The 72,089-nt window shown below is 35.1% G+C and overlaps 2 protein-coding genes and 1 long non-coding RNA gene across 5 annotated transcripts; 1 reads left to right on the top strand and 2 right to left on the bottom strand.

Moving 5' to 3' along the window:
- Nucleotides 1-21,183: 21,183 nt before the first annotated feature.
- LOC127835512 (uncharacterized) lies at nucleotides 21,184-31,703 on the bottom strand. Of its 2 annotated transcripts, none has more exons than XR_008028548.1 (11): nucleotides 31,572-31,703; nucleotides 29,454-29,687; nucleotides 29,001-29,106; nucleotides 27,987-28,219; nucleotides 27,145-27,258; nucleotides 25,418-25,506; nucleotides 24,959-25,030; nucleotides 24,729-24,792; nucleotides 23,623-23,661; nucleotides 23,121-23,302; nucleotides 21,184-22,598 (listed from the first exon to the last, which is right to left on the bottom strand). It is a non-coding gene; the product is annotated as an uncharacterized LOC127835512 (long non-coding RNA). The 2 variants fall into 2 exon arrangements; XR_008028547.1 differs by having other exon boundaries at nucleotides 29,454-29,549; nucleotides 31,572-31,687.
- A 12,394-nt stretch (nucleotides 31,704-44,097) lies between these two features.
- LOC127835441 (putative nuclease HARBI1) lies at nucleotides 44,098-50,073 on the top strand. Its single transcript, XM_052361877.1, has 6 exons — nucleotides 44,098-44,523; nucleotides 45,099-45,238; nucleotides 46,370-46,564; nucleotides 46,913-46,985; nucleotides 48,259-48,440; nucleotides 48,893-50,073. Exons 1-6 carry the CDS (start codon nucleotides 44,311-44,313, stop codon nucleotides 49,113-49,115), a joined length of 1,026 nt encoding a protein of 341 aa, XP_052217837.1. The 5' UTR covers nucleotides 44,098-44,310; the 3' UTR covers nucleotides 49,116-50,073.
- On the bottom strand, nucleotides 49,686-55,580 carry LOC127835449 (nuclear apoptosis-inducing factor 1-like). Of its 2 annotated transcripts, none has more exons than XM_052361891.1 (7): nucleotides 55,161-55,580; nucleotides 54,419-54,485; nucleotides 53,446-53,547; nucleotides 53,215-53,305; nucleotides 52,911-52,955; nucleotides 52,470-52,559; nucleotides 49,686-52,244 (listed from the first exon to the last, which is right to left on the bottom strand). In XM_052361891.1, the coding sequence occupies exons 1-7, from the start codon at nucleotides 55,319-55,321 to the stop codon at nucleotides 52,090-52,092; spliced, it is 711 nt and encodes a 236-aa protein (XP_052217851.1). In that variant the 5' UTR covers nucleotides 55,322-55,580; the 3' UTR covers nucleotides 49,686-52,089. The 2 variants fall into 2 exon arrangements, with proteins under 2 accessions (XP_052217851.1, XP_052217859.1); XM_052361899.1 differs by having other exon boundaries at nucleotides 52,479-52,559.
- Between the last annotated feature and the right edge of the window lie 16,509 nt (nucleotides 55,581-72,089).

Below are 72,089 nucleotides of genomic sequence, written 5' to 3'. Positions count from 1 at the left end.
AATTATGCATATCCGTCTATGTTTTAATATAAACACAACACATGCTGCATATGAAGTTCTATCCAATATAGCACCCTAAACTTCGTTTGTGTGGGTATACTAAGTACTGACTCCATAATATGACATTTAAACATTTTATGTACGCATTCCTTTTTTTCCAGAATCAGTTGTTTTTACGATTTAATTTTAACCGTGATTCTTAAAACTCAACCAATACAGTGATTTAGGGTCAGGTGAATCGCACTTCGAGCAAACGTTAGCGTTGCGTAAAGGGAAGTGCTCCCTATAAGCAGGGCTCAAAATACAGGGAGTTTTACCATTCTCTTTTTAATTTTGTTGCTACGCATAAGTATCGTCTTGATGATGCGATTCAAATAAGCACAACCGACATAGGATTTTATGAAGAACAAATGTGTATTTGCGTCATAAAGACCCCTTCACTACCGTTATCTAGAGCCCTGCTATAAGTAAAATTAAACACGATTGTGTTGATCCGCATTATCCGTACACATTTATTTAATAATAAATATTATCTTATTTGAAAATTGCAATTATAATAAACATAGTATAAATTAATAGTAAGGTGATTTTTGAAAAATATATTTTAAAAATGTTTCGTATGAATAGCCATAATATAAATAAATGCACTTGAGGTAGAAGATAAAACTCAGTTATTAGAGTGCCCGCTTTGTTGAAAGTCTCCGTAATCTGAAGTGCCCTTTATCGGTAAACAAAGTGGCTGCAACTTTATGTATGCCACCTATTACAAAATGCACTATCTTTGTTTATATTTCATTGAATGCTATCAAAATTTCAGTATTTGAAGCACAGTGATTACTCTACATGCTGGAATAGCAAACAATTTCTTGCAATAATTCTAAGTAGTTTTATTTTGTTAAAATGTTTACTGTTCATCCAGTTTATGCTGTTTTCCGATCGAATTTTCTATTTTTTGGGCAAAACTGTACCATTCTTCCGTGAAATTGTGTATTCCCAATACAAAAGGATACACCATTTATCAACTCGACCATGTGTCTTGTCTTAAAAACTAATCTTTAGGATATAACTTTAAATAAAACAGAGGAACTTACCTCTAGCGCGTGGCGTTTGTTGTTCTCTGTTAGTAAAGTGCCATCCGTAAACGAAGTATTCGCATACCCGGCGTGTAGTACAGAATCCGAGACCATAGGCATTATTGAATTGTGACTAAACATCTTGATTTAACTAAGAATTGTATACAAAAAACAAACAGAGGTACTTCAGTTCACAGATGTATCACGATCAAATATAATTGTACAAACTTTTAATTGAAAAAAACTACATACCAATCTTCTACAATGTGACACTCGTCGATCACGACAGCATGAACTTTGCTAGTGAAGTCTTCATTTCTCAGAAGAGCTTTTCCCCAGGTATTATTAAGTAAAGATTCAGGATGACACATGACTATGGAATATTCTCCCTTACAAAGTTTTTGCTGATCATCTTTGCTGACAACAGACTCATCACCAAAAGGCAAACGGAAAGCTTTAATGTTATGTTCAGCGAGAATCTGCATTTGATCTTGTTGAATAATTGTAAGTGGAGAAACAACTAAAACAACTACATTGGTTGAACTGGATACAGATGATAAAAGCATTGGCAAACATTGATAAATAAGGCTTTTACCATAGCCAACAAGTAAATTGACAATTACATCTTTATGACACAATATTGTCTGCAAACATTCAATTTGTTTTGTCTTGGGTGTAACATTTGGGTCAAAAATTTGAACGGCATCTAAAATATGTTGTAATGTTGTTGCAGAAGACATTTTAATTTTAATGTCAAAATGAAAACTAAGGGAAATAATCATCACACAATTTTTTTTTAAATGTTCTTCGTTGCTTATTCAATGCATCAAAAGTAACTAAAGAAGGCCAATTCCCTGGCAAGACTTGAACTCGCATCTCTAACCAGTGCATCGCTGGATAGTGTACTACATTGTACTACAGGGAGAGCTTTGACCTTACTTTAGTCTATTCACAGCATTGACAGTTTAATTGATACAACGCGACACATAACAACTGAATAAAAACAAATCATTATTAACCCAAGACAAATTTTAGTAACAGTTGGTTTAATGCAAAATATGTAACATTAGCTAGACATATGTTTTTACGATATTTTGCATCACATACATAATTCTAACACGGCACGCGACTTGTTTTCTATAGACAAAGAAGGAAATCAAGTGTGGGTTATTCTGCAATAACTTATGGGCGGAGCTTAATGTTTCGAAAATAGTTCCGAATAAATAAAGAAAATAAGGCAGTAAAATGCACGTGCTAAAACCCGCTCTAAAAGAAATGCAATAAATGTAGCATGTATATAAATGTAATGAAACAACAAATTGTATATTTGGTGATAAGTGGCATAACCACGCCTACAAAGAATGTTATTTGTTAGGAAACATAATTCAGAAAACATGTATAGCATGTCAGCTTTTCAGTAGCATCAATAAACGTGACATCATTAAGTTTCTAAGATTGTTGTTTTCAATGAAAGTGACGTCATTTGCAAAATATTTATGAATGAAAACGACGTCATATGTTTGTACAATTCAATGACGTCACGAAATAGTGAACTTTGTACTAAGATGGGCGGAGTATGTATTTAAAAATATAGTTCACGTCCTAAAGCTTGGACCAAATCAATCAGAATCGTGTTAGAATCGAAATAATATTTCTCTATGATGGTTTGTTGTCGAATAACCCACAGTAAGTTGTATAGATGCGTGTTATCAAATCACTCGTGCTTCGCACTCGTGATTTAATTCCTACGCATCTATACTCCTTACTGTGGGTTATTCGACAACAAACCATGATAGAAAAATATTATTTCTTAAACAACATACAAATAAAACTTACCGAGATAGGTAACGATAGTCCCGTTGCAATGTGTCCGCCATGTTCTGTTCTGTGTTCTTCTTGAACCCCCTTTGTAGAGGAACCAAACAATCGTTTGTAGACAGTGAATAATCCTCCACCGAATATAAACACTATATTACACGTTCACACTATTCACTCCTTAAATCACACACCTTTCACTAGAATATAAGTCTATCCACTAATCGCGAATATATGCGACTTAGAACTGTACGCGCGATTTTTCATTAGTTGTTAAAATATTAAATGAGATAAAAATAAAAATAAATCATTAAATGAATTTACGGAAGGCCGGAGAGTGCTTCTGTACATACATTAGAATTGTATTGCCTTGAATAAAAATACCCAATAAACACTATTGCCAGTTTAATTAAGAATTATGCCCTTCTTTAGTTTGTTTTTTGTGTGTGTTTGGTACGGGGTGGTCGCTGGCTTGCATTGGTCACCAAGAGCAACTGACGTGTCCTGTCCAGACCGTACAACAACCGTCCACAATGCTTCTCAAACTCGTGAAATTCTGAAGACAAATGGGTTTTCAGGAAAGTCTTTAAAGTTGGCCAACTGTTGATGAGTATGTAGAGCTGTTCGTCTACGGGTAAAGTATTAAATGAAGTCTCTGTTATCGCCCCCCACTGTCGTTCTATGTCTACCATAATTGACTGTCTAACACTATGTAGGGCACTACACTTGAGCACAAAATGTTCTGCGGTTTCGTTCTCTTCACCACACATCTGACATGTTGGGTTTATGTCATACTGGTTAAAGTTCTTACGTTTTGTTTGGAGCATGTAAGTCCCTGTGAGTAACCGTACCTTTGTTTTTAACCTTTCTGACTCTCTGGCCGTATATTCCAATGAGAGCAAAGGGAGAATCTTACCAGGCACATACTTATCTTGTCTCAGGAAAAACAATGTAGAATATAAGGGTGTTAAACTGTCTATTTGATCACTCCAGTAGCTATGAACCGCCTTGAGTACACGTGTCTTCCATTTTCCCTTCTTGGGTGTGTTGTCAGCTAAGTCAGCAACAGTCCCCAACTCGTACTTCCACATTATATGCTGAACTTGTATGAACCAGGATGAGCTGTCAACTGATTTAAAGCTAATCTGACGTTCGAGTAGCGCCCACTCAATACTGTTTCTATCTTGCGAGCATATAGTATGTAAGAAGGTCAGTGCCTGTATGTGAATTTGTGCTTCGATCGGTAAAAGTCCGGATAGAAGATATACTGCCGCATTGGCTGTGTTGTCTGGTAGTCTAAGAATTTCTTTAACAAACTTTCTTTGGAATGCTTCGAGACAGTTTATAATGCGTTCAGGAGGTAATAACAGTTCCAATCCGTATAAAAGCACGGGAAGAACATAAGATTTGTAAAGATGAATTATGGACAGTACATTTAGTCCCGCTTGCCCTTTGTAACCACTACCGAATATACTATATGCTTTCCTTCTTGCTTTTTTAAATTTTTCATCCACATTAGCTTTTTGGTTGTTCAGCATAGAGTCAGTTCGTATAATACCGAGATGTATAGCTCTTTGCACAGATGGAATTTCGTCATTGTTCATGAAGAGGGGAGTAGACACGCCCTTTTTACGTTGGTGACTAACATGGATATGCACGCTCTTGGTAGGCTGTAACAGGTATCGCTCCATATTAGCGAATTCTGCTGAAATGTTTAACAGTTCCTGCGCTTCATTGGCCGTTTCGGCACATAAGCATATATCGTCCGCACAAGCACTGGCCGAACAGTTGACGTCACCAATAGTGGATCCCACCCTGGCTTCTTGTAGGCGATCAAGCAGCGGGTTAACGTAGACCTTGTATAGGTCGGTGCTCAGTACTCCACCCTGCCTAACGCCCTGCTGAACACTGAACTCAGCCGAGACACGCCCCTTCCACTTAACTGCACTAGTGGAGTCCCTATGGAAGCTATCGATTAGGCACCAATGTTTGTCGTATACTCCAATGTGACCCAGTCGTCGCATAAGGTGTTTGTGGTCTACTACATCAAACGCAGATCTCGCGTCCAGAAAGATCAAGTGCATTTCGGATCTATTGTCATGACATTCACGATACAGTTCTTCTACTATAAAAGCTGAATTTAGTGGTGAAGAGTTCTTAGTAAAGCCCCGTTGGAATATATTCTGGCTGCTCTTTATGTTTGGTGCTATCCTATCGCGCAGTATTGCTTCAATGACCTTGCCAATCACCGGTAGAATTGTTATGCCTCTATAGTTCCCTGAAACATTGGGTTCACCTTTGTTTTTGAAAATGGGAGTCACCACACCTCTCTTCAAAGCCGCAGGAAACAGTCCACTAGCAAATACATGGGATACAACCTTTAAAAGATACTCAAAGGTGCTGTCTTCACAGTTCAATAAATGTTCGACTGACATGTTGTAAACATCAGGCGCTTTACCAGTATTCAGACTTTTAACTGCTTTTTCAAGTTCAATTTTAGTTACAGGTTGGACGTATTGATTGCGGTTCATATTCACAGTCAGTTCGTATTCGATATTGACGATTTCATCATATACATTGTCGAAAAGTTCATTGGCAGCCTGTTGCCCAAGAGCTTCAAAATGATCATGAAAACCACATAAAATTTTATCTTCTTGGTACCGTTGGTTACCTACGTATAAATCAGTAATAAACCTGCCCTGCTTGTTACGTTGGCTATTCACTAGCTTATGAAATGTTCTAGAGTCATATTTCCTGCTTTCAATTATCTTCTGTTTTAGTTCATAGTCTTTTTTCGCAATTGCCTGCCTAACACTGGATCGTAGTGCCCTCTTAGCCAAGTTCTTTTCAGTTAATAAACTACTCTCTCCACGCGGTCTACCCGCCCGCTTCCAAGCTTTGTATGCATTTTTCATGTTCATGACATTGTCTCTAATTTCTGGGTTCCACACCTTTAACTTAGGTTTAGAATTAAACGGTTTCCTTCTACTGGCAAGATTTGACGCAGATTCACTCATAAGCTCACAGAAATCTTTAACAACCTCCTCGACATTATCATCATCAATTTCAGTTTCTAGGGTTGCGAGACCGTCCTTGACCCTAATGGAATATACGTGTTTATCAATAGTTCTCCAGTTCACCAAGGTAAAGGTCACACTTATATGTCAAATGTCCATAATGTTCTACACTTATTTATGTCAAGAGCATAATTTTGTTATTTTTAGCTTTTGTCCGTCATGCGTCGTCCATCATCAACATTTTGCCTTGTGAACACTCTAGAGGCCACATTTATTGTCCAATCTTCATGAAATTTGGTCAGAAGATTGGTTTGTATGATATCTTGGATGAGTTTGAAAATGGTTAACTTACGTTTGCCTGAAAAACATGGCAGGCTGCCAAGGGGCGGGGCATTTTTCCTTATATGGCCATATATGGCTATAGTAAAACCTTGTAAACACTATAGAAGCCACATTTATTGTCCATTCTTAATGAAATTTGGTCAGAAGATTGGTCGCAATGATATCTTGAATGTGTTCAAAAATCGTTAAGTTGGCTTGAAAAACATGGTTGCCAAGGGGCGGGGCATTTTTCCTAATATGGCTATAGTAAAATCTTGTTAACACTCTAGAGGCCACATTTATTGTCCGATCTTCATGAAACTTGGTTAGAAGATTCATCCCAATAATAGCTTGGACGAGTTCAAAAATGATGCAGATTGGTTGAAAAACATGGCCGCAAGGGGGGCGGGGCATTTGTCCTTATATGGCTATAGTAAAACCTTGTTAACATTCTAGAGGCCACATTTATTTTCTGATCTTCATGAAACTTGTTCAGAAGATTTGTCCTAATGATATCTTGGATGAGTTCGAAAATGGTTTCGGTTGCTTAAAAAATATGGCCACCAGGGGGCGGGGCATTTTTCCTAATATGGCTATATATCATGCTGTAGAAAAACCTTGTTAACACTCTAGAGGCCACATTTATTGTCCGATCATCATGAAACTTGGTCAAATGATTTGTCCCAATGATATCTTGGATGAGTTTAAAAATGGTTCCGGTTGGTGGAAAAACATGGCCGCCAAGGGGGCGTGGCATTTTTCCTTATATAGCTATAGTTAAACATTGTTAACACTCTAGAAGCCATATTTATTGTACGATCATCATAAAAATTTGTCAGAAGTTTTGTCCCAATGATATTTTGGACAAGTTCGAAAATGGTTCCAGTTGCTTGAAAAACATGGTCACCAGTGGGTGGGGCATTTTTCCTTATATGGACTTATGAATCTTCATGAAATTTTGTCCGTATATTTGTTTAAATGATATCTTGGATGTGTATGAAAATGGTTCTGGTCTGTTGAAAAACGAGGCAGCCAGGGTGTTCACTAGTCATGAAAGTTGGTAAGAACATTTTGTTCTAATGACATCTTTGGCTGCACAGAACAGGTCAGTTCCTTTGAATCTCAGGTGAGCGACTTTGGGCCTTTCAGGCCCTCTTGTTTAAGCAAATTTAATTAAACTTGGTACAAATTTTTCCCATCATTAGAAGATGTGTCGCGATATAAAGCCAGGTCCCTACCTCCAAGGTCAAGGTCACAAAGGGCGAATGTCTATACATTGTACAATTTTTATCTCACCTGAGCACAATGAGCTTTTGTGATCGCTTTTTGTCCGTTGTGCGTTGTGCGGCGTCAACATCTGCCTTGTTAAATCTTTAGAGGCCACATTTATTGTCCAATCTTCATGAAATTTGGTCAGAAGATTGGCCCAATGATATCTTCGATGAGTTTGAAAATGGTAATGTTTGCTTGAAAAACATGGCTGCCAAGGGGCGGGGCATTTTTCCTTATATGGCTATATATGGCTAAAGTAAAATCTTGTTAACTCTCTAGAGGCCACATTTATTGTCCAATCTTCATTAAACTTGGTCAGAAGATTCATCCCAATAATATCTTGGACGAGTTCGAAAATGATGCCGGTTGGTTGAAAAACATGGCCGCCAAGGGGCGGGGCATTTTTCCTTAAATGGCAATAGTAAAGCCTTGTTAAAACTCTAGAGGCCACATTTATTGTCCAATCTTCATGAAATTTAATCAGAAGATTGGTTTCAATGATATCTTGGATGAGTTTGAAAATGGCAACGTTTGCTTGAAAAACATGGATGCCAAGGGGCGGGGCATTTTTCCTTATGGCTATATATGGCTATAGTAAAATCTTGTTAACTCTCTAGAGGCCACATTTATTTTCCGATCTTCATGAAACTTGGTCAGGAGATTTGTCCCAATAATATCTTGTTATCTCAGGTGAGCGACTTTGGGCCTTTCAGGCCCTCTTGTTTGTTTAAGTTATCACCCGTCTTGTCGCGTTTTTTTATAGCTTTTCCGACTGTGTCGGCAACTGAACATACAGCATCGTTTAAGATCTTTTCTATAATGTCTTTCTTAACATTCAACTTTAGCTAACTTTGCAAACAATATGTTAAAAGCGTGTTTTTGCACGCTTTACAGTTTTTAGGACTCTCTCTGGGCGCTGCCATTGTTTTTTGACAGATAGACTGTGCACGCCGCTTTTATTGGAAAAAATAGCTTTGCAAAACAAACCCGATAATCATTCAATATAAGCACCGAAAAGATCTTTATTACGCAAAAAGAACTCAATAAAAATTGATACGAACCGATGTAAAAATAATATTCGTAACTTGATTTTGTAATTCTTATTGGTACGCCAAGATTTTAAAATAAATACGTAACGGACTTGAAAATAATTCGTAATTACGAAAATACGACCCTTATCTGGAGTTCTGAAATATGAGTTTTAGATCCGATTCCAACACTTTTTATAATGACTTGCACTGAATTGTAATGACCTGTATTGGGTTGTTTTGTCCTGAATCAAATTATTCGATGCCAAGGCCCTGTTGGCGGAGAATATGTCTGCAACTGTGAAGTTCTTGTTTTATTTTCAAAACAACCTGTGGCTCTCAAAAGGAAAATTTTTAGCTGATAATCAACAGAAAAGATATTAATAAGGTATAGATCAATATGAATTTCATTTATATGGTGAACCATCATATATTCGCATCCAAAAGCTGATTGAATAAAGCGTTTGTGATTATAAAAAAGTGGGTATTTGGAATGAATTTAATGAAAACATCTAAATGCTAGGGGAGAAATCCGTTTTAGGAAACTTGTATTTTGCTAGGGGAAACAGCCTGTGTTCGGCTGTAAAAAATTGGGGGAAAATTCACTGATATAAAATTAAGAAACTCCCAAAACATTATCAGGAGAGAACACCTTATTATCAACAAAAAATCCCTTATTTAAGGCAAATGACCATTTGCCTAACAGAAAAATAAAAAACAGAACATTAAAACATAAAACACAAAATGTGACTAAATCTGGCAGTGATTTTTTTGCTTTTATTATACCCCCAAAAACAAAGTTAAGGGGGGTATATAGGAGTGAGCTTGTCGGTTGGTCGGTCTGTCTGTCTTTCGATCCATCCGTTATTAGTGTCCGCTCTCCAATTCAAGTTGTTTTCATCCAATGTTCACCAAACTTGGTCAGATGTTGTATCAAGATGATGTCTAGGTCAAGTTTGAATATGGGTCATGCCGGGTCAAAAACAAGGTCACGGGGTCACTAAGTGTGTTTTGAACATTTAGCATGGAGTCCGCACTCTAATTCAAGTAGTTTCCATCCGAGCTTCACCAAACTTGGTCAGAAGTTGTATCTAGATGATCTTATGGCCATGTTCGAACATGGGCCATGCCAGATAAAAAAACTAGGTCATGGGAATATCAGTGGTAATTTTGAGCAAAAAAAATCACTGTCTGGGAACACGGTCTGACCTTGGAAAGGTCAATATAAAGCACTGGGAGGTTAAACAGATTTGAGAGATCCCAACCTTGGTCCAGCAATATACATGTAGTGAATGTACTAATCAGATATAAGAAAAGACACAAAACAAGACAACATTGAAAACTCAATGTTTTTAGAAGCTTGGGTCACCGCCTTGGAAATGTCAAAGGGTCATGTACGCACTGCCGGTTTAAACCAGTTTTAACCGATTTACAGGGATACCTAACCTCAGACTTGGTCCACAATTGACCATCGTACAAACATGTGTAAATAAACATTGACTTCATAGCATTCCTGTTCAAACAAGCAAATTCGTTGAATTGATATCCACCGCCAATATGCTTAAGGACACAAAAGTGTTTTATTTGACACTACAAAAGCATTTTTTTAAGATACAAAGGACCATAACTCTGTTATTAACAGATGTTGTACATTGCCATTTAGCGTGTATCATCCTCTTATCCATATATATACTCATACCAAGTTTCAAGGAAATCTGCCAAAGCACTTCCAAGATATGGCTCCAGACACAAAAGTGACGGACAGATGGAAAGACGAACGGACCAAAAGATGGAAGGATGGACGGACGGACAAGGCCAAAACAATATCCCTCCGCCTATAGCGGGGGAAAATTAAACAGAAATACGAGAGAATAATAATTTTATTGATTTAATTACACAATGGTTTCATGTGAAGCACCAGAACTGCAACTATTTAAGAAATGATGATTTGAAGTAAATACGAGTATGTACATAATTTAAGGCCAAGCCCAAGGCAGAATAATCGTCCAATTGTAAGGTTGTCCAACGAGAGCTGTGTTTGGTTCATTCACTTCTCTGTTATTGACACTGTTTGAGTACTCTATCGGCTACAGGTAGTGAGGGTGTAGGTCACGATTCAGCTTTTTTTTAGCTCACCTGAGCACAATGTGCTCATGGTGAGCTTTTGTGATCGCCTTTTGTCTGTAGTGCATCGTCCGTTGTGCGGCGTCAGCATTTGCCTTGTTAACACTCTAGAGGCCACATTTATTGTCCAATCTTCATGACATTTGGTCAGAAAATTGGTCTCAATAATATCTTGGATGAGTTCGAAAATGGTTACAATTGCTTGAAAAACAGGGCTGCCAAGGGGCGGGGCATTTTTCCTTATATGGCTATAGTAAAATCTTGTTTACACTCTAGAGGCCACATTTTATATAGTCAGAAGTCTGAACTTGGTCAGAAGATTCATCCCGATAATATCTTAGAAGAATTACAAAAATGATGCTGGTTGGTTGAAAAACATGGCTGCCAGGGGGCGGGGCATTTTTCCTTATATGGCTATAGTAAAACCTTGATAACACTCTAGAGTCCACATTTATTTTCTGATCTTCATGAAACTTGGTCAGAAGATTTGTCCCAATTATATCTTGTTATTTCAGGTGAGCAACTTTGGGCCTTTGGGCACTCTTGTTTAAAAACATTGCATGTTCTGTGCATTTCCAAAAAGGAAAACCATTTTGTCATTTAATAAGACCCAGTTCATTCACTGCACAATTTATGAAGTTATGACTTCTTAAAGGGGGCAACATAAAAACAGCACCCTCCTATTTTGCTCTTGATCTTTCTTTACCTCAGATGTGGAAGGACCTCATAAACTTATTTTGAAAGTTTGCGTTTCCTTAAACTTACTCTATTTTTCACCATTTAAGAATTCAAGAACACATAATAAACTTAAAACAATGTTTGCCCACATGTTGGTCTGGCCCCGCAACAGTCCATATTCTTTCTCTCATACTGCTACCAATGTTCTGCCAAGAGTGCATTTTATGTATAATCATTTGATAGTTAACTATCTTAACACAAAATTTAAAACTCGTAATTATCTTTATGCAGGTAGGACTGCCTAAGGATGGATCAAACAATATTGGAGGTGCAATTTGCGGCATACCGAGGGACACTCAATTACCCCCATGGCAGGGCAGGACCCCCCCCCTGGCCCCCAGTGAATGCCGACTTGTTCTTTTCTGCAATGAAGACTTGTAAGTATTCCACATTGTGAAAACTGGTTCATGGGTTTGTTTCTGGAGTTGAAATTATTGTTTGTGAAATTGTGAAGTAGCCTGCAATCAGCCGCTGTTTTATTAGGTGAAAATGCCCTGTATCTATGAACACTTTCAACACTCCTAAATCAACTGACCATATTTGGATCTTTAAAATTACCTACTTTTGCACTTTAATTAAGAATTATCAAATTCTTGGTATACCAAAATGGTGCATTTCATATGACACCAATACTGCTTGCTACAAAGCTTTCACAGTTGCATGGATTTTATCTTTAAACCTTTTCAAAGACCCACATCACTCAACTTCAGTTTGATCTTGACATTGACCTATTTTTTGCACTAAGACTTCAAATGGGCAAATGAATTGATACTAATCCGGCTTCCACCAGGGGTGTCACCATTTATATTTATATTTTAATTTAGGGTCACTGTCACATAACCCGAAATTTAATGTTAAAACCCTTTCATGCCTTAGAAATGTTTGTCATGCTTTAATAACCTTTTTGCGCTTTGGTCATTTTAAAAAACTTTCAAAAAAAATTTGTTTTAAATTAGTGCATGTTCAATGTCACAAGGCATTCAATTTTGCTATAGGTCAGCCCCTGTTTCAACATGGAATGTTGAGTTTCTCTGTGGATACTGATTTATCAGGAGCATGCTACTTAGATACTAAAGGCTTCAACTAGACTATTTAACTGTGAGAAAAGTGGAGCTTGCCATCTGCAGATGGCAATTGTATTATCCTACTAATGTAACCATTGGGAGAATTTTATAGAACCATAGTTTTTCATCTTTGCGTATGTTTTCTGCCATGTCTTAGAAGCTTTTCTTATTTCTTCTCAACGAAAATGCATACAGTCGGAAAGAAGAAAACTTTAAAACTTTTATACATATGAGTCGTGTTCTGAGAAAACTGGGCATAATGCATGTGCGTAAAGTGTCGACCCAGATTAGCCTGTGCAGTCCGTACAGGCTTATCAGGGACGACACTTTTACACTTATATTGGATTTTTGCTAAAAAGAGACTTCATTTAAACGAAAAATGTCATAAAAGCAGAAAGTTTTGTCCCTGATTAGCCTGTGCCGATTGCACGGGCTAATCTGGGACAACACATTACGCACATGCATTAAGCCCAGTTTTCTCAGAACAAGACACATATATACCCATACTTCAAGAACAATCCCTGGGGGCTATACTGAGACTATATATCATGTCTTGATATGTATAAATATGATTAACAATGAAGACAGAGAAATATAATAAAGTTTGATGTTTTACATTTCAAATACCGGTAAAAAAACAACTGTATGATTATGTTTTGAAGATTATTTAATTGTACTATATCTATACAAGGAAATTGTTGCTACATGTAGTTAGACACGTAGATTGTTATAACTACTACTTTACCTTAAGTATTGCTGCTCATGCGAGTCAACGTTCCTGCATTACAGGTTTAGGGACGTCTTGGCATCTAAGTGCAGAATTTGAAGCAAATGTGACATCAACCCTCTAGACCGATGAGAGAAACAACACTAGACCGATGAGAGAAACAACACTGAACTTAAATTTCGGATATAACCCTGAACAATTGTCATCAATCACATGACATGCTGCTCACCACTAGAGGAAGACCCCTATTGAATTTGGCTTTGATTCCTCTAAGGTAAAGGTCACATACATACTTCCTTTATGTGACAGCCTTGTTGAAGGGATATCTTAAGTTCTGTCTGTGACTCTTCCTCATATTTGGATTAGTTGTTGCTTACCACTAGAGGAAGACAGCTATTGATTTTGGCGTTAATATCTTGAAGGTCCATGTCACTAGGCCATATTATTAATTTTCTTTATTAGCAACCTTGTTCAAGTGATTTTTTCAGTTCTTTATGCCAAGACGAAGACTTCTATCCATTTTGGTGTTGATACTCCAAAGGTCAAGGTCACATCTTTACCCGGTATATGGTTTTGTTGTATGAAAATAGTATCTGAGAGATATACTTAAGTACCTCTTGACACTCTCAACCTAATTTGCCTGTAACTAACAGAACACAAGGTCAAGCTCACATTCTAACCTTTCTATTTCATGAAGTAATTTCTCATCTGTCCTGGGAACACATAATATGATAATTGTATTTTCATGTTTTTTGCCAAGAAATTTCTATTCAGGATCTTTTATTGTATGGTAGCATATGAACGTACTATTGTACTGTAAATATGCATTTAGGATGGCATGCATGTTTCACAAACATTTTTTATCTGTGATATGAGGCTACTTTGTGATTAAATTGCAATTGCTGCACAAACAGGACAAATAATGATGTCCCCCCTCCTTTTATATGTAGGAATACATTTTAAAAATACCATAAATTTCCTAATTCTACGTGTAATGGCTATACATTTTATAAAAAGCAATCCTTTATTGATGGACTCTTTAAAAAAAAAAATTTCTTTTCTGAAAATAGTGCCATTTAAAGACATTAACTAAAGTGCACTTGCTCATACAGGTTTTCTCGTGCACATTTTATTCAAGAAGGTTTTACTAGAACTTTAATGTTCCACTGCACGCAAGAATTGTCATTATGAAATGACCCCTTTCCTATATATACATATAAGGGTTCATTTTACGAATGAATACTAAGTATTGTTAAATTATAATATTTATACATTAATTAATTTACAGTAACTGACCAGACACTAGAAGGTCCAGGTGCTGATAAACTACACAAGATCAAGTCCTGGTGCACTACACCCTACAGGTATTGGCTTGTGATAAAAGGAGTGGCATGGTTGTACTTTTATATAGGAGAAATATTGTGTATGACATGCATTAAGAAAAGAGATGAATTTTTATGCCTAAAGGCTGGCACATAATTTTTAGCTCAGCTGTTTTTGGAGAAAACCCGAGGTATTGTCATAGCAAGCTCTTCGTCCGCCGTCCGCGTCGTGCTGAAACCTTGACATTTTGCTCTAACATCAAAGTGCTTCCACCTACAACTTTGAAACTTCATATGTAGATGCATCTTGATGAGTTCTACACGCCACACCCATTTTTGGGTCACTAGGTCAAAGGTCAAGGTCACTGTGACGACAAAAAAAAAAATTCTGACAAACTTTCATTTATTCAAAATTGCACCCACAGCCGAGCGTTGGCACCCGTTATGTGGTGCTCTTGTTTTAATCGTATGTTGGTCAGTACGTCTGTCCACAATTGTGTGTCTCGTTTATATCTTTACAACTTATGGATGGATTTTTTAAATAACCTGGCACAAATGTGTAGCATAGTAAGAGGAAGTGTCACGTGCAAGACCCTGGTCCCTGTCTCAAAGTTCAAGGTCACACTTAGCTTTTTAAGGTCATATTTTAAGATTCTACATTGATTGGCCTGTTTGGTCGATATCTTTGTCATTAATGGATTTTAAAATGACATGGCACATATGTAAATCACAGTATGAGGAAGTGACGCTTGAAAGACCTAGGTCCCTAGCTAAAATGTCAAGGTCACACTTAGACTTTCAAGCTTACTGGTATATTTCATGATTGTGCATTTATAGATGTGTCCAGTCCATATGTTTGTCATTAGTTGATGGATTTTAAAATACCTTGGCACAAATATGTAGCACAGTAAGAGGAATTGTCGGGCTTAAGACCATCCTTATCTCAAAAATCAAGGTCGCAATTAACCTTTTAAGGTATTATTTTAAGTGCATTGATAGGCGTGTCCTGTCCATATTTTTGTCATTAGTGGATGGATTTTAAAATAACGTGGCACAAACGTATAGCACAATATGACGAAGTGTCATGCGCAAGACCCAGTTCCCCAGGTCAAAGTCACACTTATACTTTCAAGATCATATTTCATCATCGGCATTTAAAGGCGTGTTGGGTCAACATCTTTGTTATCAATGAATTGCTTTTAAAATAACTTGGTACAAATGTGTAGCACAGAAGACGAAGTGACACGCGCGGCTCAGGTCTCTTTATGGATTTTGCATTAAGAGGTGCAGCTGGTCTGTCGTGTGTTTGACCAAGGTCCCTATCCCAAATGTCAAAAACCCAGCGGGGGCATGTGTCATCCTCTGGAGTCAGTTCTAGTTTTGTCACAGAATACTAGTATTTTAAAAGAAAGTTCTTACGGACATAGAGATTACCATGTATTTAAGCTGGTATATGACTATCTTTAATCTTATGGATATTGATGCAAATTGTCATTGATGACATGGCTAGGTCATGGTCACGAAGAAGTGGGTGAACCTTGTTGCCTCTAAAGACATGGTTAAAGTAAAGTTGTGTTTGGACCACAACTTTGTCAAGCATTATGTGATTGTAAAATAAATTGGCGCAATTGACCACTATATCGAGATGAGGATGTCGCATGAAGCAACCATTTTGTTTATTATTTTTTTAACAATTGTGTGTTTTAGTTTTATTTGGTTAATTGTACAAATATGAATAAGCATGACACGTTTTTATTGTATAATATATGTTATTAATTACCGGAGTCCCTTTAAAATTAATGTTTAATATGATTCTGTACACTTTCAAGTTTTGTTGGGATCAACTTTAGATTTATGGCCTCTTAATTGATGGTAATTGAGGAATTTTGTATGTACGGAGCCATCGCATAGAATTTTATTAATTCAATTGAATTTAATATCATCACACTGGTTGAGATTAAATGAATTTTTTCAGTTCATTGATTGTTTGTTTAAATAAGTTCCATGTGCTATAATTTACTTGACTTTAAATGTCTCTTTCAGTGTTTCTGGCGGCTGTTGGAGCGATTAAAGAAAAGCCATGCTAATGTTGCAATGATATGTATGCTAAACAAAATAAATTTAAAAAAAAAAATGTTTTAATTATTGTTGTTAAATATAATTTATCAAACTTCCTTACATGCAAAAGCCAGTGTATCGGTTTGATTTCATGGCCACGGTATAATTTAAGTATATTAGCTTTAGAAATTTGGGCATTAAAATGGAAGTAAATATGACATTTACATCATTTGACAGTTTACTAACAATAAAAAACGCGTTATTTATTAAATTGAATTACAGGAATATTGCTAATTCTAATTGCATTGAATAATGAAACAATAGTGATGTTCCAACAACGCCAAACAGAGGGCTATGAACGACTTTATCAACATGATATCTCGTCTGAAGGATTTCGCTCCATGTTAATTATTAAAATGGTAATGGTGACTCATTTAAGGTTTTAACTTATATCACATTTATGAGCCCATTTTTGACAGGATGAGGGTATCACGTGATAGTCAAGATGGTGACGTCCATGCCGAGACAGTTATTTTTTGCCTTTTTATACCCTTATTACTTCTGTTTATTGTTTAAATGACGCTCACTTTCCAGACATATCAGTAAAATAGTGATTAGCGTTTATTTCGTATTTAAATTCGCTTTATATCTCGACTTTACTCCCCGCAAATTTTACTAGCGCAGCCCTAATTATGTCATCCCGCTAAGAAATTTCGCACCGAGTAAAGTCGAGATGTAGAGCGAATATTACTATGAAATATAAGCGATTAACTGTCTTCCTAATATGGCTGGAAAAGTGAGTGGAATAAAAAAATAAAACAAGTAATAAAGGGTGTTAAAAGACGAAAAATACCTGCCTCGTCATGGACGTCGCCATCTTGTTTGTCACGTGATTACCCCCTCTGGGGTACTACACCAGGCTTTTTCTCTGAACTATAATAATGGGTAACACGACTATATGTGTGCCTTACTATAACGCTGTACTTCTGAACAGAGGGAGAATATTGGCATTTCTTTGTGTCTTGACAATGTGATCCTTAAATCGTTACAAAAATCAGTGATTGATAACAAATGTAAGCATTTAGTAGTATAAATTGTATACTTGTATAAAGAGTTATTGATGAAGTACTTTGACATGCTTGAATCTTGACATTGTGAAATGTGTTTTGTTAATATCCGCCCGGATCCTGTCCAATTAGTGACCTTTTAATTAAAGCCAAACATGACCATTTAAGGCGACAAATTTTAAGCCTTTCGGTGCTTTGATTACAAATCATGAAGCTGCTTCATTATTTCCACATTACAGTTAACATACACAACTACTTCACCCATTTGAAAGACAATTTCGTTCATTGTAACTTATATCTTGCGCAAGTTTAACATAAGACGGTATTTATATAACTCTTCATTATCTGGAACTGTATTTTCAAGCAATATCCGAATTTATTTTACCCGAATTTAGTATGTAAATATCAATATTATTAGCACCAAAAATAGGAAATATTATAACAAATTAATACAAAAAAACACTATTTTTATGTTTGATAAGAGATTGGTCTACAATATAAACCCAATACAAGTCATCTGTTTGCACAAAAAGCGTAAGAAATCAAAATTTCATATATAAAGGTTATATTACACTGATTTATCACGCTATTGTAGAATAAGCGTGAACACAAAACTGCATTTTCTAAAACATTACAACAGATGCACGAGTGCTAAAGCCTATATTTAATATTTAATAATAGAAAGTTTCTTTATGCAGTTAAACATAGAAGATAATGCCTTATCTGTGTGTTCACGTGTGTTTGTTTAAATTGAATAAATCAAGAGTTGTCGCGTATTACTCGTTACAAGGCCGTGCACGTCTGACCTTTTGAAATTTATTGTCAAAGTAAATTGTCAAAAACCATTGTGAAATATTGTTATGGGCATTTATATAGAGCACTCGGGTATCCCCGCAACATGACTTTCCCAAACAGACCTATTATGATACGCAATTACAAACACGAACATCGGTATCCTCGCTACATGGCTTTCCAATACAAAATTAGAATGGTACTCTTATAACGGATCTGAACATCTGGTAGTAGGGTATCCCCGATTCATGACTTCTCGTGCAGAACTAGAGTGATACACAATAGCGGACATGGACATCTGTTAAAAGGGTATCTCCGCTACTTGACTTCACGTGCATAAGGCCGGGTTTACATGTCTCCGCGTTCCGTGTCCGTGTCCGCGAAAAAACGAACTGGTTGAAATCTGTTGGACTCAGTACACGGACGGCAGTCAGCATGAAAGGTCGACTTTCAAGCATAGATATTAGTGAAAAAATAATAAACTTAGTAAATATACAACAAACGTATGAAAGAATTCAAAGACAAAGACATTGCATTAAAACATCTGGAAAAGCATAGCCAACGAAATGTAAATTGATGGCGTTTCAGGTAAGTGAGAATAGTAATTTGCGAATATATATCGTCTGCATATTGTACACTCTTTAATCGCTTTTCAACAGACACAGTTTATATTCCAAACAAGATATAACGCTAAAATAAGTCGCTATTTATGTTCTTTTTTTGCCTATATATATAAGTTTCACATATAAGTTTTGAAGTATGTCTAATACGAATAAATCAGTAATGTTTATCAATATAATTATAAGGTTTTTAGAATTTTAGAATCTGAATTAATAATTTTGTTCGACGGTTTCTTATGATGGCACGTACATCTATCCAGTACCAATGTCTGCAATCCGTCTACTAACATGCTGTACTGCGGTCATCACAAAAAATGTGTGCTCTTCTAATAACGACATCTTAATCCAAGTACCACCTCGTTTGGAATTGGGTTTTACACGGAAAGGCTAAAATAATAAGCGGATGCATGGACTAGATACTCCGTGTCCGTATACGGAACGCGGACACGAAACGCGAACGCCGAGCACGGATACGGAAACATGGAAACCCGGCCTGACTAGAATGATACGCAATAACGGACATAAACATCTGGTAGTAGGGTATCCGCGCTACATGACTTTCCCGTGCAGAACTAGAGTGATACGCAATAATGGACATGAACATCTTCTAGTAGGGTATCATCGCTACATGACTTTCCCGTGCAGAACTAGAGTGAAACGCAATAACGGACATGAATATCTGTTAGAAGGGAATCACCGCTAAATGACTACACGTGCAGAACTAGAGTGATACGCAATAACGGACATGAACATCTGGTAGCACGGTATTCCTCTTACATGACTTTCTCGTGCAGAACTAGAGTGATACGCAATATATACGTCATATATTTGTTTTGTTGTTTACGCTCAGTTGAATTAAGGATCAAACCTGCACAGTCGTGTTTTGCATATCAACTCACTCAAAGTACACCATTATACCTTCGTGAAATATTCCATGTATATATTGCATGCTCAGCACAAAATCGCTTTTGAGTACCGTTACTAAGTTATAAGTGTATAAGGTGTCCTATATATTGGTTGCACTCTATCCCTAACCTGTGACATAACTCAGGGACTGTTTGTATAGGTCCGTGCATAACTATATCAAAAAGAACACAACTTTTATTTAAATGATTTTCATTTCATTCAGGTTTATTTTTCATACATTGATTCACAATATAAAATTATTGCAAGCAATTAATAACATGACTCAACATACATACAATTTAAACTATGCAAAAACATTGTCCATAAGTGTTAAGCTAAGTTTTACATACCTTACTAATTACCTTTCAGTACTCAACAACATCTACAGTATCACAAAAACAAGCTGAAGCAAAGCGACACCACACACACAAAAAAATTAACAGGGTAAATCGGTGTAACAACAATTGATTGGTGTATGTACTAACACCATTTCAGCAACAGAAAAGCAAAGGGGTGGAACCATCAACCTCTTAATTGCTCTTAAATTGTATTGTCCAAGATATGTTGAAGTCTATACTAAACAAGATATGTTTGTGAAACACTAGGTCCCACCCATATATTTGACCTTTGACCTTGAAGGATGACCTTGACCTATCACCACTCAAAATGTGCAGCTCCATGAGATACACATGCATGCCAAATATCAAGTTGCTATCTTCAATATTGCAAAAGTTGTGGCCAATGTTAAAGTTTGACGCAAACAAACCAACAAACAGACAGGGCAAATATAATATGTCCCCAAGTATAGACTGGGACGTAAAAAGGACATAGCTTTTGAGACATATATATCAATTGCTTTTAAAATTGTTATATATATGCATGTATTTGTGATAATAGTAATCTGAACATGATTGTCAGTTTATATATATATTTATGATAATAGCAACCTGAACATGATTGTTAGTTTAATTATTTCTGTATACGACCACCTATATGCAAAGAAATTATAGATGAATCTATAAGGAATAGTTTTCTCTGTAAATTCTAGAATGGTTTATCCTTTGGAATAATGTATGTTTTAATATTGGTATGAGTATTAGTACAAGTTAGAATTAACCAATTATCGATCCTCTTTACACAACAAAATTATAGATGATCTATTCTGATCATTGTTCTCGTAAAATAGCAACTGTTTCATCATTTCAAATGACCTTATGAGAATACTTGAGGCAAAAGCCATCTGTCCACGTTTCAAGTTTCATAAAAAAATATGAAGAACTTTGAAGTTATCGCAGGATCCAGAAAAGTGTGACGGACTGACAGACAGACTGACACACGCAGACAGACTGACACACGGAGCGCAAACAATAAGTCCCCCCCCCTGTTTCACCGGTAGTGGACAATAAATATTGAGTTAACAAGATGAAAAAGATCAGACAATAAATGTGGCCGATAAGTGTGCTTACAAAGCATAAGTTTTTAAATTCCGCTCACTTTCCAGCCATATTAGCAAGAAAGATACTGGCGTTTATTTCATAGTTATATTCGCTCTATATATATCTCGACTTTACTCGCTGCGAAATTTCCTAGCGGGATGACCTAATTTGGGCTCCACTAACAAAATTTGCGGGGAGAAAAGTCGATATATAAAGCGAATTTAAATACGAAATAAATGCCAATCACCTTTTTACTGATATGGCTGGAAAGTGATTCAAGTAATTCACTACTGAAGGCATTCCAGTCATATCTCCCAGATCTCCCAGAGTAAACCCTGACTTTGCTTTCTGATTTTGCTCAACTGAGCACAATGTGAGCTTTTGTGTTATACAACCAACGACGGACAAAAGGCGATCACAAAAGCTCACATTGTGCTCAGTTGAGCTACCAGTTGAGCTACAAACAAGAGCATTTAAAAAGCCATAGCACAGTTGTTTGTCTTATCTTAGAACACTTATTGCGAACAATTCAATTGAGACAATTAAGACAATATTGCTTTTGAGTCAATGATGTCTTTTAAACATTTAATTGTCACCATCAGAGTCATTGTCACTATCACTGTCTGTAAAATCCTCATCACTGAGTATTACATCAGTTGGTTCAGAGGGTTCTAACTCGTATTCTGGTAAGTTTCCATAATTTATTTCAGAAATACGAGCCTCTTGAACGCTGGTTAGACCAACCTTTTGTGCAAAATCAGAAAGCAAAGTCAGTGTTAAGTCTGGGAGATATGACTGGAATGCCTTCAGTAATGAATTAAATTTCATTTCCACATAAAGCCCTTCTTTGATGATGACTGGCATGTCTCCTTTAACATTATCCAGGACCTTGTTTAAAAGACCTGAATGTTCATTGGAAAAGAAATGTAATGTTGACTTCATTTCTGAAATCAAAAGTTCCTTTTCTTCTGCAGCTCTCTGTGTCATGCAAAACAGGCGAACAGCTTGCTGTTTTACAGACACAGGCACACTGGTCCTCCAAGCACCTACATCTGATGACTTCAAAATGTCCCACAGCTTGCTGTCGCACGACTTTACATCTTCAAATGACAAATGTGTCGGCATTTTAACGACTTCCCCGCCAACCGCATTGTACAACGACAGCTGTTCTCTTATCTTTTTGTTGCTTGCCCAATCTTATGGCTACAGCTTGTCCTCCTAAAAGCAACATTATTTTTTAAGTTTTAGTTAACTTTCAAATGACTCCTAAAAGAAAGGTAATGAATGATGTGACAATTTAATTAGGAAATACTTTTACTGTTTTTAGTAACAGAGACCTAGATCTCAAGCTAAGTCTGCATATAAACTACCAGCACACTTAACTGTACAAAATACCCACATGAACACTCAAATTATTTCGAGGAACATTCTATGTAATGTAACAGCTAACATTGCTTAACTGGTCCCAAATGTAATCCCAAACTTAATGTGCAATACAAGTTTCATCACGATTGGCTCATGCAAACAAAAGTGATTGTCTGGAACCCACCTGCTTGTTTCCCTTCTTGCCCAAATGGCTCATATCTCAATAAATAACCAGGTTTCCAACTTTGTTGATTAGACAAAAATAATGAAGTATATTCAGTAATGAAAAACACACTGAAAGGTCTAAGGAAGATATTTGTATTACATTAAGGTGACAATAACTTGTATCATATAGAAATGGATTTTTATACTTACTTGCATACTTTTTCATTAAATCTAACAAAAACAGCCTCTCTGCAGTGGTCTGTTGAAGGGTCTCCAGTATCTGAAGTCTTAGTTTCTCTTGTGCAGTCTTGAGTGTCCGCAGGTAATCAACATTTGTTGAGTCCCATTTGACACCAGCCTTCTTCCCTTTCTTTTTCAGTTTTGTCTCTAGCCTGCATTGGATAAAATTACATCCTATTGATGTATATGTTCTTGTATGTAAGATTGGCATTTAAAGGTGAAATGACTTTTTAAAGTAATTATTTTATACACGCATTAGGCAAAGAATCTATAACATGCATTAATCTTTGACCATTTAAAAACTACTTGTCTGGGGGTAATTTACATATCGTTATTTTTATAAGTGGATAGAGTTTAATTTGCCTTACTTAGAGGACAGAAAATAGAACAGAATGTTTAGATAAATAAATAAGTATCAAATGGAAAAAGGTCAATTAAAAAAGGCCATGCATAATATATACATGCAATATACCTTTTCTTATCTTTGTTTACATCCGTCGCAAACACACCCCTAAAATTAAGATTTCATAAAATTGTTAGCGATATAATTATATATTTAACATACATAGAGCATATGATTTTTAACCACTGGCCACTACAGGAACATTATGTAAATGTACTATGTATCTAACAAGAGCTGTCAGAGGACAGCGCGCTCGACTATTCAAGTGCTTGACAGTATAACGTAAGACAACATGGGGAAATTGTTCAAATTATTCAATAAGGTCAAGTTAATAGTTCAGGTATATTTTCAGGTGGGGGTAGGGGAGGGGGTTGAGAGGGGGTATAATGTGGGGTGTGGTCATTTATAAGACGATCAAAAATAAAAAAATGAAGAAAAAAAATATTTTTTTGGGGGGGGTTGGGGGTGGGGGGGGCAGGGATTCAGGGTTGGTGCGTGGGGGATGGTTTGGACGGAATCCATTGTGGTATTCATACAAGTGTTGTTTTGTAAAAGTATTAATAAAATCTGATCATAAATAAAGAAGTTATGGCAATTTAACTAATTTATTCTTTTGACATTGAGAGTCAAGGTCATTCAAAGGTCAAGGTCAAATACCTTGCCAGGTACAGAACCCTCATGATAGTAAGAAAATATTTGAAGTTTGAAAGCAATAGCTTTGATACTTTAGAAGTCAAGTGGATCTAAACACACAATTTAACAAAATATTCAATTACTAAGACAAAAAAGGGCCATTATTCTTACAAAATGCTTGCTTCAGTTGTCTGCTCTTGTTTATAGATTGGGGTCATGTTGGTAAAGAAGTTTGCAAAATATGAAAGCAAACTATAACATTTGCACGCTCACGCTAACGCCGACGCCCAGGTGAGGAGGATAGCTCCACTATATATATTTCATATATAATAGTCGAGCTAACAAACAAAACAAAATCTCCCCAAAAAACATTCTGAGAAAAAAAGGGTTAAGTGTTATGATTGAAAACTCATTATTCTTGCACATCACAACTTCATTTATTTTTTATTTATCCACAAAGAGACTGGATGCTAACTAATAACATTACTTAGAATCTGTATAAAATAACGTAGTAACAAATGCATTATTCCTAATAAAAGTACCTGTATTTTGTTAGCTCCTACAGGACTAGACAATACTCTTCAGCAGGTGACAAGGAGTGATTTTCTGTATTAAAATGTGAAGTGCAAATCATTAAAACACAAAGACCATGTTTAGCAAATTATGTGGCTTGTAAACACTTATTGAATTTCTGTTAAAACAATTGAATGCTGCGAGAAAATGAAAAACTCACTAAGCTACTTATGAATCAAATAATTATCATATAACATACCAGTTGATTTGCTGCGGATACACTCAACCCGCTCATAATCTATCCATTCCTGTAGACATTCAGTTGTTACTCCTAATCAACAGAACAATTTAATAAATATTTGTGAACTTACACAGAGAAAAACAATAATTATTTTAAATTCATCAACATTATTTAAATGGTTCATTTTGTTATCGGGACATTTATAGTTTTGTTTCTTCTGATTTAACATAAAGTCTTTCAATTCTATATTGTTATGCACAAACATTTTGTTTTTTTTAATATTGGGACAATATTTTCTGAGATGGCAATTAGTCGAATTCTGTCAAGCCAGCAATTAAAGGTGTTCATCTCACAACTGGTATTGACATGTGCATCATTTAATTAAACACTGGAAACTGCAAAACAAATATGGGATGGTAATTTTATATAATGACACAAACACTTGTAGAAAATCTGCATTTGTCCATGTTTTCTTACCTGCAAAAGGTTCCAAAATTTCTTGAAGAGCCTCCTTGCTTTTTTTTCTATATCCTCTGCTCTAGCAAGCTTATCAGGGAGGGAGAATCCTGAATAAGAAAATACCCAGAAGTTTAAATTGTCACAGAAAACTAGCATCCATTTTCAAAAAAGAAAACACCTTTCATGAGAAATTGACAGTCAACACTTCTAACGACTTCGTTGAGGGAACAGTAAACTGCTATCTATCCTTTCTTTAAAAGATTAATTCAAATCAGTGGTAAATACTAGCACATGGAGTTTTGTCTCCATCAGTAAGTAAAAGTTAGCGTTTTTCTTTTCATTATGTCCTCTTTGTTTCACATCATGTTACAAGACTGACAATATAACCCTTTATCTTAGGAATTGTATTATTTACAAAGTCAGCTAGCAAGCCTCTGTTGGTTATGCGAGAAATCAATAAAACCAATGTATTGAATAAGTTTCACAATGATTAGGCAAAATTGTGACTTCTATTGTGTTCGATCACAAGGTTTCTCTCTAGTTACATAAGGAAAACTGCCCCCCTCCCTGGCAGCCATGTTTTTTTTACTGATTGGGATCATTTGCGAACTCGTCTGAGATATATATATATAACCCTTTACCACTTAGATACGTATTTTCACGCATTTGTAGTTCCTTATAAAATAATATTTCATTGAAGACCTTTCTTACTAGATTAAAGATTTTAAGACTTCATATCTAAACCATAGATACTGATGAGCAGCAAACAGCATAAAACATGAACAGGCTGCGAGTTACTCTCAGGCTTTTCTGGTTTTATGCTGTTTGCACATTGCCTTTTTGCTTCTAAGCGGGAAAGGGATAACCAATCTTTTCAACAAGTTTCATGATGATGGGGCAAAAAATGTGACTTATAGTTTTCACAAGCTTTTTTAAATAGATAAATATAAGAAAACTGCCCCCCCCCACCTCCCGGCAGTCATGTTATTCAACTGACTGGAACCATTTTCAAACTCAACTCTCATATCAAGGAAACATATGTTCTGACCAAATTTCATGAAAATTGGGCCAAAAATGTGACTTCTAGAGTGTTCACATGTTTTCACTATATACATATAGAGAAAAATGTCCTGCCCACTGGCAGCCATGTTTTTTCACCGATCTGGACCATTATCTAACTCGTCCGAGATATCAATAAAACCAATGTTTTGACCAACTTTCATGATGATTGGGCAAAAATTGTGACTTCTAGAGTGTTTACAAGGTTTCTCTATAGCCAAATAAGGAAAACTGCTCCGCCCACTGGCGGTCATGTTTTTCAACGGACTGGAACCACTTTTGAACTCAACCATCATATCATTAAGACAAACAAAGTTACATGAAGATTGGGCATGAAATGTTACTTCTACTGTGTTTACAAGTTTTTTCTTTTTTGACCTAGTGACCTAGTTTTTGACCCGGCACAACCCAGTTTCAAACTCGACCGAGATTTCATTGGGACAAAGCTTCTGACCAAGTTTAATGAAGATCGGACAATAAATGTGGCCTCTAGAGTGTTTATGAACAAATGTGAACGGACGGAGGGACGGACAGACGTCGGACAAAGAACGGTCACAAAAGCTCACCTGAGCAATCAGGTGAGCTAAAAAGCAAAGTATCAATTCATTGATTAATATTTATTTTAAATACTGTAATTGTAAAATGGTGGGATAATTTTCTGTTACAATCACTATTTTTAACATTACCTCATAACAAGCTGGACATTTGGATCCATCATCGTGGATGTTTTCCATTTGGTAGATAAAATGTCGAAATTCATCGGCTGTTCCTCCTACAAGCACTTTGTACAAATCTTTGACCTAAAAATATAACCGTGATTTATCCCATTTATTCAAAATTTATTAAACATGAAAATATAGAGACAAAACCAACAGTTAAAGCAAGCTGTAAGAACTTAAAATAAACGTTTAAAGGTAAACTAAAGCATACACATAAGGCAATTACACATTGCAATTCAAAATAAGGCTTGTCATAGGATCTGACATATGCCCCCAATGTGGAATATTGTCGGTGCAGTGTGAACTTTTTTGTGAAACTTTTCCAGATGTTAAACTTTGTTCTGTGTTAGCGACTTCAGTATGGTGTTTCCACTTACATACTTATATTCAATCATCCATCCATTCAGCATAATTCCATGCTGTCTGCTCTTAATCAAATTGAATTTGATAATTTTCATATCAAATAATAATGTATGTTAATCTATAAAATTGTTAATAGCCACTATAACACATAGGGTCTTTCTGTAATTATTTGTGTACAATGGTGAGACATACTTTTAAAAAGTAGAGCATAAAAATGGAAGGGGGATGGTACATATTTAACAGAGAGGGGCACAAAAATGGAAGGCTCCACCTCCTGCTTTACTGATACTAGTATAGCAAATCATTCACATGAATCAGTAAATCAAATATTTATACATAAATTATTTTGTAAACAAGCTTTATTTTATGTATTAACTACATATAAAAATATTATACTTTTGTGTTACTTCAAAAGCAATTCAAACAAAAATCCTGTACAAACATACAGGGTGATGAATATATGTCTTCATGTGCTTTGATGTCCACGCGTCTAATGCGGAGCAGAAACTTTTAAATGACACCGAGCTTTCAAGAAGAAGACCACATAACCAGCGCATGAAGTCAAAGTGAAATGCCACGTTTGGAAATTTGGTTGAAGATGGCCACAGGTTGAACCTAATCAAGCGTACAGCTTCAACTTCACACTTGCAAAATTGCAGGGTCTTCAAATGCTGTCGACCTTAAAAAAGATTACAAGGTTTTTAAAAAATACTTATGGTTGTTAACTATAAAAGTGTTTTAGTAATTGCAAATTGGCAAAACCATGATTTATTGGGATCATATAACTCACTTTAACTTGCAACTTAGTTGTAACCATGCTGGGCATTTCCAGTTGTAATAATTAGTTACTTGGCTTTTAATGACCCAGTTTGATACAGGGTGCATATATTAATATTGGCGAGAATGTAGCTAGATTCCAATATAAGTTGACTACTGTTTAACACAAAGTAACAGGACAGCAAAACAACCTGCAACGAATCTTTCGTACCAAGTTACATTATAGGATAAGAACAATGCAATGATCAGTGTGAGACATGACAAGATCAGAACAATTATCAGCATGAGACATGATAAGATAAGAACAATGATAAGCGTGAGACATGATAAGATAATAAAAATGATCTGCATTAGACATGATAACATAATTACAATTATCAGCATGAACCAGGATAAGATAAGAACCATGATCAGTTTGAGACAAGATCAGAACAATTAGCAGCATGAGATATAAAATATGAACAATTATCAGCATTAGACATGATAAGAACAATGATCAGTGTGAGACAATATCTGAACAATTATCAGCATGAGACATGATAAGATAATAACAATATCACCAAGAGACATGATAAGATAAAAGCAATTATCAGCATGAGACAAGATAAGAACAATTGTCAGCATGAGAAATTATAAGATAAGAACAATGATGAGGGTGAGACATGATAGGATTACAAAATTACCTTTATCATCCACGACCACAAGTTTTTTCAGGTAAGTAGTGCTACAGGAATGGTCATTCAATTTCCAAGCCTCATCATCATCAATGAAAGAAAGGTAAGCCATGTTCTGTAAAAAAAGGCATTTAAGACAAATGCTCAATAAGCATTTAAAAACACCTGGCAGTTTTAAAGTTCAAGATAACAACAGCTTTTGAGTTTGATGGCAGTTGGAACTGGTTGGTTTTGAAACCATGTATTGAAAAAGACCACATTTGTAATACACGTATTTGTATGAAGCTCATGTAATGATAATTTTCTAAAATGGTACTTTGAATATCTCTTAACACATTCAAAGATTTTTTAAATACATGAAGTCATACCACTTTAAGAAAAAAAAGTACACTGTCTTAGATGATTTATGTTCAAATTCAATGATATGATAAATGCTTTCTCTTGTATTTGTTAACATTGTACCTTCCAAATGCAGATGAGGATGTTTATGCCTCAACCGCAAGCATGTGAGGCACGTAGTCTCCCATGAACAGCAATCACAACACCTGTACAGTTCATCTGTGGAGAGACAACAATCAGCACATTGTCGCTTATTGGGTGTCTGCATTTGTACATAAGCAGACATAATTTCTGGAGATATACTTTTCCATTCTTCAAGACGTTTGGCCTTTTCAGTATCGTATCTTATATTTTCATCTGCAACGCATACATATCTTTCTTTAATATTTTGAGGAGTTTCGAGTTGACAGTAAATATTATTGATTATAGACAAATAAGTAGACCTCAATTATTGTATTCTCAGATATTCCAAGTTTTTTTCCATGATTTTGTGAGGACCCTGGCCCACTAACTTTTTTTTTTGAGTTGCGAACTTTTCAATTTTTTTTTTTCAATGAGTCGCAAAATTCTGAAACATAATTGTAGTGTGTGTTTTTTTTTTATACATTTCCACACACCCGTGGTATGGGGTACTTTCCCACTTTAATTAATATCATGAGTATGTATCGTACGATTCCCTTATTTTGAGCATGACCTAATTTATATCACTTTGTTTACATTAAGATTGCGGCTCTCATGATGACGTCACATGCATGCGTTCCGAGTATTTTGTTTTACTAACATTACTCCGCTTGAAAATATAAACTACAGACACAACTAAAATAAGGGAAAAAAAAGTTTAATTACATTTACAAATCTTACTTCAACTGTTATATTCTAATTGTATGCCGATTCCGTTCATGTTTTTGCTACTCATCAATAAACTTGCACAGAAATTGCAGACCACTGCGCTTGTGTAAACACATAATTTTATGTATTTGTTTTATTTTAAAGAAAATTCTTTTACTTTTTCACAATTCCCAGAAAATGTTGCATGGAAAAATCTTTGCAGGTACATCACAAAAATAGGTGACATCCCTTATCCACATGTTCAGTGGGTATACACTGTCTCGATTTGATATTTTTATCAAATTTTTTAATAGTAACACATATGCCAAAATTTTATTTGAACAAATTGCGAACGTTTTTGTTTTTTCCAATTCTTGGAGCTTTTTGTGTGTATATGTTGCTTAACAGAAGATCTACCGATAAAACAGAAACTTGTTAAATGGTAAATAGAAGTTATAAAAAAGTTAAATTAATCTTTCAGTTTCTCTAAATTTGTTCAGTGAATCGAATTTTCTAAGTTTAATTGACATCATGTCTATTGCAATCGAGTACTATAGCTTTTTTAATGTAACCTTTTGACTCAAGGTAGACAACGCGTGTAGTGTATATTATTTGCGGATGTGCATGGAACTATCGACTTTGCGTAGTTTAACACGCTGTAAATAAACAATTTTTACATGGATTTAATGGGAATGAAATAAATTGTTTGAGGTACATCGTTTATTGCGGCAATGTTTGAATTATTTCAGAAATTATTTTATTTGTTTCCTTAACCGCTTGACTGAAGGTAATTGGAGGATATATTTATACTAGCTGTGTGATCTTATAAGGTAATGTCAGAAGTTGTGCGACAATGCTGGGAATTAAAAACAAGAGCAATGCATAACGGGTGCCACACTCGGCTACGGGTGCAGTTTTGAATAAATGAAGGCTTGTCAGATTTTTTTTTTTTAAAAAAGGTTACAGTGACCTTGACCTTTGACCAAGTGACCCCCAAAATGGGTGTGGCACGTAGATCTCATCAAGGTGCATCTACATATGAAGTTTCAAAGTTGTAGGTGGAATCACTTTGATTTTAGAGCAAATGTTAAGGTTTTAGCACAACGCGGACGGCGGACGGCAGACGGCGGACGGCAGACGGCGGACGACGAGCTGGCTATGACAATAACTCTGGTTTTCTCCGAAAAACGCTGAGCTAAAAAATGATCCAAATATCAGTCTGGAATAATAATTAACTTCAGATTTTTAAACTTTCCTTAATACTGTATCATTGGTTTTGGAAACATTACTTTGTGAATAGATATATATGATCACACACACCCATAAACCAAGGACAGCTGACATGTGACTAGAGCCGGACGGAGGCTGGAATTAATCTCAATCAATGCACCAATTAGGTTGTTGTTTACTTACCAAATGTAACCGAAGTATCTACGTCTGATACTGAACTGCTATTTGTAGTACAGTTAGCAATTAAATTTGTTTCTGGTTTCTCATTCTCAATCTGAACTTCTGCAAGTTCTTGTGATTGCGTTCCAAGCTTTTGCCTATAGTCAATATAAATTGCCGCCATAGAGTCTTTTGATGATTTTTGCTTTGGCAGACTCTTGGCGTCAATAGTCCACTCTATCTTTTTAATAGCGAAAGTTTTCCTTCTTTGTCTATATTGATGCGCAAGGAATTTGGTGCGCAACATTCAAGACCCGATATCAGACAGTTAATATCAACGGATTGCAATAATATTTACATACCTGTGTAGATAATTCATTTCTCAATAATGTTCCGTAAAAATTATGTAATGAATCTTTCAATTTTGCACGCCTGACCAATTTAAATCAACACACTACTCACATTTTCCATTCCAATCGCTGTGCCCGTTGTATACCGCAGGTAGATTTTAATCGATAACGCAGCCTATTACACTGTAATGCCTTCTTCTGATTGGTTGATATTTAAATATTTCATAACATGACGAGAGGTCAGTGATTGTATTGTGATTTAAGCAGAAGTTAAACTGAAACAAATTATGCCTTTTAACTTCAATTCGACGCTATTTGAGGTAAAAATGGACTTCTTAACTAAAACTTTATGAGTTGGTTATGTTATGTTGCAATTTTAAGGATATTGATATAATAGCATTGTATTCATTTTTCGTTATGGTTTTTACAGACCGGAGTCACGCCGGGTATGCGAATACTTCGTTTACGGATGGCACTTCACTAACAGAGAACAACAAACGCCACGCGCTAGAGGTAAGTTCCTCTGTTTTATTTAAAGTTATATCCTAAAGATTAATTTTTAAGACAAGACACATGGTCGAGTTGATAAATGGTGTATCCTTTTGTATTGGGAATACACAATTTCACGGAAGAATGGAACAGTTTTGCCCAAAAAATAGAAAATTTGATCGGAAAACAGCATAAACTGGATGAACAGTAAACATTTTAACAAAATAAAACTACTTAGAATTATTGCAAGAAATTTTTTGCTATTCCAGCTTGTAGAGTAATCACTGTGCTTCAAATACTGAAATTTTGATAGCATTCAATGAAATATAAACAAAGATAGTACATTTTGTAATAGGTGGCATACATAAAGTTGCAGCCACTTTGTTTACCGATAAAGGGCACTTCAGATTACGGAGACTTTCAACAAAGCGGGCACTCTAATAACTGAGTTTTATCTTCTACCTCAAATGCATTTATTTATATTATGGCTATTCATACGAAACATTTTTAAAATATATTTTTCAAAAATCACATGACTATTAATTTATACTATGTTTATTATAATTGCAATTTTCAAATAAGATAATATTTATTATTAAATAAATGTGTACGGATAATGCGAATCAACACAATCGTGTTTAATTTTACTTATAGCAGTGCTCTAGATAACGGTAGTGAAGGGGTCTTTATGACGCAAATACACATTTGTTCTTCATAAAATCCTATGTCGGTTGTGCTTATTTGAATCGCATCATCAAGACGATACTTATGCGTAGCAACAAAATTAAAAAGAGAATGGTAAAACTCCCTGTATTTTGAGCCCTGCTTATAGGGAGCACTTCCCTTTACGCAACGCTAACGTTTGCTCGAAGTGCGATTCACCTGACCCTAAATCACTGTATTGGTTGAGTTTTAAGAATCACGGTTAAAATTAAATCGTAAAATCAACTGATTCTGGAAAAAAAGGAATGCGTACATAAAATGTTTAAATGTCATATTATGGAGTCAGTACTTGGTATACCCACACAAACGAAGTTTAGGGTGCTATATTGGATAGAACTTCATATGCAGCATGTGTTGTGTTTATATTAAAAAAAAGACGGATATGCATAATTTTTACACCACTATCGTGTGATTAAATCAACCCCGCCCGTTCTTTTATTGCTATTTTCGTTTATTGGCATTGAGCCAAAAAGTTCCAATAGAATTTCGAACCTGCATCGCTGCTGATATTAATCTCTGAGAGGCAGTTTAAGCAGAGTGATTATTCATGACATGCTATCTAATATAAAAGAAAATAGCCTTAGTACCTTCATTTGGACATAAAGATAAATGCTTTAGATCAACCGCTTAGAACGTAATTTAAAATATATGGTCATATAGATTTTAGACATATCCAATTTGTTTAACATTTATCTTTCACATTTATACCAAATCATAATCATATTTCAAAGGGATAAGAACATGCTTCGGTTATTCGTTTTTTATTTGCGTACTAAGTACATACATTTTTATTTATTGCCTGATTACTTTAACAGTATTCCACAGCGAATTCTGCATTTTTGATTCAAAAAATACGAGTGTGTTATATCTGGAAAAAAGTGTCTAGATGTCAGGAAACGAAGTGCCATTGTTTTTTAGATGATCGGTAAACGAAGTGCAGATGAAAAATGTGCATGCGACTCTTAAAACATTTGAATTATCTCAAATACATTAGTAAACTAAAATGTAACATGTTGTAACATTACTGGATATATTGATCTTTTATTTCGAATAGTAAGCACGTTCTTGATTTATTTCCAAGTATGTTTATTTTGTTTAAATATGTACTGATCATTCAATTCATGCTGATTATCGATGAAATTTTATCGTTTTTTTAAAAATAATTCACCGTTTTTCCGCGAATTTCTTTCTTCGCGATACGAAGTGCTATTCCATTAATCACCCAAACAATATTCTGTGTCTAAAAACCAAATAAACAGAACAAAAATACAAAAAAGCTGAAGAACTCACCTCTCGCGCGTGGCGTTTGTTGTTCTCTGTAAGTGAAGTGCCATCCGTAAACGAAGTATTCGCATACCCGGCGTGGGAGTTTCAGCGTTCAGATTTATTCTGAACGCGAATTATTTCAGCTACTTTTGCCTACTGCCCCACTTCTCGGTGACATGTAGGCCTACTGTTCGCCGGCTTTTCCCCTTGTACACAGTTTTAATAGAAGCTTCCGGATCATTGGCATGATGTTTAGTTAATTTAGGCTGATCACTTTATTATCCCATAATTATTTGTATTCTATAATTAAAATAACACAGACACGTTTCTTCCGCGAACGCCGGTACGTCAGCATTATCAGACGATTGACTGTATAAGCGCCTTTCAGAAAGGTATAATTTGCGGCCAGATAAGACTTGACGTAAAGCTGAAGCGCAATCGAACCACTCCAATAGCTTTTAAATGCTTATCACTGCGCAGGCAAATTTAATTAAAAATAATATCATTTGTAAAAAAGAACAGCGATATCTCGAAAATATTTATTCATAATACTACATAACCGGAAACTATATATTTTATATAGTTATTTTAAAAGTAGCACTAAACTGAATTCTCGTCATAGGTATCAAATTGTGCTTAAATCGTGTAATCTGCTATAATTTATTGAAACCCAACATCCAGAGTTCATATTCGTTCGAGCATTTTAAAGGCAGGAAATACAATCAGCTATGCAATAACGGCATAATTCCTCACACGTGGCACACCATTGTCCGCCAAATGAACAAGCACCGTTTAGCGACAGCATCTTTTATTAGTGTTGGCAGTATTACTAAAATTTTACCGCGGTAGGAAAGGCATCTTTTATTATTAGTAGTAGTAGTCTAAAAAGTCTAATAAGTTTCTACTAGTAGTAGCTAATAAAACAGGATCGGGTGTTTAATTACACCATGCTCTTTAATTTCACATGTATATCATACCAAACTTTATATTTCGTTGTTTCCTTTCCTAAGTTAATGATGCTATGTGTACGGACGTGATTTTACAATCCCATGTGCATGAACATATACTTTTTTCTGTTTTGATTATTGTTCTTTTTTTCTCTAATTCAATAAGCTAAGGCATGTTTGTTCGTTAAGTACGGCAATAATTTCGTGATGATTCCCGATCGAAAGTGGGTATAAGCACATAGTCGTAAGAGCACTTGAATACGTGAGTTCGCCCATGAACACATGGTAAGGTTAACTAAATCTCCGCGATATGACCTAATATGTGTTTAAAACAGCAAACAATATCCAACACACGAATGTATTGTCAAACATAGTATGTGCACTGATGTGGCTCTGTAATACGTGTTTGAAAAGTTTGTTAAATATGCAAAATGAGAAGGCACGCAGAAGAGCGAGTATTACAAATATGATACGGCTATTATGCTGTTTATATACCATAGTCGCTAAAACGTTTACAAATGGCAGGTTCGAAATAATTCGTTTTCTTTACACTCATGATCGCGTTGAAAGTTAATTATACACATTTTAATTCGCAATTAATTTACTGATTCGCGACAAATGTCAAATACAATACAGAAAATGCATAGTTGTTTCATTGATCTATAAACATATAATGGATTGAATATAACTGATTTAAAATTAACGTTTTCAAACTATTATTAAATCTTTTCCAGAATATGCTGTCCTATTTATAGCTGAGCTTCCTATACCTTTATCAATGATAATCAGCGAGGTATGCCGATTAGAAAAATCGAGCTATCTCAATCGGACTGGCTCGGTCTTTTACATAGGTTGAAATTGTGAAGAATATTTTCATGATATGATAACTTAGACGATGCTTCGCAGCATCGTCAAAAAGAGAACACACACTTTCGTCAATTAAAGGGACCTTTTCACGTTATAAGGCATTTATTGAAGTTTGTAAGTACATGTAAATGCTTTATATTGACAAATGTTAACATTGGATCTAAAAGATCCAGTAAAAAAAAGAATAAAATTAAATAAAGAAAAAAAGATAACCCGAAACTTGGCTCGAACCACTGACCCATGGAGTAAAAGTCTAACGCTAAGACCACTCGGCCATCCGTGCTCATACATACGGAATATTACGCTAGTCAATTGTTCCAAGAGTTTGTATCACTCGAGTGGCTTGTGTGATGACGTATCACACGAGAGGCGGAGCCTCGCGTGTGGTGCAAAATAGCACAAGCCACGAGAGTGATACAAACTCTTGGAACAATTGACTAGCGTAATATTCCGTTTATTATATACAACAACTAACGAAAACACTTGACAATTGTATTTTTTACTTTAACAAAACTGACAAAACAATGAATAAAACGGTACGCCATAGTTTATTTAAGACACGTATGAATACAGTTTATGTAAATTAACGTGTAAACATTCGAACCGGGAAAACAAAGGTTTCCGACACGCTTACCTTAATGACATCGTTAATCCAATGTTTATAACAATTAAGTTGACAACTTTAATCCGATGTTTATAACAAAAACGTTCAAACAATATGCACTTCCACTTCTATCTTCCATGTTTTTTTCCAAACTTAGTTTAAACCACACTATTTTATTGTATTCCTATCGAAATATAAATTTATGCATGATAAACACACACTCCAAAATACGTTTTGAATTCGTTCGATGTTTTTAACCAATAGTTAACTGTTAAAAAACACCACGTCCGACAGGTCCTTAAATTCCATAGAGTTTAGATAAGACTATTGTGTTTCGTCACAGAAATGACGTCACACGATGTACTACGTAATATAGTTCGTAATATAAAAAAATATATTTTCGGTGCGCGTAATGTGACGTCATTAAATGGATCGAAGTAGTCCGGCTAGTATGGTAATACGGAATTGGAAACAGCGAGTAGCGTAATACGGGATTTTCAACGATTGATACAACCTGTATTTTGTTAAAAGCATTAAACAGGTATATAATAAAATGAATGATGTATTTGATACTTTATAGAGACAATCCTCGTAGATTCACAAAATATAACGACAATAACAGAACTCTCCAAACTATTCATTCGGTTTGCTCTGCAACGCTTTATAATTTTCAGGTTTTTAAATCGTCAAAAGATGTATATAATTGATATTATAGAGCATGGTAAATGTCCAGTATAACTGTTTTCTCGCGTATATCATAACTACAACGAAATTTGCAAATCTGAAACACTTTTTTTTATTTTGTCAATTTACAAAAACTTGAAAATGTCCCTTTTAAAGGTACTCCAAATAACCTTGTATGTACTTTACTTCACATTGTCCAAATTCGACGTTGTGATGCTTAAATATGTGGTGCTAATGATTTTCAATACTGATGTTATATGTGGTATTTGTGAACGTTTATTGGTGGTATTGGGAGTAATTAGCACCAACTTAGGCACTTTTTTAAGATATATCATTATATACATTAACAAAAACTGCACAAAGTGTAATATGAGTCAAATGTCGTATGACAAATAATATACACGTGATACTGTATTATTCTTGCAACACCATATTTGAAAAAAGTCACATTATTTCAGTAAGGGTAATAGTTTCATATACATAAAAAATATTGACATGAATGTGGATTTCCTTGAATCATACAACGTATGATTTTATCAAGTTCAATAAGCACTCCAATTAAGCTTGAATGGTAGAAAAAGAACTATCCTAAACCACATGGGTTTTGTAATCAAAATGCTTTTTCTACCGCTGTCCGGGTTTTCTAATATCTGTATCACGTGAATAGGCGGTATTATCGATCGGTGATTTTGCTAATGATCCATTGTATGGCAATAGAAATAATTAATGGACCTAGTTCTGATAGCAAGATTTCCCTCATTGAATGGCCCCGATCTCTCAAAAACACTGTTCCGGTTGTAAAAATGACGGGCTTGAGGTGATTATTTTCATGATTTTTACTACTATTAATTAAGTTGGTGATTTCTTTCACATTAATATTTCTATTTTATACATGAATGCACATACAATTTAAATTTAAAGCTTGCAAATTCTTATGTCATGTGAACAAGTGGTAAAAAAAGTGAACAAGTGAACAATTAAAAAAAAAGTGTCGCATAAATGGATTGCGATGTTTGCGTAAACTTGAACAACGGAAATGCAGACTTGACAGTACTCACGAGGAAGGTCAGTGCTGATTTCGATAGCGTCATCCTCACAATCTTTCCCCGACTGGTTCTGAACCTATATTTGCTTTTGCTGCTGTTGAACAGTTGTTTGTAGATCAAGTATATGTTTCTGCAGATGCTCAATGATCGGAGTTCTATAGAGAGGAATTGGTGACTAACAACTTCTTTAAAATTGTATCCGTTGCTACACATGCATTAGTGCAAGGCAAAACTTTGTTTTAATGCTTAATATTGACACAATAAATTATTTGGAAAGATAAAGATTTGCAATATGTTATCCTTAAGAGAAAGAGTAACGTGTGTTTATGCATTATAACGACCGCTTATTCATAATTTTCATTATTTGAAAGGCGGTTCTAAGCTTCTAGGTATGTTCTGCTACGCGAATATAGAAGTGTCGAGAAAGCGACAAGATTTTATCCACCTACATATTACTGGGTTATCTACACTACAAAATGACATATCTTACGATTTGCACCCGTTACAAACCTCAACGACAAACGTATATCAATCGAAGGATCAAACGTAAAGTAAAAACTAACAATATGCAGCGGTTTTGCTTGTTTAGACAGGTCGTCGTCGATGAGATAAAACTTTGCTATATGTTGTCCCCGAGTAAGCAGAAGATGCAACCCCACCGTTACGATGAATAACAGAGCCATGGCGATTCAGTGCTAGCGAGTTGCCGTTGTGAAGATAAAATAGCGAGTTGCCGTTGTGAAGATCAAATAGCGAGTTGCCGTTGTGAAGATCAAATCAAACCAATTGTTGCATGAGCAGGGTAGTAGTAGTAGTAGTAGTAGTAGTAGTAGTAGTAGTAGTAGTAGTAGTAGTAGTAGTAGTAGTAGAAGTAGTAGTAGTAGTAGTAGTAGTAGTAGTAGTAGTAGTAGTAGTAGTAGAAGTAGTAGTCGTAGTAGTAGTAGTAGTAGTAGTAGTAGTAGTAGTAGTAGTAGTAGTAGTAGTAGAAGTAGTAGTAGTAGTAGTAGTAGTAGTAGTAGTAGTAGTAGTAGTAGTAGTAGTAGTAGTAGTAGAAGTAGTAGTAGTAGTAGTAGTAGTAGTAGTAGTAGTAGTAGTAGTAGTAGTAGTAGAAGTAGTAGTCGTAGTAGTAGTAGTAGTAGTAGTAGTAGTAGTAGTAGTAGTAGTAGTAGTAGTAGTAGTAGTAGTAGTAGAAGTAGTAGTAGTAGTAGTAGTAGTAGTAGTAGTAGTAGTAGTAGTAGTAGTAGCAGTAGTTGTGAAGTAGTAACTCCAAAAACACAGACGATGCCGTATAGAAAATGAGCTTAGAAAAGACTTCACTCAGCAAAGAACGTGAAAACAAGGAGCATCACAAAGGGACAGGAAATGACAAGAACGATGGCGGATGTTTATATAAACGCGCATTTGGAAAATTGATTTATTTTGTTCCGTGTTAACAACGATGCAATACAAGTGTTGAGATGACGACCATTGACAAACCGATGGTGATGACATGTCCCCTTCTAGTTAAAACTCTAAGGTTGCAAAACAGTATCTTTATTGCTGATGAACAACAACGACAAAACATCGTGTGTTGTTGCCGGGTTTGACTGTGGTATGGGTTGGCCCATGTGGATGTCCTGTTGTCATCGGGATTATGATAGTGGGAAGATCGTCAATGCTAAAAGTTCCAAATGTCCACGGATCGTCCCGGAAAATAAAGACCGTCATGGGACTCCGGCTTAGGTCTTAAATATATTATACATGGAGTACATAAGAATAAACAAGACTTCCAGAGATGCTTTTTACCAAATCTGGATATAAAAATAGCGCAAATTACGTATGACGTAATGCTTCATTATTTTAAAATATACATTTGCTGCATCCTTCCTTACCATCGTAAATCTGATTTTAGCGACGCATCTCGATACTCGAGTATCGCTTCTAAAGTGATGAAACTTTACAAACATGGCAGAATGATTAACCATCATTTCAGGTCAGATTGTTTCATCATTAACATAGTGAGATTGAATTTCACAATAATTTTCATATGGATGCAAATTTCCAAAATATTTTTAACAAAGGTAACGCATGGAAAATGCCAGCTTCAACTTAAAAATGGATAGAACTATTGGCACACACAAATAAACACAACGTTTGCTTCTAATGTGATCGCTTTATATTATAATACCTGTCCACATATGTTAATTTTGGAATATCTTTTAGGATCGATTCTACTTACTAAGATGACTTAAAATAATATATTTTTTTGTATAAACTGATTATCAAACCCTCAAACATTTTTTTCCAATTTGCAACGTAAATATTGGTAGTTGGTACTGTTCGTCAGTTCTCTGGTGTTTTGTGACATGAAAGTTGTGTCACGAGTTATTAAAAGGGATTGCTAATAAAGAGATTAACATTACAATAATATAACTTGTACCTGAACATGTGCGCGTTAATATGTGTGTCCGGTATTCGTCTGCATAATCGGGATAATCGCCAACTTCATTTGAACGCAACGTGCTAATGAGGGGGTTTTTGGGGGTCGAGCGTCGTTCGTCATGCGTCTTAAATTCTTACCTCCTGAACTCATAAGAGACCACATTCATGGTATAGTCTTCATATCAATTTGACAGAACGTTTGTCCTTCTGAACTATTGCGCGATTATGAAACTTGAATACAAATGGTAAAAACTATGCCTCTATGATATGTCTTCATACATCTTGGTAAGAAAATTTAAATTTAAATGATATCTCGGCGGAGTTTGAACATATATCTTAATAGCTGCCAGCAGGGGGAAGTCACATATTGTGTTAAATATTTACGAACCTTACTCAAAACGTCTGCACGTATGATGATTATAGTTGCTTAGCGAGACTTCGACAATTATTCCTTTCCGTGGACAGTGAAAATATTTAGTTTGAAAAAAAGCATGCTAAGAAAGTCTCTATGGCACTTAAGCCAACAGGAAGGAATCCCGTATTTTTGTATTTTTTTGTATATATGCTAAAAAATACGGGATTCCCTCCTGTGCTTAAGCCGCGTTCGAAAGAGATTCTGGTTTGAAGAAACATGGATATTACGGAGGGGGTATTCTCATAATATATCTGTTTTTTTTTCCAATCGCCATGACACTTGCTGTAAACATGTGTCCCTGTTATGGCTCTGTTGAGTTCGGACATGGTTATAGTCAATTGAAATGCATGACCCATGAGTCGGGTCGTACGGGCTGTGTTATGTTTTCTTACTTGGCTATAGCGAAACTTTGTAAACGCTATAGAATTCACGTGTGTTGTCCAGTTTCTTTGTAAAATTTGCCTAGAGCATATGAGTCTTGTTCTGAGAAAACTGGGCTTTGTGCATGTGCGTAAAGTACCATCCCAGATAAGCCTTTGCAGTCCGCACAGGCTAATCAGGGATGACACTTTCCGCCTAAATTGGATTTTTGCGAAGAAAATACTTCATTAAATACCCCGTCACACCGGACTGGCGTCCTTACTGCGTCCTTGCGACGACCCAGGTCGCAGTGAGGATGACATAGGCGCCGGAGGAACGTAGTAAGGACGCAAGAGGACGCAGTAAAGACGCCGAAAATTGCTCAGGACGCTAACCCACGGCGACCACTTTAAACATGTTCAAAGTTGTCGCCGAAGTCCGGCGTTTTTACGGCGTTCTGTTAAGAACGCAATAGTCGTAGTAGGGACATGGTAGGGTCGTCGTAAGGTCGCCATGGACGTCGTGTGGTCGCCGCTCAAGCCCACAGAAAATGAAAATTAACTGCCAGGCGACCGTACGGCGACCTTACTGCGACTTTAGTACGTCCTTTGTACGTCTATTGCGTCCACAGAACGCCTATGGCGTCCATACTGCGACTTCATTGCGTCCTTACGGCGTCTATTGCGACCCTACTACGACTATGGCGTTCCTACTGCGACCCCAGTGCGTCTTTAGGGACGCATTAAAGACGCCGTGAGGACGCGTAGAACGCCATAAACCAGGACGCTGGTGTGATGGCAAGGCGAAAACAGCATTTTTTACCGGAAAAGTCATTGGCGTCCTTACTACGACAAACAGAAAATTCCAGAAACACAGTCTTAGGTCGCCGTAAGGACGCCAGTCCGGTGTGACGGGGCTATAAACGAACAATGTCATAAGAGCGGAAAGTGTCGGAAAAGGCTAATCTGGGACAACACTTGACGCACATGCATTATGCCCTGTTTTCTAAGATTGGATTTTCGGTTGAGTACGATAATGGTCCCGGTTCGTTGACAAACATGGCCGCTAGTGCGAATCCCGGTTTTTCGTATGAGTTATTAGTGAAAACTAAAACAATCTGCTAAAAGTCACATGGTGAACAACACGTGTTCTTATGATGTCTTGGCTAAATTAAAAATTTGTTCGATACGTTAAAACGTTTAAACACAGGGGCAGGGTAATTATATATGTGTGTGTCTCTTTGATAAAGCCTAGAATGAGTATTCTGAAAGTTCACACTTTTTGTTCAATCGGCATTAAACTTTATCAAACCATTTGTGCTCGTAATCTCTCAGATAAAAGAATTGTTCTGGATAATACACGAGTTCGGCAACCGCATTTACTATACAAACTATAAACTCAGCTCCAAACACTTCGGTTCCTTTATGTAAAAGTTAAGTGACTAAGAACCTGTTATTTTGATTAAACGTTATGTAAATCAAAACATTAATTCCTCTTCGTATCAAGATCACGGTCAGGAAACGTTCGACATTTATAAGTTTAAAAAAAAACTGTCACATAGGTTTGGTTTATTTCTTCTTGAAACATTATACGAAATACTCGTGAAGGATTATTAGCAAGTTCTATGTGTAGCCATCCTTATCTTTAAAATGTTACACACTTTCATAATCTTAGTTATGATAATGACTTTAATCACCCCGTCCATAACCATCAGCACAAGAATCATCGAAAACGTCGGACAGGCGGACGGCGGATATTTTTTACTCATGTACTATCAATTTTGCACATAAGAGATTTGAAAATAAAACGGATAGGCAGTTGCCTCACAATTTCGACAGAATACATATAATTATACCGCACACTCTGTGGTAAACAATATTCTTATTTGGTAGTATTTGACATCTTATTGCAATTCCGCCTGTCCTGTTAGACACTTTCTCCCAGAAGGTGTTATACGGTCTATATTGAATTAACATAGGTCAATCTTTGCGTACACCTCTTTATAAGCAAGAAAATAACAACAACTAAAGCAACAGATAATAAAGCCAGTGCAAAAAAAAAATATGTCTTTCAAAATAATTTAAATTTGCACATTACAATTTTGATTTTCATTTCCAAACTAAAATAAAAAAGTAGAACAAAATCATATGACATTAACGGATTGACATAAAAATGTATGCCAAAACGCATCGAATACAAATTAGCATTGATGTGAATACGCGTACTACATTTATTGGGAATAGCAATTGGAAATGCATAGTCAGTGCTTGGCCGAATAACAAATGAGTTGCATACTGAGAAAGCTGGGTTGAATGCATGTGCGTAAAGTGTCATCCAGGGCCCCGTTTCATCAACGATCGCATCGCAAATTTAATGCCAAAATATCGCACATTTCTTATCGCATCGCAATTTGCGTTTCATCAAATATCGCATCGCCGATTTGAGTTGCGATATTCGCACATCGCCAATAATGAGGCTATTTTGCGTTTCATCAAAAATCGCACATCGCAAGAGCACCTGTTTTTTGCGATATTTTGCTTAAAACATGCGATCACACAAACCCAGTCGCAGACGGTAAAAAAAAATTCAATATGGCCGACGTGTTGTTTTTTTTTATGGAAAATAACGCGAGAAGGACAGAGCGGGAGTTCCGGCCCCGTCTGGAGATAGGCGGGGTTCGCGATATCGACTTTGTGAATCGGTATCGGGTAAACAGAACCACCGCACAGGAGCTAGTGGAGCTTCTGGGGCAGGATCTTGCCAGATCCGAACGTGGCGGAAAAACAATTTCGCCAGAGACCAAGGTAACATTAATGCAATCGACATGAATTTGCTAATTTGTTACTGTATATTTGCTGGGAGAAATTGACACACTAAGTACGGGGATTACGATCGTTATCAAGTACAGCAGAGTGCTGTTTTCTTACATCCGGTCTTAATTTGTTCTCATATCAACAGGTCAACACGGATACTAAAATGACATTGTATGATAATATAACCGTTGGATAAGCAGGCATAAATAGGCAAATCGAACAACGATTTAGTTGTAATTCGACTCATTCAAATTATGGATTAATTCAAGGCTTTGTTAACCAACAATATGAAATAAATACAATCTAGGTCACGTACATGTACAGTAAGTTTGAACTGGTATTTTTAGTAGTTTGTATTAATTTATTAGTTGTTCACACATTTTTCATCATCATAATTGTTTTCCTTTTTTCTGATCTTTTCAACTGCAGAGTGGAGTCAGTGGAGTAAAGCTACTAGGGCCAACATGATCGTTTTTTTTGTTTGTTATTGGTCTTTTGATTGTAAATGATATTTCAAGTACTGTGACCAAATTTTATTTATGAATGTTTTAACATTGTTGCTGCAGATCCTCGTCAGCCTAAGATTTCTTGCGAAAGGGGCATTCTATTCTGAACTAGCCGACACCCATGGCATCAGTCGCTCGAGCGTGTCCAGAACTGTGCATAACTTTGTGGAGTCTGTCAACAACAACCTGGACAATATTAGGTACATACTTTAACTGTAAGATAGATTTGATATAATATTATTGTACTTACAGTTACAAACAGACAATCTTAAGTCTACGGTTTTTCTTTTTTTATCTGTCACACTTTAGTGTCCATATTCATTGTCAGACTTTTACCTTATTTTTTATTTTTTTTATAGCAGCTCATAAACCAAGGTCAAGATCAGCAACTGCAGCACAATTTTTATTCTTATAAGTTATCTTTAATTTATTTTTAATAATGCTATGATCTTAACTGTCTAAATATTATAATTGTATATCACATGCCATAGTTCTTTCGTTTTTAACATGTTAAAATAATCACGTTTATTGTATTCAGGTTAATTAATTTATTTATTTATTATAATTGATCTCAACTCAAGGACGATACTGTTTGTTTATATAATGTAAATTTCATGTAATGTTCAATTGTATATTTGTTATATGTTTGTTGTTATATTATGTCGGTCAATAGTGATACATCGCTAATGTTATACTTGTTATGTACAAACCGACTTGAAATAAAATTTGTAATGTATTGTATTGTTACAAATAGACAATCCATTTTTACTTATTGATGTTAAACACGGGCTTGGCACAGACAATTCTTAAAGTTAATAGTCTGCAACAGTAGAAAAATGTAGCTTTCTTAGAAATCCTATATATGAAAACGCAACTCCAGACTCCAAAAGCTTTACCAAATTGCTCATATAACCACTGGTATGTGGAGGTGGCAATGAACAATTTTACTGCAATATTTCACATTTTATATCTCCATTTTGTTATATATTTATCAGCTGATGAGTATTAATTGAAATGTTGAAATTAAATGGTGGCCTTGTAGTTGACAATTCTTACTATGTTTTTTTTTTTTAAATCAATATCATAATCATGACCATTTTATGATACAAGTATGATGCAAGTGAATACAAATGTAAATACATTACTATAAAATATAAAAGATATTTTTTTTCTCAAATACAGCGCTTTCTCAGAGGTGTATTTCTATATATTGGTATATTGGGTTATGTTATTGTTTTTGTTAAAAAAGTAAAATTAATGGTAAAATGGTTATTATTTTATACACATCACAGCTTAAACATATTCTTATATATATAATTTTTCTAAAACAGGTTTCCAATCGACAGAGAAGATGTTGTAAAAGAGAAGAGGGCATTTTACAACAAATGTAGACTTCCGAATCTTGTTGGAGCAGTGGATGGGACCTTAATCCCAATCACTACTCCAACTGTAGATGAGGAAGTCTACGTTTGTCGAAAAGGTTACCACGCCATCAACTGCCAGGCGATTGTAAACACAAGCTTGAAGTATGTATACACTCTTTAATTAATGTAGCAACTCAGTTTTTATTAAACTAATAGATTATATTTTGTTGTGAAATGCATTACCATTTTAAAGTACAAATATCTTAAATCCCTTCACCTATTTTCTTTTTAGTTTGACATATTACAAAATGTTCTAGTGCTACAACCATTACTTCATTATGATTATCAAGTATGAGTTAATTTCATTTATATCCTGAACTCAGGGGTAATTTGCCAAAATTGCTTTCCACTGATTCATGTAGCTCTTATTAGTTATTACTCCTGTTAATTTTTCGTTCCAAAACTTACCCTTTAAAAGTGGGCCATTAATTGAGAAATAATGCATTTCAGGTTCATTAGTGTTGTGGCGAAATGGCCGGGCTCTACCCATGATGGAGCGGTATTTGAAAATTCAAGAATTAAGGTAAAATAAATAATTCTTCATGTATCAAATTTTAGTTACCATAATTAAAAGTGTTGTTAATAATTTAAAAGGATGAAAATACCAAAACTTGTAAGAAAGTTGTGACCTATGATACTCTCACTCATGTCTGAGTATCAATGGCTCACCATTGCTAAAGGTGTGCAAGCAGTCAAATGCTTACAGAGGAAAACTGCCCAATGGATCTGACCGCAGTGATAGGACATTGTTGTTAAAAATGAAGTAAAATCCAACCAACAGAACCAAAAATACATAAATACTACAACTATAATTAACTGATACTGTTTTTAAATTGCAGTACTGAAAACGATTTGTATATTTATTTTTAAGCTCCACTGGCCAGAGGCCAGGGGGGGCTAATGTCATGGTCCTGTGTCCGTCGGGCGTGCATGATTTTAACATTTTCTTTAAACATCTTCTCCTAAACTACAAAACCAATTGTGATAAAATTTATCGCAAATGTTCCTGGGGTTAACCTCTTTCAAATTTGTTCAAATTATGTCCCTGGGGTCAAATTTGACCCCGCCCCGGGGGTCATTTATTGAACATATGCTTATATAAAGCCTATTTTGTGCGAAATTTAAAAATCTTCTTGTCCATAACAATTTGGGCCTAGTGCTACCACATTTGGTATGTAGTGCTATTTAATAGTTCTCTACTTTGTTTGTTCAAATTATGCCCCTGTGGTCAATTTTGACACTGCACCGGGGATCACAAAAATTAACATACGGTTAAATAAGGCCTATTTTGTGCAAACTTTAAAAATCTTCTTGTTCATAATTATAGAGCCTATGGCTACCAAATTTGGTATGTAGTGACATTTAATATTCTCTACCAAGTTTTTTCAAATTATGCCTCTGGGCTCAAATTTGACCCTGCCCTGGGGGTCACAAAAATGAACATATGCTTAAATAAGGCCTATTTTGTGCAAACTTAAAAAAAAAACTTCTTGTTCATAATTATATAGCCTAGGGCTACTAAATTTAGTATGTAGTGACATCTAATGGTCCTCAACCAAATTTGTTCAATTATTCCCCTGGGCTCAAATTTTACCCTGCCCCAGGTGTCACAAAACTGAACATATGCTTATATAAAGCCTCTTTTGTGCAAACTTTAAAAATCTTCCTGTCCATAACCATTGGGCCTAGGGGTACCAAATTTACTTTTAAAAGTACATGAATATAATGTTACTGATACAAAGGCTATAACATGTTATTTATAAGTTGTGATTTGATTTTTACATATTTCACTCTAGGGACATCTTGATGCTACAGCAAATGTAGTTCTTCTGGGCGATAGTGGATATGCCCTGAGCCCCTCCCTACTCACCCCCATAATGAATCCCCGTTCCCAACAGGAAGAGCGGTACAACCGCAGACACAAGATGGGTCGGGAAGTTGTGGAACGGGGATTCGGGATATTGAAGTCCAGATTCAGGTATAGAAATATTTATTCTTCCTTTCATAGATATTCTTATTTAACATATCAGACTTATATATTGTGATATCAAATATACCAAATAATACCCAGTGTACTTTAAATAAATAATCGTATAAACTGAACATAATTGTTAACAGATTAATTGCTATATTTATAAACTTATTATATCTTTCAAATTAAACATGATTGTGCATTTTCTTTATTACATTGGAATGCACAAATTTTGTCCTGCAAACATGTATTATCAGTTTATCACAGACATGTTTTCATGTCTATCATGTTCAAATAACCTAATGCAGCAATTGAAATGAAATACAAATATTCCGAAAATAATAACAGTTGTTCGACTTGAATATTTAATATTAATTTGATGCTTATCTCAGCACTGACCAGTTCAATGGACAATAAAAAGTTAAAGAATTATTCATGATGTGTTTCCTTACTTATAGATGTCTACATCGATCAGGGGGTGTTTTGCCATACAAGCCCCATCAGTGTGCGGCCTTGTTTGTAGCGTGCTGCCGGCTGCACAATCTGCTGATGGACAATGGGGAGGAGCAGGAAGTGGATGCCGATGTCATTGAGGAGGATGACAACAATGATGACCCTGTCGAAGTTGTACTGAATCAGCGTGGTGCTGCTGTTCGAGATTATTATGTAAACCTAAATTAACATTCGTAAAGATAAAACAAAATAGTTGGACCTATTGTTTGTTAAAACGTAAATTAAAATGTTTCTTTTTTTAGTTCGCCTTTTTTAATACGTTGTGGTAGCCTTGTCATTTACAAAAGTTTTTTTGTTTTTTTTATATTTATTTCCATTAGATATTGGGTAAATACATGATGTCAGTGAATAAAATAAGAATCCATTTAAAATAAAGGTAACTAAGCTAAGTATCTCTTTGTACCCATGTATGTCCCTTGCATAATTAGAAATTTCATGTTTGCGTTATTATATTTGTCCATGCAATTCAATTGAATACATTATTGGATAATGCACCTTTAAGTATTAACCTGACTGACTAGCTAAATGACTGAATTACTGACTGAACTTAGGGGGCGGGTTCCGCGACCGCGGAGCCGACACTACGCCCCTGAGTGACCAACCGACTGACCAAGCCAGGGTACCGGCGGGGCCCGCTACCACGTCCCCGACCGCCCCTGTGCTGACTGACGGACATAACGTTGTTTTTTTATTCTGACTAACTGACGGACTGACTGACATTTTCTTTACATGTGTTCCTTTTTCTTAATGTTTTTTTTTTTATACATATTTGTTAATTGTTATTTTGTCTGCACATTAACATATATGTATTTAATACATTCTGTGCATTGTGTACTCTTCGTGATTATGTTGAATTTTAAATGTAAACATTGTTGAATTTTGATATCATTATATGTGGCTGTACTTGGAAAGGAAAATATTAACTACCATTTTATTTAAACAAATGATAAAATGCAAACCAATCATACATTAAGCACTGATTTCTCATTTTTGTTCACCACATGTTCATACGCATTCTACATAATTCACTCATGTCGTTGGATGTTATATCTGAGACGTATTCTTGTTGATACTTGTTTTGGAGGAAGTATAGTAGCAGCCAATAAATAGATCATTTAGTTTATAATTTGTTGTTTTATTTGATTTCTATATGCCCCTTTGGAAAAAGGAACATGTTATGTTAAACAGTATTCATCTGATCTTCACCAATCTTTGTCAAAAGTTGAATTTGGATGATATATAGGCCAGTTTCAAATATGGGTCATGTAGTGTTAAATACTAGGTCATATGGTCACTTAGTGCATTTTCAGCATTCAGCATGTTGTTCAGCTCTAATTCGAACAATATTCATCCAATCTTCCCCAATCTTATTTAGGATTTGCATCAAGTTTATATAGATCAAATTCGAATGTAGGTTATATATGCTTAAAAAGTATGTCAAAGTATTTCTTGGTGAATCGTTAACATTCAACATGTTGTCCAGGCTCGAATTCAATCAGTAGTGTCGCAAAATTTGAACTTCGACGGAAGCAATCAAAGTTAAACTTTGCACAAATTATCTACACTAAATTTTAATTTAGTCAAGAACCTGTGGTCTTATTTACGGGTGCTGCCACCAGTCCATTTAGACAAATTTCCATGTAACTTGTACAACTAGCCGAGCTAGTAGAAATTAAATAAGTCATTTGTTTCTACTACTACAGTTTATTTACAAAGTATACACACTTTATTTCCAACATTTCCAACAAAAGTCCAACATTTAAAAATATACATACATCATTTTAAAACATACTCAGTTTATTCTTCGAAGGGGGGGCATAAAAATCTGTGCTTACCTAACATCGCATTTACATTTAACTAAAATGTTAAAAAGCGTTATATACATAAGAATGCATTGAATACTATAAGGGCGGTTTCGGTAAGTACTGGTTTCACCCCACTTGCTAAAACGGCATTGACCATAAAAGTTGGCGCTGATTGGTCGAAATTGAACCATGACCTAGTTCACACGCCTTTTCATTTAGGATGTAAACATTATTGCACTTTTAAAGGAATGAGTGTTATATAAAGAATATGGAAATGGACAATTGAAAGAAACACATGTCTTGCACTATAGTAATAAAATGTTATTATTATTAATATTAAACAATGGGAAAATATACAACTTGTTGGACATTAATTGGTTGAGAAGCTGGATCTTACTTAATTAGCTCTATGTTTTTAAAGGATTGCACATTTATATGAAAATATGATGTATAATTGCATTTTTATTTTATTTTGGAATATATTTGAGTGTGACAGCAAATGTTGAACTCTTGCAACCTAAGACCCTGTCTGTAAAGTACCTTAAAGGATATAGGGCTATTGAGAAGCGATGACCTCCCAGGGTGGCGTTATGACAATATCTAAAAGGAAATTTAAAAATAATATTTACAGGATAGGGGTAATGAATATTTTGTCGCCAAACGGTCACCTTTATAGGGCCACATAAAAATTTAACAGTAAAACAATGTACTGTACAGTTAAAAGAGACAAAACAATTAAGTTTATACATGAGATTAACTTATAAACATTGTGTACAACATTAAAACAATATGATAGTTATGTTTATAGCATTTACAAATAAGAATAACAGTAATTCTGAACATTTACCATGCTCCAAAATATCCGGTATATGCATCTTTTGACAATTTAATAACCTGAAAATAATACAGCATTACAAATGCAAAATGATTGAATAATTTGGAAAGTTCTGTTGTTATCGTTATATTTTGTGACACTACAAGGATTTTTTATATGAAGTACATGTATAACATATACCACTCACTGTAATAGCATGGATGAACGAGTGGTCTAAAATGCTAGACTCTTATTCCAAGGGTCAGTGGTTCGAGCCCAGTTGAGTTTAACTTTTTTTCTTTAATTGTACATGTATTCACTTTTTTATGGAGCTATTTAGTTCCAATGTTTACATTTATTAATTTAAAGCATTTAATGACAAACTTCAGTAGTTGCATAAATCTGTGAATAGGTCCCTTTAAACAAGGTAGAAATAACAGCAAAATGTATATCATGGTGTGTTATTTCTTTAAACATAATTAACACACATTTTATAGACTAGTTTTGTCTATGGCCCCCGCTTTTAAAAATTTGTGGGATCCAACAAGTTGTCCAGGAAAGCTTTGCCAGCTGTTAATTTTAGTGTTGAACTTATGTCCCGCAGTATTTCATTCCGCTTTACACTCTCCTCTAGCATTTGCCGAGATATGTCAATCATTTCCTGATGACAATCACAATCTGCAAGTGGGATTAAATAAATCTGATATATTAAACTATGTGATGAATCATTAATTAATTTCTTTGTCTTTTACAAAACTGTTATTTTAAGTGACTATCAGTGTTTATTGAAGGAGGTTAAATATGATTATCTCCAAGTATGCTTCATGTCAGTCACCTTTCATAACAAAAATGTTTGAAATCAATCAATTAATGATGGTAAGCATTGTGAGAAATTTGATCTACCCTTCATACTTGTCTTCCTGTTGCTGTTGCTGGCAGGGATGCTGGCAGTGCTTTTGGAGCTTGTTTGAATGGGAACAGGCTCACTTGGAACTAAAACATGAATTCGAACATTAAGGGTAATGTAAAAAGAAAAAACGTTACCAGTGTGTGTGTATGTGTGTGTGTTGGGTGGGGGGGGTAAATTTTTAAATGTCACCGAAAATTATCAATATCGAAGTAGTCCCACGCTCAATTTCCTTGTGCGCCTCGTTGAAGCAAATCGCTTCATTGAAAAATAAAGCCTAGTCACATGAATACTATAGCCAATCAGAATAATGTTAAATAGTGAAACCAATGGCAATTGTTATTATTTTATTATGAAGACTCAGTCAACAGTCAATTAAAGGTAAGTGATATTTGTTTTTACAAATCTTATAACTTTAATAGATAACAATGACATACCGTTCTGCTTGAGGCGTTTATTTTCCTCTCCTTTGTCTAGGTTATCTGATATAAAAAAGATATTGGGTAAAATATTTATACTTGTGTTTCTATTAATTATGAACAATTAATGAGCATGTGTTTCACTGTTGATTTGTGTTCATGCATGATATATCATATGAGGCTGTCCCCCTTTTAGTATGCCATATTCAATGCCAATTTAAGCCTTACATTATTAATGACATTTATTATTGCATTTAAAGTGCACTGTCAAATACCAAAAACAAAAAAACAAATGTCAAAATTTAAGCATGTTTGTACCCACCATTTTCTTGCATGGATCTCTTGAGTGGACCGGTATCGATCCCTCCACCTTGCACTCCGAACAGCTTTGTTTTGGGCACTAAGGACAATAGCTGGAAAAAGTGAACAACTATACATCATTCTGAAAAAGTTGTTTTTTTTGCAAAATTAAAATAATAATATGAACCATGGACAAATGATAGATCTGCATCATTATTTTATTTAAAATTTGTTATGTTTACAATATGAATACCTTATCCTCCAAAACAGTTAATTGCATTTTTTTTGGAAGAGCTGCCTCCCCAGAGCTTTCCACAAAGCGTCTTCTCTTGGCATCCTTCATAATGGTCCGGCTCTAAGATGAATAAAATACAATTTGAAATAATTTATGAGTACATGGTCTCCCTCCTCTGAATGGTAACAGTATAGTAACATGTCATTTACTTTCAGCTACATATATATTGAAGAAAGTGCATTCAAATACTGATCGTAATGATTTTTTAGTGATTATTAATCACAAAAACTTCATGTGTCAAATGCTAAATGATTGTATAAAAAGTGTGAAAAGGGAAAAAATATTAATAGTAATGGTGGGATTGAACTTACATCCTGACAATAATATAGCCGCAATTTGAATAAAAACAGGTTAAGCAATTATCCCCCTCTTAAAACTTATTACTTGCTTTGAATTAGTTTTTAGACCTTTGAATTTGAAGGATGACCTTAACCTTTCACCACTCAAAATGTGCAGCTCCATGAGATACACATGCATGCCAAATATCAAGTTGCAATCTTCAATATTGCAAAAATTATGGCCAACGTTAACGGACAGACAGACGGACGGACTGACAGTTCAACCGCTATATGCCACCCTACCGGGGGCATGAAAACCTATAATCATGGAGTAGGAAACCGAATATTTACACCTTGCTATTCATAATACATTTTAATTGTATAAATAAACCAATAAGTAATTGTACAAATAAATAAGTAAGATGATAACTTTTGTTTCTATCTGTAAAGTGATTTTTATTATTGACTCTTAAATTTTATGTTATTCATGTTATATGCTTCTGACATGGGCCTGTTTAGTATAGTTGTAAGTGATTCATAATTTGTTATTGGCTTTACGGCAAAGTTTAAGTACAGCTAAGTTATTCATTTATAAAACTTATTACTACCATCATGGATTCTTCTTCCTATACAAACATATAAGGTATATTTACCTTCCAATCACACCACTTTTTCATTGAATCTTCTACGTTCCTCTCGTTCCCCCCTACGGAATTTATTCTGCAAAAGTTTCAAATTAAACAAATGAATACATCTCAATATGTTCTTTCATTTTTTACCAAAAATAGTGGTAGGAGTGAGGGAGAGTACTTGGAAGTCTATATAAGTACAGTAGACATGGTCAATTTATTTTGTTATATTTAATATATAATTCATACAATATATCAGACTATTTCAAGCCAACACTATCAAAAGGTAACCAGTTGTTACTCCCCATGGACGTCACTCCCCATGAACATGCAGTTTGTTAAGATTACAGATTAGATTACAAGGTATGATCACATCTTTCCATGGGCACTTGCACTTTGATGTTAAAACAATTAATACGTTTTTATTCATTAACACTTCATTAAAAGATCAATTCCATTTTTCAGGGTAATTATAGATCAACTAAACTTAGGAGGAGGACAAATTTTCATTAGTGTGAATATACCCTATCACAATGTCAAGGAATATCAATGCTGAAAAGTAAACAATTTCAAAACCTTTCTTTCTGTGCATGGCAGTCACGCTGCATTTGAACTTCGTGATTTTAGATTATTAGGATAATCATTACACACAACCTGTGTAACGTTAATGTGTCCATACCAATTTAATTATGTTTCAAGATGGTCCTCCATTTAATGTAAAAAGAACAAGAAAATTATGACCATGTCAATGTAAATTTTAACTCACGATTGGACGATGTCCGACCATGCACGGTCTTTGTCTTTCTTTGATAATGTGCCGGACAATTTGCCCCACAACACTTCATAATTTTGTTGGACGCCCTCGAGCAGTTCCTCGAGTTCTCTTGGCTGCCAAGAGGCGCTCCTATTCTCTACGAGATCTGCCATTGTTGTTGTTTGATCGTCTGTCAAATATGACAGGTGGCGCGAGATTCAGCAGGTGCCCGTTTTTTACGTCATTTTGATAGTAGACTGTGAGCGATTATCGCTCATAGCACTAAACTACCGGCAAACTACCGGCAAGAATCTGCGATATGTTTGATGAAACGCTTTTTAAAAAATATCGCAATCGCAGGTAAAAGATCAGCAATCGGCGATCGGCGATAATATCGCATCGCAAATTTTGATGAAACGGGGCCCAGATTAGCCTGTGCAGTCTGCACAGGCTAATCAGGGACGACACTTTCCGCCTAAACTTGATTTTCGGTAAGGAGGGACTTCCTTGAAACCAAAAATACCATAAAAGCGGAAAGTTTCGTCCCTGATTAGCCTGTGCAGACTGCACAGGCTTATCTCGGACGACACTTTATGCACATGCATTAAACCCAGTTTTCTCAAAACGCATATCAAATGGTCCAAAATATGATCCTGTTGTTGTTGCCTGTTCAGTTGTTGCCTTGTCGTGATATGGTGTCACTTAATCTACAGTTGCTCTATATAACAACACTTATTGGTATAAATAAGTGCCACATTTTGTTCAATTTCATACAATTGCTAAAGTATTTCAGTTTCTACTTTATTGCTCCGAATGCATCTATCAAGCATCTTCATCGATGTTTGTACATTATATGTGCATTGAAGTTTAAAAAATAATGGACTGTAAGGTTGATAATTTATGGATAAAGGGGAGTGATTCAAGTGTATCAATATCTTTAACCGAGAATAGTTGTACCCCTTTGTGTACAGTTTTTTGTTTGTATTTAGATACTTATTTCGAAGACATCAATATCATCCAAATCATAATTTTTGTTCATTTCATAGTTTTAATTTCGTTTAAATGCAAACCAATTTAAGGTTATATTGTTAAATTTAGGACAATGTTATGTATATTGTATATATTGGTATTACGAATTACTACTGTATAATGAATTACCAATGAACACTACAGTATACGATAAACAGAAATATCTCGTTTTATTATATACCTGTTTAATGCTTTTAACAAAATACAGATGGTATCAATCGTTGAAATAAAAAATCCCGTATTAAATTACTTGCTGTTTCCAATTCCGTATTACCATACTAGCATGACTACTTTCTTCGATCCATTTAATGACGTCACATTACGCGCACCGAAAATAGGAAACCCCCATATCACGCAATATAAATTACGTAGTTCATCGTGTGACGTCATTTCTGTGACGAAATACAATAGTTTTTTTTAATCTATCCGGAATTAAAGGACAGTCGGACGTGGTGTATTTTAACAGTAAACTATTTGATTAAAACGAACGAATGCAGAACGTTTTTCAGAGTGTGTGTTTATCATGCATCAATATAAATTTCGATAGGAATACAATAAGATAGTGTGGTTTAAAATAAGTTTCGATAAAGACATGGAATAATAGAAGTGGAAGTGCATATCGTTTCAACGCTTTTGTTATAAACATCGAATCAAAGTTGTCAACTTAATTGTTAAAAACATTGGATTAACGATGTCATTAAGGTAAGCGTGTCGGAATCCAGTGTTTTCCCGGTTCAAATGTTTACACGGTAATTTACATAAACTGTTTTCATACGCGTCTTAGATAAACTATGGCGTACCGTTTAAGTCATTGTTTTGTCAGTTTTGTTAAAGCGAAAATACAATTGTTAACTGTTTTCGTTAGTTGTGTATATAATATAAGGAATATTAGGCTAGTCAATTGTTCAAAGACTTTGTATTCAGTCTCGTGGCTTGTGTTATTTCGCATCACACTCGAGGCTCCGCCTCTCGTGTGATACGTCATCACACAAGCCACTCGACTAAATACAAACTCTTAGAACAATTGACTAGAGTAATATTCCGTATGTATTTTTTCAGACGCAGTTTCTGTGAAGTAATAAATTCACCATTTTTTTTGGCATGTCACCCCAAATCTCTTACATACACTTAAAACAAAATACAGACAAAATCAAAGTCAATAAACTTAACAACAGGTATTACATAAATTGAATAAAACACTCAACTTTTTAAATTAATATTCTTATTTTCTCTGTGTAAGTAATTTCAATATTATTGTGTGTAATCTGCCTGCAACCAAAAAGCAAAACTAGTCTTTTCCCATGCTTTATCAATACATGAATCTGCAAATCTAGTTGATTATATTTATCATTAACTGTTGGAAAATTTAGCAGTTCAGTATTACCTATTGTAAAAAGTTTAACTGAAATTAGTACTTAGTTTCACTTTCAGAGCTTTCTTAGACATCTTAGCACATGCGAGAAACAGTGTTGACGGGCAGCATATTTTTAGTAAAGCCCCGGACTTGACGTCAAGCTGAAATATCCTATACTGTTAGCATATTATTCGTTCACTACATTGTTTACAGTCAGTTTCTCGTTATCTTCGTTTGTAGAGCGCCGTGATTGGTTTTGAGCTTCGTATTAGAGACACGGGTTTTGCTTTTATCAATATGATACGGATAGTAAACGGTTGCCGTGAAAATTAATTGGAGGAGGAGTGTATACCAGTGTGCGTAGGTTAGAACAATAGTAAGAGCGCCGACCGTACTAGTGTTTTGGGGTAATATTGGTTTCGAACCCTGTAGCTTACTTTTTCCTGCTTGTTTAAAAGTTCTCCATGCATCGGATACTTTGTGATCTTAAGAAATTTCTACTTTTTACTTGCTAATTTTAGGGAAAACAATCACTAATATTGACGGAAATACCCAGATCTAATTTCAAAAATAATGACATCAAATTGAAAAATCAACAACACTTGGATATACAAGTCAATTCACAAATATATCAGCTCTAACAACCCAACCCGTCTTATTATTATGAAACATTTACTGAAGACGCATAATTCGTGGTTTTATAACGAAATATTGACCGCCGAATGTATTTACGTAGTTACTAAAAAGAATGATACAGTCTGAATTGGTATTGTTTCGTTACATTTTTATCTTCTAATGGAGATGTATTGTAACTTTTCTTCAACTTTACATCCAACAATATACGGAGGATATTTGTTGGATTTGGTGGAATATCGATTTTAATTCACGATTGCTCAAAGAAAATACATTTGTCTATGATCAAGAGTGAATTAAAATTGACATTCCACCAAATCCAACAAATTTATTTGTATTGTATGCTTACAAATGTCATAACATCTATGCTTAAGGGAAGCTATTCCGTATGTTGTTGTAAACAGTCATTGCACCCTTGGTAAAATTGGGGTCGCAATGGGGAAACAAAACAAATCCAAAAATAGTTCCGGTAAAACAATGAAAAAATTATCGATAATTTTCACTGATAATTTTGATTTCAATTTTTTCACTGTTTAATTTTCAAAAGTGAAATATCAGTTTTAATTCACTGACATTTTTTATATATCATCCGAAAACATAATATAATTCATATTATATATTGAAGCTAGGTTATTATTCATAAGTAAGGTGACCACGAATTCCTATTCAAAAGGCTGACCCCGTACCAAAGGGTGTAATTGCATTACAATATGAACTACGTAAATACGCCCCCCCCCCCCCCCCCCCTCGAAGATACTAACCCCAGTTGTAACCGATGTACACCAATAGAAACAATATCCCTTAACGCACAGAGCATCTTCTGTATCGTCGGTCATTGTAAATTAAGTCATCAATCACTAAAAACAGTATCAGGGCGTTCAATAAGAACGCCAGCGTTGAGATGTACTAATAACGTACCACTAAGGGCCTTCATAGTTGTTCTTAAATACAACCAAATACCATAATTATAATTTCAAATGATTCAAATGTAAGTGTAGCATTTCAATTATTAACACGAAATGTGGTACGTATATGGCTTTGATTTGATATGTGCGTTATAAGGAAATGAAACCTACGTTTTACTGAAATATGGTTTTTATATATTTTAGGGCTATCATTTTCTTACATTATTTAGGATAGATGCAATGACTTTGTTTGGTAGAAAATAACATTAAAAGGCGAACTCCACTAGCATGATGGCCACTGCAAGTTAAGACGTATCTGCGTAATTTCTAATTGACACGCCACGATTGGGCAGTCTGAAATAAAGACGCCATCTTATCGCAGTCTCATTAAATGCGAACTATTGCAATACATCATACTGAAATAAATAGTGTCACGTGTTATGCATCAAGGAGCTGAAGACAGCGGAAACACTGCGACACCCTTCCAAACGATGCTTTCTTCAATCTTCCTCCGCGTTCTTTCTTCTATGTCGGTATTTTCTTGTTGCCATTAACTACGTGTATTACCACTGTAAAAATGCAAACGATTATTTATGGACATTTCCGTTATTTAAGTATGCAAAAACTGTATTCAGAAATGTATAAAAATTCAACCGCAGACAACTTGTATCCATGAAGAAATAAAGCAAATTAACAGGGCATTGATATATTTTTTTGTAAATACATTTAACATCAATCCTATATTACTTTTATGTCCGAATTTACATACTACTGGTAACGCTATTATAAATCAGAATATTTGTAAATTGTAACGATAATGTTATGTTTATATGATAAGCAGTTATCGAGGCAAACATGTACAGAATTTAAATAGAAACATGAACCAAAGCAATAAAGAATTTATTGCTTATTAATACAGCGTGCTCTTTGAATAAATCATACTTGCATAAGTTAACCGGTACCATACCAGGCATAGCTGTGAAAATATATACATATGATATATAGTTACAATGTACCTGTAAATCAAATGCTTATCCACTCTAGTCGAAATGGCGACGATGGTCTCAATAACCGGCGAGGGACCAACAGCGTATTTCAATTATTTTACTTCATAGTAAAAAGACAAGCAACGAAATCTTATATTTCTTAGGCATTTCTTAGGCGTACACGCTAATCAGGGAGGACACTTTCCTATGTTATGGTATTTTTAGTTCCAAGTACGTCCCTCCTTACCGAAAATCAAGTTAAGGCGGAAAGTGTCGTCCTTAATTAGCCTGTGCGGAATGCACAGGTTAATCTGGGACGACACTTTACGCACATGCGTTAAGCCATGTTTTCTCAGAACAAGGTTCATTTTAAATATTAGTTCCGTGAAAGGTATACAGTTTTGTTTTCTAACTAAGTGAATGCGTATGTTTGGAAGTGAATTTCGTAGTATAACTCAACACGGAATATTACACACAGATAAAGTTTCCCTGTTCTATTTGCAACTACCAAATCATCTTAACGTCGAGTTATCAAACATCTTTGTATAATCTTCTCAAATAATCAGTGCATGAGTCCCCTTTGAACATTCGATCCCCGAGGTTAGAATAGGTTAAATATAATTTCGTAATCTTGGAGTGTCCATATCGGGCAGGAACTTTTTGAATGTATGAACATTATAATAGGTTAAAGGTCATATGAATGGTGTGTGTTGAATAATTTGGAGAGTTCTGTTTTTGTTATATTTTGTGACACTACGAGAATTGCTTTTATAAAGTTTAAAATACAAAATCATAGTATGAGCAAAGCGATATACTTTTACTTCAGGGATTAGTGGTTCGAGCCCAGTTGAGGTGTTTTTTTTTCTTTCTTTAAATGTATTCTTGTTTTAGTAGAACTTTTAGATCCACTGTTTACATTTATCAATATAAAGCATTTAATGACATATTTTAATACATGCCAAAATCTGTGAAAAGGTATCTGTAAAGGGGCCTTTTCACAGATTCGGCAATGTAATGAAGCTTTTCATTAAATGCTTTATATTGATAAATTTAAACGTTGGACATAAAAATCTCAAGTAAAAAAGTAAGAATACAATTAAAAAAAGGAAAAAAAAATAACCCGCAACTGGATTCGAACCACTGACCCCTGGAGTCCTGGAGTAAAAAGTCTCCCGCTTAGACCACTCGTGCTGATGCTTTTAGCGGTTGTATTTTTTACTTATATAAGCAATCCTCGTAGTTTCCCAAACTATAACGACAACAACAGAACTTTCCAAATTATTCAATCGTTTCGCGTTGCGACGCTTTTTAATTTTCAGGTTTTCAAATCGTCAAAAGATGCATATAATGGATATTTTAGAGAATTGTATTATTAACAATACTGCCCTTTGAGAGATTCGATATTTTAATTAAAAACAGAAGCTGTAAGAACCAATTGCAACCGAATGGTAGACCGGTTAAACCTTTTAAACAAAACGTCGTCTAAAAAAACAATTAGACCTTATCAAATTTGCCGACGTCGTTAATAAATGAAATAATATTTAACGTACAAAGCATTCATAAAATAAAGAACAGTGTAAGGCCCGGTATGACAACTTTATCTTCGCAATCGGATCAGACAGTTCAACACTGCCTGTTAACACTTGTTAAAACACCCACGCGGCGAGTCATCAAAGCTGCACGAAATAATGTAACTTAATTAAAATCATATTTGAAATGAATGTGTAATCCAGTCTTGTAAAACTATCTCATTTGCGATTATTGTTCTTGCACTCAATTCCAATACTTTCGGTATATTACAGCAACTAAAATGCACAAGAGTGTAATTGCTAAATAAAGATCGGCAATTAAATACTTGTGCTACAACACTTCCCGATTAAAATCAAATTTGAGGGAGATTTGGTATTGACAACCACTTTCCGATTAACCGATTTATAGCGAATAAAAGGGAGAGTGGGTGTTGCCTTGCTGCAATATTGACAACCACTTTCCGAATTATAGCAATAAAGAGCGATATTGGGTTTTGCCTTGCTGCAATACTGACAACCACTTTCCGATTAATAGCAATACAGAGGTATATTGGGGTGTTGCTTGCTGCAATTTTGACAACTACTTTCCGATTGATGGCGATTAAGAGGGACATTGGGTGTTGCCTTGCTGCAATATTGACAACCACTTTCCGATTATAGCAAGTAAGAGGGAGATTGGGCGTTACCTTGCTGCAATATTGACAACACATATAATCGTATCAAAATGGAATTTTCTTCTAATCATAGGCTTTGGTCGGCTGAAATTGCTCGTTGGAAAAGTCATTACGGCGGAAAAAAACATTATTACTCATACAATATCCATAATCCAAATGTTATGTAAGCCGCTTTCCAAAAATTAGATTACGATTCACAAAACCTTTGCCATCAGTAATTACAGTATTATGTGTAATTAAAGTGTCTATAGTTAGCGCGTGTGTGTAAATTTCGTTCGAAACTAATCCCCGTAATTACTCTATCTATGTAAAAAGGGATTTCTTCCAAGATTAATTAAACGTATTATTTATGACTACGAATTATAATCGTGTCAAATTATCTTTTGACGAATAAATAGCAGACGCATTGGGACTACCAATCACTGTATTTTATTTCATTATAAATATTCTCTACCTATCTTGAAATCGACGGATATTGGTTTGCTCCGAGCAAAGTTTCAAACATAACCGAACACAGTGCCGTGAGTATATTTCACATAAAACTTAATTGCACATTATACTTTTAAAATGCATATCCGGCGAGAAGACGCTACAAGGTTTATTGTATTATTTCCTTTTTGACATACCCATAGCAATACACATTGAAAAAAATCAAGAAATAAATACACAAAGAATGTCCACCATTAGAGTAATATTGACTATTGTGTGTCAGTTTTAAGTTGTCGAGCCCACTTGAAGAAAGCTCAATATAGTAGTCACCGTGGTCAATGGTATGTGATTGCGTGGGTGCATGCTTCCGTGTGCGCATGCGTGCGTGTTTGCACGCGTACATACATGCGTGCGTGAGACTATAACTTTGTGATTCACAGTGCAATTTGAAATAATTTACTGCAACTGTCCACCATCACGGGACGGCATGTTGTGTGTAAAACCATTGACTTTGCATAAAAGGTCAAGGACAGGCGTACATGTCAAAGTTCAGAGTCGCCCATAAAGTAGATTGTACGGGCCGTACCTATGTTATTCAAAATGCACTTTAAAGTCACTTACAACAAAAGATCACCATGAGGAGACGATTAGTCACGTGTTTATTTCAAGAACACAGAAACAGGTTGTTAGATAAACTTGGCAATAAACGGTTTCTTGCTCCTGAGGTATCAATCGTAAAATGCTTAAATAATATACCACACATATCCTCGTACGGCGGGTAAGCACAATCTCTCTTTATCAAAGGTCAATATCACACACAGAGATCAATTTTCAAAGTTTTGCATAAGAAGCTTGTCTGGACGTTAACTTCGTCGTGAAATTTTAAATTGTTAAGCCATATGTTCACCATTTTAAGACTGTGTAACGTGTGCAACAACTTTGTACATACCTCAGTTGTCAAGGTCATAAATACAAATTAAATTTGAGGAAAGACATTCTTGTATACACGAGATGACATTATAAAGACAGCTGATATATTGCGACGCCCTTGTTACCGGTGCCATCGTAAATCAACTTGGGCGTTTTAGTCGGAATTGTTTCGCCCCAAAGAACAATGTGGTAAACGTTTTGTTAAAGTCCAAGCAATTATTGAATGGGCTTTTACTTTATTTAGGTTCACGTGTCTGTATTAACGATTTCGTTTCAGACAAATTTGAATCCGAGAAGAAATTAAACTAAACCTAAACACCATTGTTACATAATTGTATATTCGTTTCACAAAATGTTTTCTTTTAATTTATCAAAAAATAAACATATAATTACAAATAATATGATAAATAAGAATAAATAATAAATAGCTGTGTTTCGCGTTAAATTATGTACACAATTTAAATTGATGAATGGACAATGTTAATAGAGAATATTTTCATACATGATTTTACAAGGCCCCTATCAAACAAATACATGTTACATCAATTTGTGCGTTTCGTGCACCTTTAAAATTATGATCATCGGCAGTTTAATACGGAATACGGAAATAGACCCACACCCATCTTGCTTTAGTTTCGCCTTTTATCATGGTGCTCGAGCTCTTGTAAAATGGCGACAACGAGCCCTTTTATGGCTTTGCATCTATTTTTCTTTATATTCATGTCGGTCATCTGACCGCCATTACAGCTCAACCCGCTCTAAATCTGTGGCTCAGAATTGCCCAGATAAAAGTTGTATCACTTCAAAATATTAATCGTTACGTAGACAAAATTAAATAGTTGAACATCACTTTAAATGGGTTATGGTGTTTATCCAAAGAGATATACTTCAACATTACATAAGATTAAAAAGGCACGCACGTGCACTAAATTTTTTTCTCAAAGTATGTTCATTGGATAAAAAAGAGGGAACATCTCGGGGATTAAATGAGTTTAAAGTTTTTTTTATAAAAACAAATACCAAAATATAACAATTAAACAAAAACAATTATTTGAACTACTTGGCCAATCGGATTCATATTTTGTTCTGACAATCTTGTTATTTCCACGCTTTAAAAGCGTGGAGATATTGTATTGATCTCCGCGTTCTGTCCGTTCTGGTCACTATCTCCTCCTACGCTATAAGCACTAGAACCTTGAAACTTACAATCATGGTAGTTATGAGCATATGTGCGACGGTGTACTATTTGGAATTTTAATCTGATCCATGGGTCAAAAGTTATGGGTAAATAAATGGGTAAAATGGGTAAACAAAACTCATTTTACTAACAACATGCGACGCACATGATAATAACTTTTGATATTTTTTATACTTTTAAATAATAAGGTTCTAGTGCTAATAGTGTAAGGGGAGATAGTTGCCGACCACGCCCACCCAAATTTTGTTTTAACATAACTTCTTCATTTATAGAACATAATAGGACCCATACAGAAAAGATAATGTTTCTCCCACACCTATGTTAATCCCACACCAAGTCATGTGTGGAGTAAGGTCATATTACTCGGAATCGACTATAAAGTATTCATTTTTAGTAAAATCGAATCAGATTTAAAAAACAAAAAAATTTGATACCAAGATGTAATATATTTTAAACACAAAATGCAACACAAAAAGCAAAAACATTTTTTACAAATATTAAGCGCGCGTGCACATAACGTCATTATTAACACGTCAAACGTCAAAGTCGTAGTATTTCCCGGTAAAACTGCAGCTTTTTAGCGGTTTTTATGTCCCCCACCACTATAGTGGGGGACATATTGTTTTTGCCCTGTCTGATGGTCTGTTTGTGTGTTTGTTTGTGTGTTTGTGCCAAACTTTAACATTTGCCATAACTTATTCTACAGCTAAATGATTTTATAGAACATAATAGGACCCATACAGAAAAGATAATGTTTCTCCCACACCTATGTTAATCCCACACCAAGTCATGTGTGGAGTAAGGTCATATTACTCGGAATCGACTATAAAGTATTCATTTTTAGTAAAATCAAATCAGATTTAAAAAACAAAAAAATTTGATACCAAGATGTAATATATTTTAAACACAAAATGCAACACAAAAAGCAATGTGTAGTGGGGGACATATTGTTTTTGCCCTGTCTGATGGTCTGTTTGTGTGTTTGTTTGTGTGTTTGTGCCAAACTTTAACATTTGCCATAACTTTTGCAATATTGAAGTTAGCAACTTGATATTTGGCAAGCATGTGTATCTCATTGAGCTGCACATTTTAAGTGGTGAAAGGTCAAGGTCATCCGTCAAGGTCAAAGGTCAAATATATAGCTTGAAAGCGGCGCAGAAGTGGATATAGTGTTTCTGACAAACACATTTCTTGTTTTATTATTTCTTTAAAAATCGGGGACGTAGAGGTAAGATGAACAGTAAAAACAGGTAAGATGTAAACCTTTCTTCACTCGTGGAATAAATTTAAGTACACAATCACACTAACATAGTATTCTCTATTTATTCACATTTCTTATGACAACACGGTCTATCTCGACCATCAATGTCCACGTTACCCACCCCAGGGCCATAGATAAAGGTAAAGGCAGCTTGGTTCCCGTTCTCTTTCAAATTTATCGAGAGGTCCACGGGTACTACTAACCCGTACACCCAAATTTATTTTCGTACCAAAATTTTTCGTACCCAAAAATGAAAATATTTCGTACCCACATTTTTTTAAGTACACATTTTTTTTTCGTACCCACATTTTTTCGCACCTTATTTTTTCGGACCCAATTTTTTTCGTACCCAAATTTTTTTCCTACCCTATTTTTTCCTACCCTAATTAGTTTCGTAGTACCCATTACCCAATATTCTTTTCGTACCCAATTTTTTTTCGTACCCACATTTTTAGCATATTTATTCGCACACAAAATTTTCGTACCCAATTTTTTTCGTACACAAAATTGTCGTAAAACACAATTGTGGTGATGTAGATAAACTTAAATTTATTGTTTTATATGCATTCTCTTCAAAAGCATCGTCACACACTACTGTCAGTACTTTGATTCTTATTTGTCAGTGATTATCCCCACGCTACCAATTGGGGCGGGGGATTATGTGGCTATCTCCGCCGTCCGTCCGTTCGTCCTTTCCACTATCTCCTCCTACACTATAAGCACTAGAACCATGAAACTTAAACACATGGTAGCTATGAGCATATGTGCGACAGTGCACTATTGTGAATTTTTATCAGACCCCTTGGTCAAAAGTTATGGGGGTTAGGATGGGGCCGGGTCAGAGATTTCCATTCATTTTTTACATAATTTAACATTAACTTCTTCATTTCTACACCGATTTCCTTCAATTGATACTGAACATCTCTTATGACAATACGGTCAATCCCAACTATTCATGGCCCCATTACCAACCCTGGGGCGCCCCGCCCACATAGACCACGCACAACCAAAATTTTGTTTTAACATAATTCTTCATTTATTCACCAATTGACTTCAAATTAATACTAAGCATCTCTTATGACAACACGGTCTATCTCGACTATCCATGTCCACAATACCCGAATGACTTTTAATTGATACTGAACTTCTCTTATGGCAATACGGTCAGTCTCAACTATACATGGCCCCATTACCAACTCTGGGGCACCCTGCCCACAAGGAACACGCCCACCTATTTTTTTTAAACATAACTTCTTCATTTATTCACCAATTGACTTAAAATTTATACTTAACATCTCTTATGACAACATTGTCTATCTCGACTATCCATGTCCACATTAGCCACACCGGGGACCCACCAACATAGGCCTTGCTCACCCAAAATTGCCTATTAATATAACATCTATGCGGCGTGGGGATACGCGTCGGCCTCTTCCGCGCCACTTCTAGTTAACATTATATTATTGTTTATAATCTCGCCACAAAGTCATCATTTTAATCGTTCATTCAAACTCTTGCGTGGCATTTTTGAATCATTAACGCATATAAAACAATCTAAATTTACAACATTAATATAGCTTAAAATTTAGAAATTACTTTTAACTTCTAAAACAACAAGACTCGGTTATATGTTATATCTATGACACAATCTAGAGAAATACATTTATTTTGGGCATTTATAACATACATGTAGTATGTTTCTCATTAAAAGGCTATCAATTGGTAACAATACAGACGCCGTTTATTAGAAACAAATAAAAGAGGTAATGGCATGACATATTGTTTCACCACAAACAAAATTAACGAAAGTTTTCAAGGTATGGTGTTAAGGCCCTCAGGTTTCTAATATTTTATTTACAAATTCATATATATTGTCAATATTTTTTTCCAAACATACATGACCACCCTGTGTATTTAGCCAGTACAATTTAATAACAAGTTTATACTTAAATTTTTGTAACTAACGTTGGCAATTTTACCCCTTAAATGTTCGTGCTTTGCCATTCCGGTTAATATCTTGGTTTGGCGTTTGGTGTTTATTCTGGAAACGATTCAAGTATATGCACTTGACCGTGACTTAAATTTCTGTCTTAAATGGGACATCTCATAACTTAGGATGCTCTAACAATTGGCAGGTGAAGTTGTAACTTCTTACATATACCTTACAAGAATTTCTGAATTAATACCGCAAACACGATTTACTTTAACAAATGTATTTATTTCCCGTTATATCCATGCTAAAATTGTTTATTTACAGCGTGTTTAACCATGTTAAGCCGATAATTCAACACAAGAGAAACATTGACACATTAAAGTGCTCAGTAATTGCAAAAAACACGAACGTTTGCCATTTGTTCAAATAAAAGTTCGGCATATAATTATGTAATTACAGTGCAGAATCACGTGACTTTGTGGGGTTCCCAATTAAACGTTAATGGATGTAAACACGGCTGTAAGTGATACTTTTCTTTCCAAAGAACTTTTTAAAACAATTTTTCTTCAGAATTTCAATTAGTGCATACAATCAGATTTGTATGCTCCTTATGGCAATATGAAATACATCACAATTACTTTATTAAATAAGCAAGTGTTGTTAAAAGATCGGTATCTACTGCATTCATTGTACACGGTTATGCTTCACGCAACGTGAATTTGTGTCACCGATTTCAGATGTATTCAAGGATTTAGTCTTATACCTTACGATATCGAGAAAAACTGCCAAAAAACACATTCTTTTATGCCCTTAAGATTTTTGCAAATGTATTTAAATAACTTGAGAAAATTGCAAAAATAAAGTTTCTAACGGTGTGTTTACATTCTATCAAGCCCGCCGTGTGTACAACCCTGGAAACCCCTTTCATTCTGCACCCTGGAAACTATTATTTTATTTAAATATTTGATAATTAAGCATCCAATCTGGACCAAAATATACCCACTGAACATTTGTATATTGTCATGTCAACTATTTTTTCTTTATGCGCGCACAGATTGTTCTATGCAACATTTTCTGGAGAAAGTAGAAGAATATTCTTTAACCTAGCGTCTAGAAAAAAGGCCTTGGTAAACAACGTAGACCCGGATGAGACGCCGCATCATGCGGCGTCTCATCAGGGTCTGAGCTGTTTGCTTAAAGGTATTTCTGTAAGACATATTCTAAATACAGAAATAAATATACTAGACATCCCTAATTTTGAAAATGAATTGGTCCAATTTAGAAGGATGAGAGAGTCCACTAGGCATAAATGGGCTACATGAACGTGTTGTGTTTCACTGCCGCAGTGGTCTGCATCACTATAAATTTATGTGGAAATTTAATGAAAATGACCGAACAAAATTAACTGAATTGGGATAAATTTGAATTATTTCCGTTGAAGTAAGATTGTGAAATGCACTTATACTGTTTTTTTTCCTCATTTTGGTCGTGTGTATATTTATTTCAAGCGTAATAATGTTAGTGAAACAAAATACTCGGAGCGCATGCTTGTGACGCCATCAAGATAGCCGCGTTCTTAATGTGTTTAAAGTAATCGAAATAAGGAGACGGTTGATATAAATAAATCGTAAATATATGTCTTCAGAGTACCACTATAACAACATGTATTTGTTGTCTAAATACTCATTCGGATCAAACGCCGTTTTTTGCAAGCCATAAGAAAGAGTATTATCATAAAGACATCTTTATTGTGAACCCGTTTTGAAAACCTACTTTCATATATGATTTAAATCATCGCCTTGTGGACTTTAATAATATCTTTAAAAATATAGACTTTGCTAAATAAACAAATGACTAGACATAGTCTAACAACAAGCACACATTTCTTACTGGGTTAACTATTATCAATATGGTCATGACAGTAAAAGAAATGAATTCATGCAGTTGCCCTTTACGGTAATTGTACTGTGAATGCATTCTTGTGTGCGTATGTAATAACAGTTTTCAGAGCGCCGAACGTGCAAGTGTTTAGAGGCCAAAGGTTCGAGACCTGAAACGCGTGCACTTTTATTACTTTGTTGATAATCATCCACGCTTCATGTCTACCCTGTATTCAATAATTCGAAACTATTCGCTCCTTTATACAAAGATAAACAACCGCAAATAGTGTCGAAAAATAAATCTAAAAACAAACTAAGTGCAATAAACTTTAAATTCGCTCTGTGTCTCGACTTTACTCGCTACGAACTGTCTCAGCGGGACACAGACTTACAGCTTCCGCTAAGAACATTCGTAGTGAGTACAGTCGATATGGTAAGTGAATATAACATGAAATGAACGCTTTTCACTGTCTTACTGGTATGACTGGAAAGTAAGCTGCATTTGAATATAAAACAAAAGTAATTAAAGGTATACACTGGCGAAAATTACATATTTGGCATGGACGTAGCAATCTTTACTATCACGTAATTACCACATGTGTTAAATAGGAATGCCAATGTAAAGATTGTTGTTATTAGCACCAACAAACTCACACTCTTCCGCTGTTTGTCATGTGGCGTGCGTTCATATTTGTCGTTATATAAAAGAAAGAAACACCATATAACTTACGCTGATATTTACGCTTATTCTATTTGAAGGTTTTCATTACACTTATCAATATGGATTGGCGTATTTAGTGCTTTTATTTGATATTGCGGTCGCCCAATATTGCTATGATCAAGTCATATACAACGGTTTATCCGTTCATTTCAATAGCCTTTAAAATATGCGTTATATGGAAATTTCTTCTACGTATGATGGAAACAATATTTGTTTATACGTAGGGAAATACACGTATTCTATTTGTTAGGATACATATACGTAAGCCCCTGCCACAGGTGGTCAGCGTGTGGCTATGATATTAATTGATGAAAACATCATTTTGAATGATAAATAATCATATTATAACGAAAAATAATTTCACTTTCAAATAAATTATATAACAATGTATTCAACTCGAAATCACCCGAAAACAGGGTGCACCGCTTTGAATAGCCATTACTTCATCAATTTTGAAGCGATTTTCACGATCTCGGTCTTATTCAACGCATACATGAATTACCTTTTTGGAAATGTACATGTCTTGCAATATTTTTTACAAATACTGGGTAAACTTTTAAGAAATAACACGACAAACAACTCGCGTGACCCACTTGACATCGATCAGACAGGATTTCAGATTGAAATCTTCACGGATTAAAGGGCATTTTCCGTGCAAAGTTAACGGATCTCGATAATATAATTCAATAAAACGTAATAAAACATTCTTACCGTGCTTGCCGTTGCATTATGTATCAAAACTAACTGTCCAGTGCCGTTTTAAACCTTTGTTTACATACATTTCAACTAACTGACATTTTAAACGAACGAGTGATTTCATTGGTCCAGTGCGAAGGTGTATCTTTACAACTGGAGATTTCATTAATGAATACTATCTGATCGCTGTAATGTAGTTTACACGAATTGTGTATCGTTTTATTTCTTAGAATTTGACCCCGCATGTGTAGAAATTTAACAAGATATATACATTTCCAGAAAGGAAATTCATTTCTGCGTTGAATAAGACCGGGTTCATGAACATCGCTGCAAAATTGATGAAGTAATGGCTGTTCAAAGTGATGCACCCTGTTTTCGGGTGATTTTGAGTTGAATACCTTGTTATATAAATATATATGATAGTGAAATGTGTTGTTGTTTTTTTAGAAAAATTGATGTTTCGTCATAATAAGATTATTTATTATTTAAAATGATGTTTTCACTAAATAATATTATAGCAACACGCTGACCACCTGTGGCCCCTGCATGCGAAGATGTCCCCGTGTTATTTCTAATTTCTTTATTTAATTATGCTAAAACTGTATTAATGGAAGTATCAAACGTTTCAGTGCAGAGATATAATTGATTGAATGGGCATTGATATACTTATGTCAATAAATTATAATATCAGTCCTATTATTCTTTGATGTTTGAATTAACATACTCCTTTCAACATTATGATAAAGCAGAATATTCGTAAATTGCAGCGATAATTTTTGTTGT

This window comes from Dreissena polymorpha, chromosome 1 (assembly GCF_020536995.1).
Source record: "Dreissena polymorpha isolate Duluth1 chromosome 1, UMN_Dpol_1.0, whole genome shotgun sequence".
Taxonomy (NCBI): Eukaryota; Metazoa; Mollusca; class Bivalvia; order Myida; family Dreissenidae; genus Dreissena; species Dreissena polymorpha.
This window is presented reverse-complemented; position numbering and strand designations above follow the sequence as displayed.

What these genes read in the sequence shown, in the direction of transcription:
- LOC127835441 (XM_052361877.1), top strand. Translation starts at nt 44,311, where the DNA reads ATGGCCGACGTGTTGTTTTTTTTTATGGAAAATAACGCGAGAAGGACA. An exon ending in AACAACCTGGACAATATTAG is followed by an intron (nt 45,239 to 46,369) that starts GTACATACTTTA and finishes TTTCTAAAACAG; the next exon opens with GTTTCCAATCGACAGAGAAG. An exon ending in ATATTGAAGTCCAGATTCAG is followed by an intron (nt 48,441 to 48,892) that starts GTATAGAAATAT and finishes CCTTACTTATAG; the next exon opens with ATGTCTACATCGATCAGGGG.
- LOC127835449 (XM_052361891.1), bottom strand. Translation starts at nt 55,321, where the DNA reads ATGGCAGATCTCGTAGAGAATAGGAGCGCCTCTTGGCAGCCAAGAGAA. An exon ending in TAAACGCCTCAAGCAGAACG is followed by an intron (nt 52,560 to 52,910) that starts GTATGTCATTGT and finishes TTCATGTTTTAG; the next exon opens with TTCCAAGTGAGCCTGTTCCC. An exon ending in CAGGAAGACAAGTATGAAGG is followed by an intron (nt 52,245 to 52,469) that starts GTAGATCAAATT and finishes TCCCACTTGCAG; the next exon opens with ATTGTGATTGTCATCAGGAA.